Source organism: Myodes glareolus, chromosome 18 (genome assembly GCF_982192425.1).
Source record: "Myodes glareolus chromosome 18, mMyoGla1.1, whole genome shotgun sequence".
In the NCBI taxonomy this organism is placed as follows: Eukaryota; Metazoa; Chordata; class Mammalia; order Rodentia; family Cricetidae; genus Myodes; species Myodes glareolus.
The window spans coordinates 48640854-48711855 of record NC_142043.1 but is presented as its reverse complement, the minus strand read 5'-3'; the positions used below and the strand labels follow the sequence as shown (position 1 = coordinate 48711855).

Genomic DNA, 71002 nt, shown 5'->3' with positions numbered 1-71002 from the left:
CTAGGTGTATTGTTATTTTTAGCAGTCTCACTCCTCAGTTTAAACCAGCTCCTCCCTCAGTCACCTGGGATAATGGTACCTAGATAACGGGTGTGCTCTACACTTGGTAAGGACCACACAGAATACCACCTCTTTCTGGAAAACGTTATTTTAACTAGGCTGTGGAGAAATGGGGTCAGCATCATATTTAGAGTGTGACATAACTGTCCCAAGAGGGTATTTAAAAAACTAATTGTTCACCAGGAGGTGGTGGCTCACGCCTTTAATCCCAGCACTCAGAAGGCAGAAACAGGCAGATCTCTGTGAATTGGAGGCCAGCCTGGTCTACAGAGTAAGTAGGCTCTAAAGCTACAGAGAAACCCTATCTCAAAAAACAAAGCAAAAAACCCCCAACTAACTGTTGAATAAATAATTCTTATATGCACGTTTTGTTCTGTTTTGTTTTGTTTTTTGAGATAGGGTTTCTCTGTAGCTTTGGAGCCTGTTCTGGAACTCACTCTGTAGACCAGACTGGCCTTGAACTCAAAGAGATCCGCCTGCCTCTGCCTCCCAAGTGCTGCAATTAGAGGCATGCGCCACCACTGCCCAGCTTGAATGAATAATTCTTTATCCTCCACAGATACTATCTCCTTCTTTTGACTTCATAAAGTCATTTAAATTCTATTTTAAAGCTGGGAATGGTGGCACATTCCAGCACTCAGGTGGCAGAACCAGGGAAATCTTTGTAAGTTTGAGGTCAGTCTGGTCTACATAGTGAGTTCTAAAGCAACCAGAACTACATAGTGAGACCCTGTCTCAAAAAACCAAATAGGGGGGCACAGGGATTAAAAGCATCGGCTGCTCCTCCGGAGGAACAGGGTTCAATTCCCAGCACCCACATGGCAGCTCCCACCCGTCTACCAGGGATCTGATGATCATTTTCCTACAGATACCAGGCACCAACCTGGTGCACAGACATACATGCAGGCAAAATAAATATGCATATAAGATAAAAATGAAGTTAACTTTAAAAAGAATGGAAGAAAGGGAAGTCCAGATGTGGTATGGTGGCATAGTCATTTAAAATGACCAAAATAAATAAGTGAACCAATACAAATAAATAAGTGAGTAAATCTCATCTTTTATCTCCTTTTGTTTGCGATTTTATGTTTTGATCGTGTTTTGAGACGGGGATCTTACGCTAGTGCCATCTGGTACAGAGCTTACTTAAGTAGTCCTCCTGGCCACAGACTTGTAGCCGTCCTCCGTTCTCAGCCTTCCTAGTACTAGGGTCACAGAATCTACCACCACACATGGCCCATTAATTTAGTTTAGACTGCAAGTCCTTGAAGGCAAGAAGTAACTCTCACTAATTTTTGTGTCTTTGCAGTATTACCTTACAAACTGACAAAACCTTGTAGGTTCAAGACATAGTCAGTCAGTTGTTAAGTGTGGACAGAGTTAATGCAACAGTCAAGTGTAGATAGCCAGAGGCGGATCTCTGTGAGTTTGAAGCCAGGCTGGTTGACAAGAGCTAGTTCCAGGACAGGCTCCAAAGCTACAGAGAAACCCTGTCTTGAAAAACTAAAAAGAAAAAAAAAAAGTGTAGCTAGCCAGTGCAGCGGTTAAGTGTGGACACAGTGGTTAAGTGTGGACACAGCCAGTGCAGCGGTTAAGTGTGGACACAGTGGTTAAGTGTGGACACAGCCAGTGCAGCGGTTAAGTGTGGACACAGTGGTTAAGTGTGGACACAGCCAGTGCAGCGGTTAAGTGTGGACACAGTGGTTAAGTGTGGACACAGCCAGTGCAGCGGTTAAGTGTGGACACAGTGGTTAAGTGTGGACACAGCCAGTGCAGCAGTTAAGTGTGGATGCAGTGGTTAAGTGTGGACACAGTGGTTAAGTGTTGCTATAGAAGCAGCCACAATAAGGAACTTGGCTGCAGAGCTCTGATGGCCCAGCTCTGCCGCTGTGTTTCTGGTAGTTTTCTTTTCTTCCTTCCTTCCCTCCTGCAGAGGCAGGAGAATCTCTGTGAGTTCAAGGCCAGCCTGATCTACAGGGCGAGTTCCAGGACAGGCTCCAAAGCTACACAGAGAAACCCTGTCTCGAAAAACCACAAAAAGAAAGTATCTGAGGGTCTACGGCAGGACTGTCAGCTGACTCAGCAGGTGAAGGTGCCACCAAGTCAGAGTTCGATCCTCAGGACCCACAGTACAATAAAAGCTTCAGCTTTGCTGCACTTTGTTTGTTTAATACAGGTTTTTTTCAGTTAATTAGTGAATTCGTGTGTGTGTGTGTGTGTACATACGTACATGCATAGGTGGGAGGTCAGAGAACAACATAAAAGATGTTGTTCGTTTCTTTCACTGTGAGGGTCCCGGGGATCAATCTCAGGTTGTCAAGGCTGGTGGCAGATAGCACCATAGAGTATATGCTGGCCTGGAATTCACTGTGGAGCCCACCCTGGCCTCAGACTTACGGCCATCTCCCACCTAACAGTGCCGTAGTTACAAATATGAGCCATCCGCCCACTGTCAGATTTTACTTTTAGGTTGACTGTCTGGAGCCTCCTATGTAGACCAGGCTGGCCTTGAACTCATAGCAGTCTGTCTGCTTCTGCCTTCCAAGTAAGGTTTTGTGATTGTTTTAAGATTTATTTATTCTATCTTACATATATGAGTGTTTTTGTATGTCTGTGTACGTGTGTGCTTGGTGCCCATGGAGTTTAAAAGAGGGCATCCGATCTTCTGGAACTGGACTTACAGATGATGGTTGTGAGCCAGCACATGAGTGCTGGGAACTGAACCTAGGGCTTCTGCAAAAAAGCCATTTCTTCAGTCCCAACTCTTTGTTCGTTAAGACTGGGCCTTACTGTGTATCCCCAGCCAGCTTGCAATAATGCCATTTAGCCCAGGCTGGTCTCCATTCTGCGATTCTCCTGCTTCTGTCTCCTGAATTCTGGCATTACAGATGTGTTCCATCACGCAGCTGGCGGAGGTTTACTCTGTAGTTTTATTTGACAGTAAATAAGTATCCTGCTTAACTAGGGTTTCTCCTTTTAGGACAACATTGGAGAACTTGATGTGGACAAGCAGTCGGAACTCAGAGCGTTAAGGAAGAAGGAGCTCGATGAGGAGGAGAGCATCAGGAAAAGGGCTGTGCAGTTTGGAACTGGAGAGCTGTGTGATGCCATCTCGGCAGTGGAGGAGAAAGTGAGATACTTGAGGCCGTTAGATTTTGAAGAAGCCAGGGAACTCTTCCTACTGGGTCAACACTATGTGTTTGAGGCAAAAGAGTTCTTCCAGATTGATGGGTATGTTACTGACCATATTGAAGTTGTCCAAGACCACAGCGCTCTGTTCAAGGTGCTCGCATTCTTTGAGACTGACATGGAGAGGCGATGCAAGATGCATAAACGCAGAATTGCCATGCTAGAGCCCCTGATTGTGGACTTGAATCCCCAGTATTATCTGTTGGTCAACAGGCAGATTCAGTTTGAAATTGCACACACTTACTATGACATGATGGATTTGAAGGTTGCTATTGCTGACAAGCTCAGGGATCCTGACTCACACATTGTGAAAAAGATCAATAGCCTGAATAAGTCTGCACTCAAGTACTACCAGCTCTTCCTAGACTCCCTGAGGGATCCGAATAAAGTCTTTCCCGAGCACATTGGGGAGGACGTTCTCCGTCCTGCCATGTTAGCTAAGTTCCGCGTAGCTCGTCTTTATGGCAGAATCATCACTTCAGACCCCAAGAAAGAGCTAGAAAACTTGGCGACCTCTTTGGAGCATTACAGATTTATTGTTGATTACTGTGACACTCACCCCGAGGCTGCCCAGGAAATAGAAGTTGAGTTGGAGCTTAGTAAAGAGATGGTTAGTCTTCTCCCAACAAAAATGGAGCGATTCAGAGCCAAGATGGCCCTGACTTAAGCCTTGTCAAAGGAAAGGAAACACAACCTGAAGCATTCCCCCTGCACCCCGTAGTGAGCCAGGCCCAGCTCCGTGGTCGCCTTCAGCACCAGAGCTAGAAGAATGCGCTCAGAGCTTCAGATGCTTCAGGAACCTGAGTCTGTGCTAGAACCTTAAGCAGCATAAAATTAATTAATAATTTATACCTAATTATGTAATTGCCTTGCTAAATGACAGGTGTTCTGCATTTTCCATCGCTTGTTTTCCTGTTTAAGTCCAAACGTTTCCTGCCGTGATCTCTGACTGCTAAGTCCTCTGTTGACTGGTACTTGTTGGGTTTAGCACCGGGAGCAACACGAGGCAGTGTACCTGGTAGAAGAGCCTGCTACTGTGACAGATTTGAGAAAGCTACTTCCCATAGTCATTCTCTGTAAAATACTTTCTTAGACTCCTAGATAAATTCTTCCCTTTTGAAAATACTAAAAACTTAAAAATGTTGTAAAATGGCTTATCTTAATTATAAGACAAAAGGCCTTGTACTTAATAAATTTACTTGTTTCAACTAGTAAACACTTCTATTGCCCCTTTTTCTTTTTTTTTTCTTTCTTTTTAAAAAATATTTATTTATTTATATTTTATGTACATTGGTGTTTTGCCATGATTCTCCTGGAACTAGAATTACAGACAGTTGTGAGCTGCCATGTGGTTGCTGGGAATTGAACCCAGGTCCTTTGGAAGAGCAGTCAGTGCTCTTAACCACTGAGCCATCTCCCCAGCCCCACCACCATTTTCTTGTAAGAATGTTCTTTAAAAAAAAAAAAAAAGATTTAAGCTGGGTGGTAGTGATGCACATCTTTAATCCCAGCACTTGGGAGGCAGAGGCAGGTGGATCTCTGAGTTAGAGGCCAGCCGGGTCTACAGAGTGAGTTCCAGGACAGGCTCCAAAGCTGCTGAGAAACCCTGTTGGGGGAAGAAAAAAAAAAAGATTTATTTTTATGTGTGTGTATATGCCAAGTGTGTATCTGTGGAGCATGTGTGTGCAGTATCTGTGGAGGTCAGTGGAGGGCATTCGATTCCCCTGAGACTGGAGTTCCAGGCAGTTGTTACTGTTGTGTGGGTACTTGAAACCAAGGAAGAAGAGCCAGTGCTTAGCCATTGAGCTGTCTTTCCAACCCATTTTCTTATAAAAATTGGTCTTATTTTTGTCACCTTAAAGGTATTAGCTTATTCAGAGCCAAAGAATATTTTAATGGTTTAATTAATATATATATGTAAATTATTCATAATAATAGGTTTCATTTTGACATTTTTCATACACATATATAGTGTATTTCTATCATACACACACCTATTACCTTCTCTTGTCCCCCTCCCATTTTCTCAGTCCCCTTCCTCAGAGAAGAATATTTCTTTAATAACGTTGCACAGCGAGGAAACATTAAGATAGAAAACCTTACTGATTATAGTTTATTATCAAAGAGTCCTGCTGTAATTATAAACCACATCATAATTGTCATGAATATTGACATTGTTCGTATGTGTTGGTCATTTAAAGAAATGAAGAATTCAGGGCTGAGGATGTGGCTTAGTGGTAGGAGTGTTTGCCTCACGTGGCAAGGACCTGGCTTGCACTGTCAGCATCCAGGAGGGTGGGAAAGAGGATGTCGGCTCACAGTCCAGATCCATTGGAAGATTTGCTGTAGAGAATAGCCCTGTGCATGGGTTTGCTTACCTATTAGTTTGTATTCTAAAGCTCCAAAGGTTCCATGATGTTTCTTGTGGGCATGTGTTTACATAACCGTTGTGCTTTTCCTTTGAGACGGGTTTGCTGGGGGAACAAATCTGTGAATAGCAGTCGGTGTGTAGGATTTGGTTAGAATTCACCAGTCTTCACTAAAGTGCACATGGATCAGGGTCTGTCCTCATTTTCTTAGCAGGAGACACAGGGATGAGCAGAGCCCTGTGCTCATAGAGCAGAAGAACAGAAAGCAGGGTACCTGGGGCTGAGTGGGGAGCATCCAGTGCTGATGCCGATGCCGATGCAAGCGCTCGTGAGGAGTGCTGTTTAGCCTGAACTAGGTAGAGACCCAGAGTGCAGAACCGAGCGAAGAAGAGGTCTTTATTAGAGTGTTCCAGGGATGTTAGACTGAACAAGCTCGCAAAGGAACCTGGCATTTTAGAAGATGACAGGAACGGACCTGAACCAGGGGTAGGGTAGGAGGGGCAGACACCAGAAGTCAGGCGGTGGGAGCTTTGTAGGTTGGGGACAATTTGCATTTTATTCTAGGTACAATGGTTCATGGATTTTTAGCAAGAGGACTGGCCAATCTGATTAGAATTTTTAAGAAACCAACTCTTGGGCTGGAGAGATGGCTCAGTGGTTAAGAGCATTGACTGCTCTTCCAGAGGTCCTGAGTTCCCAGCAACCATGTGGTGTCTCACAACCACCTATAATGAGATCTGGTGCCCTCTTCTGGCCTACAGGCAAGATACTGTATAAATAAATAAATAAATCTTAAAAAAAAAGAAAGAAAGAAAGAAAGAAAAGAAAAAACAGCTCTTGCCAGGCAGTAGTGGCGCATGCCTTTAATCCCATTGCTCAGGAGGCAGAGGCAGGCAGATCTCCATGAGTTCAAGGCCAGCCTGGCCTACAAGAGCTAGTTCCAGGTCAGGCTCCAAAGCTACAGAGAAACTCTGTTTCAACAAAACAGAAAAAAAAAAAAGGAGGAAGGATGGGAAGGGAAGGAAACAAAGGGAGGGAGGGGGGAGGGAGGGAGGGAGGGAGGGAGGGAAGGAAGGAAGGAAGGAAGGAAGGAAGGAAGGAAGGAAGGAAGGAAGGAAGGAAGGAAGGAAGGAAGGAAGGAAGGAAACCAGCTCTTCTGATCTGTGAACATGGCCTAGTTGATAAGAGTGCTTGCCCAGAATGTTCAGAGTCCTGAGTTCAATCTCAGCACCACATAAACTAGACATGGTGCTCCACACCTGTGGTCTCGGTACTGAGGGTGGAGGCAAGATGATCATAAGTTTGATCCTTTTTAGCTACCCATTGAGTTTGGGACCAGCCCGGGCTATGAGACCCCATCTGAAAGAGAAAGAGAAGGATCAGGGAAGGAAGGGAGCAAGGAGACCAGCTTCTCAGGGGGATGGGTGGGTACAGTTGATCCAAGTCAGAGACAGGGTGGCTTGAACCAGGGTGAAGGGGCAGAAGCAGAAGCCATGGGCCATGCCAGAAGTTTCTAAGGAAGACGACTCAGGAACCACAATAAGTCAAGGAAGCGCACGGGTGAACCATTTTTACGTGGGGCCTGTGGGGTTGGAAGCAAGAGTTCTGTTTAGGTTGTGTTAAAGATGGTAAGCCTAAAAATGGAGTAACTGCTGCTCTAGCTTTTCGTGAGACTGTCCTTAGAAAGGAGTGGAGGAAGCCTGAAGGAGCCAGAGAGGGCAGGGCAGCTTCAGGAGGACAGAGATGTGACAGGGACCCTCACCTCTCTCTGTCGCAAGCCTTTCTTTCACAGACGGTGACGCCTAAGAGTGAGTTCATGTTTGTCTATGTCCCACTTGTGTATGGTGTCCTCAGAAGTGAAGAGAGGGTGTCAGGCACTCTGGAACTGGACTTACAGATGGTTGTGAGCCACCACGTGGACTCTGGGACCCGCAGGGTTCTCTGCAAGAACAGTAAGTGCTCTTAACTGCCGAGCCATCTCTCCAGTACGCCTACTCCCCCCTCCCCCAGCCTTTCTTGGTCCGGTCTTTGTTCATTTAAAAGGTGCCCACCGAGCTTGGGGTGTCACCCTTGGAGAACATGCCAAAACTCGATGTCTTTCGTCTGTACCTTTCTTCTTCCGGGCAGTGTTAACTCCATCTCAGGGGGTAAGCATGCCAGGTAGGACAGGCAGTGACAGTAAAGCCAGTCGTCATCACCGTAGACGTCAGCCTCCTCTGCTCTTTGTCACTTGCTCTCCGTGGCTTTTCAGGCTTTAAAACTTTGGTTATCAGCAGGAATCAGCGTTGTGCTCACTCACTCCTGGCACACGCCTTCCGAAGGCTCTGGCTGCTTCCCCAGAGAGTGCTGTCTCAGATGTCCTGCTCTCAAAGCCGCTTTGTACTAATGTGACAGAGGACAGGCAGCAGAGACCATGGGGGTGTGTGCTATAAAGCTTTCTGCATGTATTTGCTATGAAATTGGGCAGTCATTGAGTAGCAGGCCTCTTTGAGCCTTGGATCTCTTATAGAACGAAGCTAGTGGGTCAGTCCTATCAATTTAGTGAGAGTGGGCTGTGCTCCTGGAGTAAGCCTGCACAAGCTACCAAGTCAGGTAGAAATGAGGAGGAAAATAGGCCTAAGACCCCGCATTATCCAAACCGTAGTTACAACTATATAAAGAAGGTTTGCAGTTACCAGTTTTGTTTCTCAATAACTGTTCTGGAGTGGGCAGTCTTTCCGTAGCCACTTTGAGAGTGCACCCATTTTTCATTTCTCAGAAACAGTTTTTAATCATGAGCTGTAAGTGTGAACCCTCAATATTTACACAACAGTGATCTTTTTAAATGACCCAGTACATTTAAAAATGGATACATAAAAATAAATATATATAAATATTATATTATATATAATAATATTATATTATTATATATAAATATATATAAAAATAAATAAATATATAAAAATAAATAAATGGATACATTTATTCGTCTTTTTTGGCTTGATTTTAGCCTTTAATGTCTGACTCATCGTTCCAGCCCTGTTGTTTGGTTTCTTCTTGTTGTTATTGTTTGTCTTTGGTTTTTGGTGTTTGAGACAGGGTCTCTCAGCAGTCCTGGCTATCCTGAAACTCACTACATAGACGAGACGGTCCTTGAACTCATAGCCATCCACCTGCCTCCGCCTCCCAGGTATTGGGAATGCAGCTCTCGTTCCTTTGCTGTTGCTCTCAGCAGTTCGTAGTTCCCTTGGCCTCACTGTGGATACTGTGGCTTTGGATGCTTGCCAGTCCTCCTGTCTCATCCTTCCAAGTGCTGAATTACAGCCATGTGCCATGGCACCCTGTAGCGTGTTTGTACTGTAAGCACTGGTACGCAGATGGGCCTTTTGGTCATCCTGCCAGCCAGAGAGAGGTAATCTCTGAACAGAAAAAAGGATCTCCACTATATTCACTTGTCTCGTTTTTTTTTTTTAAATATTTATTTATTTATTTATTATGTATACAATATCCTATCTACGTGCATGCTTGAAGAGGGCACCAGGCCACATTACAGATGGTTGTGAGCCACCATGTGGTTGCTGGGAATTGAACTCAGGACCTTTGGAAGAGCAGGTAATGCTTTTAACCTCTGAGCCATCTCTCCAGCCCCCACTTGTCTCGTTTTTAAAATTACTCTTTTCTTTGTTTTGTTTTCTTGAGACAGGGTCTCACTGCGTAGCCCTGGCTGTCCTGGAACTCACTCTGTAGACCAGGCTGGCCTCACACAGAGATGTACCTGCCTCCTGAGTGCCGGGATTAAAGGCGTGCGCCACCACACCCGGCTGAAGCTATTTCTCATCGTTATTTTGAGGTGCTAGGACCCTCTGTGCATTAAGCACAGTGTCCACCATTGCACTGCACCTCCAGGCCCTTTTAGTAGATTTTGAAAACAGTTTCAAGAAAGTAACGTGAAGCCTACTGTGCACAGGTCCTAGGTTCCCTTCCCAGCACTGCACAGACCCAGGCACACACCTGCATCCCAGCACTGGAGAGAGAAGACAGGAGGAACAGGAGTTGGAGGTTGCCTTTGGCTGTACATTGAGCGTCTCTGTAACTGTAATCCAGCCAGACTCTTCTGGCCCTTCCCTGTCTCAGGAAGGTCGTGACCCAGTACCGCGTCCTTATCTACAGGAAATGGCAAGGTTATATAATGCTCTGTGTAAAAGTGGGGCTGGAAACTAAAATTAAGAAACCTGAGGTGCCTGCTGGGTACAGTGAGCTGCAGAATGAGCTGTGGCCTGCAGCCACCGCCTCTGGCTCCATCAACGCGGAGCTCTGGCGGGCTTCCTTCTGAATGTCTCACTTGGGGTTCTTGCTATCTTTGTCTTTCCTGTTATCAACAGATTTGTCACTATCAGTCATCTCTGCTCTAGTCACCCAGCAGCTGTTCTGCAGAAACACAGAAAATGGCATGCCTCAGGAGGCAGAGTCAGACTGATACCTGTAAGTTCGAGGCCAGCCTGGTCTACAGACCGAGATCCAGGATGGTCAGGGTTACACAGAGAAACCCTGTCTCAATAAAATAAATGTTGATAAATAAAGATTGAGCGACCTGTATCAGAGGATGTGACATGTCCCACAGCAGTTGCTCCATGTCAGCTCAGAGCTCAATCTCTCTCTCTTCTGCACTGTCTCATTTACCTTTTCTCTGTGGCTGTATTAGTCACTTTGTGTTTGTAGCTTTCTTTCCTTGTTCTTTTTGAGACAGGGTCTCACAATATAGCCTATGAGTTTGAGGCTGTCTGTCTTGGTCTGCATAGCAAGTTTCAGGACAGCCCCCTCCCCAAAACAGTTAGTAAAATAATGAAAACATTTCAAGACAAAGTAGAATTTTTGTTTGTTTGTTTTTGTTTTTGCTTTTTTTTTTTTGGAGACAGGGCTTCACTGTTCAACAGCCTTGGAATTAAAGACATGTGCCTGGCAGACACCTGATTGTGGACAAGTCAAAAATACACAGTAGAGAAAAAAAAGGCATCTTCAACAAATGGTTCTGTTAAAACTGGATGGCTGGACGGACAGTGGTGGTACACGTCTTTAATCCCAGCACCCGGGAGGCAGAGGCAGGCAGATCTCTGTGAGTTCGAGACCAGCCTGGTCTACAAGAACTAGTTCCAGGATAGGCCTCAAAGCTACAGAGAAACCCTGTCTCGAAAAACAAAACAACGAAAACAAAAACTAGATGACTGCATATAGAAGAATGCAAATAGGTCCAGGTTTGTTACCTTGGACAAAATTCATCTCCAAATGGATCAAGGAGCTCAACATAAGACCAGACACCCTGAATCTGGTAGAAGAGAAAGTGGGGTTAGTTTTGAACCCATTAACACAGTAGACGACTTTCTGATCAGGGCCCCAACAGCTCAGGCACAAAGAAGAACAATAAATGGGACTTCTTGAGACTGGGAAGCTGTAAGGCAAAGGCCATCAACGATTTTAAGATCTTTATCCATGTGAGAGAGGGTTAGCATCTAAAACACAAAGAACTAAAAAAAATCAAAAATCAAGAAACTAAAATGGGGTCAGAACTAAGGAAAGAATTCTCAAAAGATTAAACACAAATGGTTGAGAAATAATTTCACCATCCTTAACCATCAGAGAAATGCAGATGAAAACTTGAGATTTTTCATCTTACACCAGTCAGAATGGCCAAGATCAATAAAATAAATGACAACTCATGTTGGTGAGGATGTGGAGTAAGAGGAACATTTCACCTATTGCTGGTAGGAGCTCAAACTTGTACAGCCACTGTGGAAAGCAGTGTGACAGGAAGCTAGATAGAAGGGGATAGATTCTCCTCAAGATCCTGCTGTGCCACTCCTGGACACAGACCCGAAGGGCTCTGCACTGTACTATAGAGACACTTACTCATTCTTGTTCATTGCTGCTCTATTCCTAATAGCCCGAGATTGGATACAGCCTAGCTGTCCATCAGCCAATGGATGGATAATGAAAATGGGGTACATTTACACAATGGAGTATCATTCAGTTAAGAACAATGAAATTTGTAGATCAATGGGTAGAGCTAGAAACAGGCATCCCGAGTGAGGTAGCCCAGACCCAGGAGGACAAACATTGCATGTTTTATGTGTGTATGTTAGCTTTTAAGCTTTTGCTATGTGTTCTTCAATCTGAATAACCTCAGAGATTAGGTGTCTGGAAAGGGACCAGGGGGAGGAGGGGACCTTCCAAGGAATGAGAAATAGAATATAGTGTTAGAAAGAGATAAAGGGAAGCTAGAGAGATTAAATGGAGAGGGGGGATGAGGGCAAGGGAAAGGCCTTTTGAAAATCCATATGGAAACCTATTACTATAGAAGCTTCCGAAAATAGATGCATATATGGGAAGAACTGCAATAGAATCACTGCCCCAAGTAGACATCTTATGCCACCAAGTAAAACTTCTAGTGCCAGGAATAGGTTACATCTTACTGAGTCACTGGCTGAAAGGCTCCCATAGATCTCCTTTACACAGGTCACTTAATCACAGGTCACTGCAAAGGCTGTTGGTTGCTCTCCACCACCTTGCAGTGAGGTCCTGTTGGTGAAGACACCACTTACGTCACTGAACATGGAGAAATCAAGCTGGTTCCCAAGTAGAAGCTTCATCGCTACTGCATGGTGCTAGAATGCACTCCACATGCTGCTAGAGGAAGTCCTTGCTAGTACTTCCCAGCCGCAAACCCTGCAACCTGCAACAGTGACCTGCCTACATGGTATACTGCTGCGGAAGTGGAACAAGCGGACTAAAGACCACCTCCTGATCTGAAGGGCCACCCCATCCTGACACAGCTAACCTGACCAAGAACCTGAAACTGGGTAGGCCCAGGGCCTGAGGGAAGACCTGCTATTGTACTGTTACTCTACTACTAATGGAACTGCAACAAAGTGACCCATAATGACACACTCTGTATCCATAGATCACTGCCTCACTCAGCAGACGTTGGAGTAGCTTCTTTTGGCAGGAGCTGGGAACTGACCCACGACAGGACGACAGGACGTTGTGGGAGACTTTTCAGTGCTCAGTCCTGAGTGAGATGAGTTCATCAAACCCCTCTGAGTTATGCAGAAGAGGCAGCGGGAAGATTGTAAGGTGATGGAGGACTCCTAGGAAACAGAGCCTCCCAGACACCGCAGGAGTGATGCACATAGCCACTCTCGAGATGATGACAGCACGCAAGACCTGCACGGGTTCAAGCCAGACAAAACAATAGCACAGAAAAGGGGAAGGGAGCACAAAAGTTCCCCTAGCCAAGGAGCTGTTTGCATTGATTCCTGCTGGGAAAGGAAAACCTGTTTTCTCCAGTCGAGCACCACTGGGTATATCAGCCCCACTCCGGGGCAGGTGCTATGCCCAGGAGTAGTTGGACAACAGGAAAAGAACTCCATAGTTTTCTGTGGACTTTTCCATTTTTGTAAATTTTTTGTCCTATTGGTTTGTTTTTGTTTTTTTTGCTTTGTTTGGTGTGGTTTGATTTTGCCAGACAGGGTTTCTCTGTGTAGCAGCCCTAACTGTCCTGTCCTACAGAACTAGCTCTACAGAACTAACAGAAACCAGGCTGGCCTTGAACTCAGAAATCCCCCTGCCTATGCCTCCAGAATGTTGGTATTAAAGTTGTGCCGCCTGGCAGTTTCTGTTTTTATATTTCGTTTTGGTTTTTGGAGACAGAAAGAGGAAAGAACATGAGGTAGGGAGGATCTGGGGAGATTTGGGGGAGCAGTAAAACATGATCAAAATATATGGAAAATGCATGTGTAAGGATTATTGGCCAGGCATGGTGGTGCACATGTGAAATCCCAACACTTGGGGAACTGAGGCAGGAAGACTTAGTTGACAGCAGCTAGGTACACACACAAATGAACGTTTCCAGGCTCCAACACTGATGGGAAACTTGACCTGGGTCCAGGAGAGGCCTGTTAGTAGATTTCTGTGTGATTCACATGTACCCCATAGTCCAGAGCCCCTGGTGTGGGAGCCGAGAAGGAAGCTGGAGCTTTTGGGGTGTTCGAGACAGGGTTTCTCTGTAGCTTTGGAGCCTGTTCTGGAACTAGCTCTTGTAGACCAGGCTGGCCTCGAACTCACAGAGATCCACCTGCCTCTAAGCTAGAGCTTGTTTGTTTGTTTGTTTGTTTGTTTTTGAGACAGATTTTTTTCTGTGTATCCCTGAGTGTCCCGGAACTCATTCTGTAGCCTCAAACTCACAGAAATCCTCCTGTCTCTGCCTCCCAAGTGTTGGGATTAGCTAGAGCTTTCATAGACAGGGATCTGGAACCAGAAGCACCGTCTGTGCTTTTGATTCCCAAGGGGACCCTAGCCTGGGGACAGAGGGCAGAACAAACATCTTCAGCAGCCTCCAGTAGCCTAGCAGCTGCAGCCGCCCTGAGAGACGGTCCTGATAGGATTCCACTGACTGCGTCACAGTCCTGGGTCTCGGTCCCAAGGGAAGTATTCCCAGGTGACAAGCAGACACTCCCTAAAGACTCCTGGGGAACATTCTAGATTGCCTCAAGGGAAGCAAGGAAAGGGAAAGGGAGTTATTTAGAAACAGCTCTACTGACTTCAGGTAAAGCCAGACTGTCTCTTAGGAAGCTGACATGTTTGAAATGGAGCAGGTACTCTAGGATCGCCCATTTCATACCTAAGAAGGGCTATGTTCTGGTGAGGTCTGACCTGGAGGAACTCTCTATAGAGTAGGATGGAAACAGCTATCCCAGCGCCTTTTAGCTCGAGCAGTACCACCATCGTCCTCAGGGTGGAGCTCGAGTGACCATGTCTTTGAGCAAATGGAGAGCAGCAGTGAACACAAGGAGGATGGCGCTCCAAGCTGCTCTCCAAGAATGGAACCACCAGTGGCTGCCACTGAGACAGTTGTCAGGCTATAGAGAACAGATCAGCGTTGACCCAAGACTGATAAGTCACACACAGGCCAGACTGTGTCAACTACTCCTGGGCACCCCGTACGTGAGCACACGTCTTAATCAAAGCCCAAGCCAAAGCTAGTGGGAGTCTCAGATGGCGAACCTCAGTGTCAGCCTGGTGAGGTTATGGTGCCAACTACTGGGGCAAATACTGTTCTGAGGCTGAGTCTGTAATTTAGTGGTAACTAGACTCTAATGCCCAAGGCCCTGCCTCCTCAAAACAAAACAAAACCCAAGCATTGTACTTGTTTCTGTGAAGCATCTGGGGGAGCAGTGGACTTGGAGTAACACAGATTTTCAAGGTGGGCCTTGGGGTACATGCCCATAATCCCAGCAGAAGTTCAGGATCATCCTTGACTACATTTGACTTTCAAATAAGCAAGAGTAACAAAACAAAAGATCCCCTTGCAAAATGTAGTGGCCCTGGTCCAGTTAAATAGTCTTAAGGCTGCCGTTCCCTGGAGGAGGATTCTGTTCCCAGATTGCCTTGAACCCAAGACTGACATCAGCTTTTCCTAGAATTTCTGTCCTTTCCGAAGTGTTCTGCAGGTTTCAGACTCCTCAAGTCCCACCACAGCAGGGCCCATTTCCCTCAGTTAAGCTGTCTGTCATTAAAGATGCCAACTGTGGCACACACAGGCATGGTGCCATGCATTTGTAATCTCGCCCTTTGGAGGTGTAGGGAGGATCGGAAGTTAAAGAGAGTTCAAAACCAGTATCTCTTGGATTTGAGGGGAAGTGAGTCATGTGGGAGTGGGCTTGTCGCTGTCTTAATTATAATTGAGACATCAAAAACCTGGCAATAGTCTCCATTCATCTTCAATGTTTAAACTGGATGGTGGTGGCGCATGCCTTTAATCCCAGCACTAGGTAGATAAAGGCAGGCAGATCTGTGTGAGTGCAGGGCAGCCTGGTCTACAAGAGCTAGTTCCAGGACTAGCTCTACAGAACTACATAGAGGAAAAAAACAAAAACAAAAAACTACAAAAAAAAAAAAGTTAGTGTAAACCGGAATGTAGTTGCACACACCTATGATCCCAAACCTTGGGAGACTGAGGTAAGAGGATAAGTGAGAGACCAGCCTGGGCCATATCAGGAGCAAACAAACGTCAGTATGATTTTAGAGCAGGCTATAGGAAACACTCTGAACCCTCCGGTCTGGGAATCCATCCACCGATATTCCCCTCTCTGTTCCCATGCAAGGACTTGTGGGTGTGGCACTGGAAGCCCAAGTTTATCGCCAAGACTTGAGCCTGTATCTCAGTCTTTTCTGATCAACAGCTGTGACCTTTTGTTCTCTCAGCCTCGTTTTATGTCAGCTTGACATAAGCTAAAGTCATCTGAGAGGAGGGAAGCTCAATTAAGAAAAAGACTCCATCCTGGCCATGTTGGCACACACCTTTGGTCCCAGCACTCGGGAGGCAGAAGCAGGCAGATCTCTGTTGAGTTCGAGGCCAGCCTGGTCTCCAGAACAATTCCAGTATGGTCAAGGCTACATAGAGGAAACCCTGTCTCAAACCCCCACCCACCCAAAAAAAGGAGGGTACAGAAATGGATGTCCTCAGGTAGCAGGGCTGTCTCAAAGCTTATGGTAATGCTGAGAAAGGGGAAACTGGATGGTTACCCAATTCTGCACCGTTGTCAATGAGGTTAAAGACAGCTAACGGTTGCGGAAGCAACCCAACTGGACAGGCCCTTCTGCCCTCCACGCTCTTCTCACCTTGTGATTCCCACGTTCCCGAAGCCGAGGGAGGGCCAGTCCTCCTTAGAGGGCCCCCTCCCTGTCGGCAACTGAGCAAACAGGGAAGCCTTCTGACCAGAGATCTAATCCCGAAATAAGGCTAAAACTTTTAGTTTCTGAAACTAAAAGTCGTGGGCAGAGAAAAAACAAGACACGGCACACTGCGGTTAGACGCTTGTAGCCACGCTCGTTTCCTCTCGGTCTCAATTTCCTCTCTTGACTGGGGCACAGGCAGCTCCAGCTTCTGTCGGGGCCTCCAGGCGATGTCAGCTCCCACTTGGGCTCCTCCGTGCGGGTGCGGTTTATCCAACCCAGCGCTCAGCACAGTTTTTCTGAGTATTTCTTTCGTGCAAGGCTCCCATACTGAGTCCGTGTCAAGGAGCCCATGCCATCAGCCTCTGGGAATCTTTGGGAAGCTTGCCAACCGTGGGCTGGAGCAGCCTGGAAACTTCAGGGGAGAAGTGGGGCTTTCTGGACACCAAGGGACCGGGAACAGGAGAGGCCGAGTATGTTGAGATTTAGCGGGGGTTCACAGGCCAGGAGGTGCTTGCCCTGCTCGAAGCAGAGGTCCACAGGGAGAACCGGGAGTGGACTCCAGCATCATTTGGGAGGCCCCCACAGCGCTTGGTACAGGGACCTTTAGGATGTCCTTACCCCGGGCATTCAGGGAATCTCTAAGAGTTTCCCATCTGGGACTTTCTGAAGCAGTCTATCACTTGAGAATTTATGTACTTTAAAAAAAAAAAAGCTAACTTTGTAGCTCTGGTTGGCCTAGAACTCACCTTGTATGTAGTTCAGGCTAGCCTCAAACCTCACAGAGATCCAGCTGCCTCTGTCTCCTTGGTGCTAGGATCAAAGGCATGCACCATCCTGTTGTGCTAAATCTACGCACTTAAAAACATTTATTAGTTAGCCTAAACAATGGGTTTTATTACAGCATTTCCATCCATATCTGTCACAGTCCTTAGTAGTTGACACTTGGCCTGGGAATTTATGTCTTTTTTAAAATGTGTCATCAAGCTGGGGATGTAGGTCAGCTGGTGGAGTGCTTGCCTAGCATGCTTGAAGCCCTGGGTCTGAGCACAACATGGCAGAAGACTGGTGGTATATGCCAGTAGTCTCGGCACTCAGGAGGTGGAGGCTGGAAGATGAGGCATTCAGGGCCATCCTAGGTTAGATGGCAAGTTTGAGGTCGCCTAGGGTACATGTCACGGGGTCGGGGAGAAAGGAAAGGAAGGAAAGAAGGGAGAAAAGAAAGAGAGGGAGGAGGAAGGAAGAATGGGAAGGAAAAAAGAAAAGGGGAAGAAAGCCGTAGATCTGGGTTAGGCAGAATATACTCATGAACCCAGCACTCAGAAGGCTGAGACAGGATGCTCACGTGTGTGAGGTTAGCCAGGGCTACTTAGAGAAACTGGATCTCAACAGCAAGAGAAAGGATCGTCTCTTAGAGATGGTGGCAGAGAATCAACATGCCTGTTGCTGGGCAGGGGAAATCACAGAAGCCCAGGTCACTGGCTTTGGAGGGGGCCCAAAGGGCCAGCATCCAGTGCTCTGTGATGTAGGCAGGACTGGATCATGAAACTTGGTTTGGGTTCATTTCTCCAAATTCTAACTGTGGTTCTCTGTACCTTGGAGATACGTGTTATGGTTATGTCAGATGTCCCCCAATGGCTTATGTGTTGAAGGTTTGGAACCCAATATAACAGTGTTTAAAGTGGGCCTATGTGAGTTGTCTGGATCCATATGGTTCCAACTGCATATGTAAAGTCACCCATTTATGGGGTTATAGCTTAACGGACATTAAGGGGCTGTCCCTCCCCTCTGAGCTTCTAGAGCAGCGGTTCTCAACCCTCCCAATACTGCGACCCTGTAATACAGTTCCTCAGTCTGGGGTGACCCCAACCCTACAATTATTTTCATTGCTACTTCCTAACTATAATAGTGCTACTGTTATGAATCATAATATAAGTATCTGTGGTTTACAATGGTCTTTGGAGGTTGAGAACCACAGTTCTAGAAGGTAAGCATTTTCTAGTACCCCCACACTTTCACAGTGATGTGCTATCTCCACACAGCCCCCAAACAAGCAACTTGACCGAGCAACTGTAGTCAGAACCCGAACCTGTCAATCAAAACTCTTTCCATCCTACGTTATTCTTGCTTGTGTGTTTTGTCTCACTGAGAGGTAAGCCCTAGAAGTGCTGGTGTCTGACGCCCATGGTTATCCTTCAGACCACTAGAACACACTGCCCTGTCACATGGGGTGGCCGAGGCAGAGGGAGGAGGTCCTGGTGGATCTCTGAGAACCACACCCAGCTCCTCTTACAACTGTGAGTGATTTTTTGTTTTTGATTTTCGAGACAGGGTTTCTCTGTGTAACAGCTATCCTGGAACTCGCTCTGTAGACCACACTGGCCTCCAACTCACAGAGATCCATCTGCCTCTGCCTCCTGAGTGCTGGGATTAAAGGTGTGCACTACCACCGCCTGGCCAACCGTGACTAATTTAATGCACAGCATCTCCAACAACTGTGGAAGGAAAGAGATTCCAAAGGATAAAGGAAACCCTCCCCCAAGGTCACAGTGCTAGAAAGTGGCCTTTATCTGGCTTCACCATTGAAAGAGTGGCAAAGCCGGCTTTCTTCCGCCAGGGGCGTCTCCCCTAGGAACTTCCAGACCAAAGGCCCTATTGGAATCGATTCTCTGATCAGCCAGGTGTGAGGGGAAAGAACTTTCCTCAGCGGCTTCCTTGGGTGAGGTGGGTGGTTTCTCCTGTGAGCCAGTCTCCCTCAGAGTGCCAGGGACGAGCTCACACCAGTCGATGAAGGCCTTCGAGAGTAAGCATGGATAGGAAAGAGGAAACCGCTGCGTTTCTGTGGAAACTTCTCTGAGAACTGTTGGGCACAGGATGTGTCGGCACAGGAGGCTGTGACAACCGCGTCATGCTGACTTCAATGTCTTCCGGCCTCTCTGGCTGCTGATGTCATGCTGAGAATCTCAGCCTCCATGGTCCTGGGATGGGAGGGACAGGGGCAAGCAGGGAGCAGTGGACCTGAAGCATGAGGTCCAGTGCCATGTCACATGACCAAATCAACTTGGGGAGGGGAGGGTTTATTTATGTGACTTGTGAGTCCGCACTCATAATCCATCATCCAAGGAAGTCAGGGCAGGAACCTGGATGCAGGAACTGATGCAGAGGCTGTGGAGGGTCCTGCTTACTGGCTTGCTCAGCCTCCTTTCCCATGGAAGCCAGGACCACCAGCTTAGGGATGGCACCACCCACCAGAGGCTGGGCTCTTCCCCATCAATCACCAATTAAGAAGATATTCTACAGGTTTGCCTGCCGCCCAGTCTTCTGGAGGCATTTTCTCAGTTGGGGTTTTCTCCTCAGAGGCCACTCTTGTACAAGGAAGAGTCTCTTCAGTCCATCAACCTATAGCCTCGCATGGGTTCTCTGGTCTTTCAGGAGGCCCAGACATCTTGGAGGACTTTATAAAGCTGTCCACTGTTGCCTCAGGAAAAGGCAAATATGCCCTAGTCTTGGTCAACGATTTCAGAGAAATTCGTGGGATTTTCCACAGCTCTGTCAGGAAGCTTTGGAGGCCCTTAGACTTATGGTAACCCCCTTGCTAGTCCTCCTGGAAGCCCCTGTTTCTGAATCACCCAGTGTGGAGCTGTAGCTATGAAAAGCCCTTGAGCTCTTGATGCTATGCACTGAGAGGCGCTGTGGTCACAAAGTGACTTTGAAGGTTTAGGACGAAAGAATGTAGCTGGGGACGCAGCTTGGTGCGCAGCCCTGGGTGTAAGAGAAAAAGGAAAAGTTGAGCTTGAAGTACATCGCTAGCACCCCGACATTGGGAAGCAGAAGCTGGGGGACTGTCACAAGTTGAGGGCCAGCCTGGGCTGCACAGCAAGATTTTATCTCTACCTAAACAAAATGCAGCCATTAAAAAGTTGCTTCTCTGATGGTGTGAACTGCTTGAAGCAAGTTCAAGGCCAGTCTGGGCTACACGAGACTCTGTCCTTAAAAGGGGGAGGGGGGCAATACAATGTTTAATTAATAATGATTTTTATTGATACGTAAAAATAGAAGTTGACTTGCAGTTGAAATGGACTATTGAAATTTTCGGGGCATGATGGCACACACCTTTAATCCCAGCACTCAGGAAGTAGAGGCAGGTGATCTGTGTGAGTTCAAGGCTAGCCTGGTCTACAGAGTGAGTTCCAGGACAAGGTCCTGGGTTCAACACACACACACACACACACACACACACACACACTTGTTTTGTTTTGTGCCAAGTTTGCACATATATGCAGGCAAAATGTTCACCTACATAAAATAACATATGTCTAAAATAAATGTAAAACATCTAAAAAAACGCCATGCACACGGCACGGCAGGCTGTGGCTGTGTGCACTGAGCGGCTGCGCCCCTGTGCTGGCGCTGTGCCAGCAGAGACCTGCAGCCCCTCCCTCTGACCCTCCCTTCGGCCCTGCACTGTCAGCTTTCACTTCCTCTTTCTGGAGTAGGAGGCTGCGGGGCGGGCCGTGTGCACGGAGACTGTCGCAACAACCTACATTGAGTCACGTGTTTGCAGCAGGCAGCAGAGTTCCCCAAGGACAGAATGGCCTAATGTTCTGGACTCCAGGGATGGCATCCAGTGTCCCAGGGCATGCCAGGGCTTTGGTTTCCCAGAGCTGATCCAGCAAGGCTAGAAAGCTCACCACCATAGGAATTTATTCCCTACATATATGGTGATCAGTAGTTCAGAATCAAGGTGATGGTTGACTGTGTGCCTCTGCTCTAGGGGTTTAAGAGATGCTGCCCCTCAGTCTTTTTAACCATAGGCCTCGACAGACATCCTTTGTCCCGCATCTCCTCCCCTTTGTACAAGTTTCCCTCCCCCATCCCCTCTCCTTCCCTCCCCCCCTTCCTTCTCTCCTTCTTTTCTAAGACTGGGTTTCTTTTATAGCCCTGGCTGTTTGGAACTCACTCTGTAGACCAGACTGGCCTCACAGAGATGCACCTGCCTCCTGAGTACCCGGATTAATGGTGTGAGTCATCACCAGCCGGTCAAATTTCCCTTTTCTTGCCAAGACTAGTCAACAAATTAGGGCCATCCTGGTCAAGTATCACTTCAATATCCCTTGACTACATTGTGTAAAATCCAAATAAGGTCACATCTTGGGGTCCCAGTAGGCCATGACTTTGAGAAGTATGCCGCCTCCTTTGGTACAGTTTTAAATATATATATATATATATATATATATATATATATATATATATATATATTGTGAGAAGCAGTCTGGTGTGTGCTTGGGTAATTTCCCAGCAGCTTCTAAGCCAAAGAAAGGGAGTGTGGGGTGCCTAGTGGCTGCCAGGAGCTGCTCTAGATGCTAGGGACATAGTGACATGTCACAATGAAGCATGATACAGTTCCTGCCTTCCTGGAGTCCACATTCTAGTAACAGAGGCAGACCATTAATACATGGATGGACACTGGTACTTGACACGCTAGCCTGTGGGAAGTGACACAGGCCGGTAGACGTGCTGGGCCATTTTGATAGGACAGGAGAGGCTCTTAAAAACAGAACGAAGAAAATGGTGGTGAGTGACAGAAGTATCTGAGGGTGGAAATCCAGGTCAGAGGAACCAGCGAGATGGCGCAATAGATAAAGGCACTTGCTGTCAAGCCTGACAAGTTGGGCTCCACCCCTGGAATCTATATGAAACCTATATAGAAGAGGAGAACCCATTTCTGAATGTTCTCTGACTTCTGCGCGCGCGCACACACACACACATACACACACACACACACACACACGTACACACAATTACACTTTTAAAAGTCCCGGGTAGAAATGAGAGAACATACAATGCCTCCAAGGCAGGGATATCTTTGAAGAGTTCACAAAACACCCAGGAGTGGCCTTTCTACCAAAGGGGCCAAAGCCAAGAGGGAGGAGGGAGAGGCCGGGGCTGGGAGCTGGTCCTCCAGCTGGCTCCATGGTCACTGGGTGGGCCCCCAAGCTTCTGCCAGTGGTGAAGGAATGTCACTTACTTCCTCCACCTCCTTGTCCCCCATTGTGTGGTGGGGTGGCAGCTCCCTTGACCCTTGCTGAGCATTGGAACAGTCACACGTCATTGTCTTCCAGACCAGAGCTGTGCCTGTCTCCTCGGGGCTAGGGGCTGGCTTCAGCTTTCCTCCTGGAAGTGGTCAGCAGTCCCTGGGCTCCTATCCCTGGTGGCAGAAGGACAATTCTTTACGGACACCCTTCCCCGGGCTTCCTTCAAGTACTTCCTACATCACCCTGATCAGCCCCCCCCCAACCCGCCCTCTTTATTAAGAAGCATGCAGTCCATGGCAGAATATCAATACGCCTTGACTTTGTTCACATCCCTGTATATCCTACACGGCTTCTTGTTTCTTGGTTTGTTGAGGCTGGGTCTCTTGTGACTGGCCTTGAACTTGCTACATAGTTGAGGATGACCTTGAACTTCTGATCCTTTTGCCTACCCCTCCCAAGTGCCAGGATTATAGGCAATTAGGCATCCAGGTCATGCCATGCTTGTGTTTAAACCCCAGGTACATGCATGCAGTACCTACTGAGACAAGAAGAGGGCATCAGGCCCTGGAACTGGAGTTACAGATAGTTGGGAGCTGCCATGCTGGTGCTGGAAATGGAACCCGAGTCCTCTGGAAATGCAGCCAATGATCTTAACCACTGTGCAGCCATCTCTCCAGTCTCCCCACAGGGGAATTTCTAAACCACAACAGATTCTGAGCTTGGGATTCCAGTTGCGGAGGGGGGGGGCGGGCAGGAGTCTTCCACTGAGACAAGTTTAAAACCTAGTGCTTGACCCTAACCCTAATTTGCTGCAGTTTCAGAATGTGTGTGTGTGCACGCACATGCACGTGCGTGCATGTGTGTGTGCATGCATGTATGAGCGTGGGTGCTGGGGATTGGACCTGGGGCCTCCAAGCATTCTGCCACAGCTAGAGTGACACACAGAATTCAAAGGAATTCATGAACTGTTGGGAACAAATCGCAGCTTCCCGTCCCCCACCTTCCTCCTGAGATGGAGCCTTTTCTTCTGCTGTGCACACACAGTGTCAGCCAGGCCTGTGACTTTGTCACCCATGGAGATCACAGATAGCACGGGCATTTTGCAACTCATTTAAGTTCATTTGCACTATAAAAATAAGGCAGATAGGTTTGGAGGTATTGAAAGCCTATAATGCTACATGAAAACCGCCAAGAAGAAGAAGATGACGAGAGAGAGACCTAGCTCTAACACACACGAGGCCCTGAGCTCAGTCTTTGATGGTGATGGCTAATTTTCAACTTGTTATATTCTAGAATGCCGGTTCTCAAGGGGTTGAGACTCCTTTGGTAAACCTGTCTTCCAAACATTTACATTACCGTTCACACGAGCAGCGAAATTACAGTTAAGAAGCAGCAATGGGAACGATTTTCTCGTTGGGGGTCAGCACAACATAAGGAACTGAATTGAAGGGGGCAGCAACTTCAAGCTCCTGCCACCTCGCCATCCCTGGCTTCGGAGACTGAACTCAAACGGACCCTTTTCTCCTAATTTCGTCTTATTAGAAGCTCAAGCTCGGCAACAGGAAGGGAAATGAAGACAAATATTTCCATCCCACAGTTTTGTTTTTAATTTAAACCCCAGAACAAAAATTAAGGTAATTTCCAGACTTATCTGCCCTTGGATTGTATGATTTAGTGTGCTAATAAAGGATGCTCATGTACCACTCTGCTACCATCTTTTATATGTATTTTCTGTGTATGAATGTTTGTCTGCACACATGTCTGTGCATCATGTACATGCCTGGTACCTATAGAGGTCAGAAGAAGAGATCAGATGCCCTGGAACTGGCGTTATGGATGATGGTAAGTGACCATGTGGATGCTGAGAATTGCACCTTGGTCCTCTGCAAAAGCAGCAAGTACTCTTAACTACTGAGTTATCTCTCCAGCCCCCTATGCTACTGTTTAAAAAATATTAAGATTAGCCGGGCAATGGCGGTGCATGCCTTTAATCCCAGCACTCAGGAGGCAGAGGCAGGAGGATCTCTGTGAGTTCGAGGCCAGCCTGGTCTACAAGAATTAGTTCCAGAACAGGCTCCAAAGCTACAGAGAAATTCTGTCTTGAAAAACCAAACATATATATATATATATGCATACATATATATATATGTTTATATATATATATATAGAGAGAGAGTGTATATATACATACACTCTCTCTCACACACACACATACTAGTAGTGTTCAATATGATTGTTTCAGTTGTAATGCTATGGGTTTGTTATTTTATTTTGTTTGTTTTTCTGAGGCAGAGGCTCTCGAATTCGTGAAGTAGTTGGAGCTGGAGTACTGGCTAATTTTATGTCAACTTGACCCGCTAGAGTAATCTGGGAGGAGAAAACCCTGATTGAGAAAGTACCTCCGTGAGAGCCAGGCTACGGACAAGCCTGTAGAGCATTTTTTAAATTAGTGATGGGTGGGGGAGGATCCAGCCCATTGTGGGTGGTGCCATCCCTGGGCAGGTGGTCCTGGGTTCTATAAGAAAGCAGGCTGAGCAAGCCATGAGGAGCAAACCAGTCAGCAGCATCCCTCCATGGCCCCTGCATCAGCTCCTGCCACCAGGTTCCTGCCCCGTCTGAGCTCCTGTCTGACATTCCCTCAGTGATGGACTACGATATGCAAGTGTAAGCTGAACAAACCCTTTCCTCCCCAAGTTGCTTTGGTCATGGTGTTTCATCACGGCCATAGTAACCATAGATAGGACAGCTGGCCTTGAACTCTCAATCCTCCTGCCTCCATCTCCCAAGTGCTAAGATTGTAGCTTTGTAATGCTATGCCTGGCTAGTTTTCTTTTTGTAGAGGCAGTGTGGGTTGAAGACGTAACTCAGTGGGTAGAGTGATTGCCTAGCACACACAAAGCGCCAGGTTCCATTCCTTTGCTGCAGGAACCTGTGGTGGCACGTGCCTGTCTGGAGGTAGAGAGGCAGGAAGGTCAGAAATTCAGGGTCATTCTCACACATGCATATCAAACTTGTGGCCTGCCTGAGCTGCTTGAGACCCTGTCTCAAAAACAAGAACAAGCAAAGAGACAGAGTCTGACAATACATCCCAGGCTGGTTCTGAGCCCCTGGTTCAAGCAGTCCCCCTGCCTCAGTGTGCTGGGACCACGGGCACATACTGTACCTGCCTTTGAATCTTATCCGTATTTGAAAACAGCAACCCGGGGTGAAGAATAACTCTGTGATGAGGGATCGAGGCTAATCTCCAGCACCTTTCCCTGAGAAGGATTTGCTGAATAGGGAAATCCACAGGCTTCCTAGGGGCCAAGAAGCTCCTGACCAAAGCCAAGTTCACAGGGAGAAAGGACCCTTTAAGGAGGCTCCTTGCTGTCCCTAAGGTAGGCAAAAAGGCCTATGCTTCTCACAGCAGCTCCTCTGCTGTCCTGTGTGCCCTGCAGGCCAAGCTCCCTTCAGGCACGGTTACGACTCTGTTGTGCCCTTGTGTGGGGGCACTCTTCATTCATTCTTTCTTTACTGGAAGAGGTGCCCCTTTGGCTGGTCTCAGTGATTCTAGGGCAGGCCAGGAGGCCTTTGGATTCTGCCAGGTCAACCCTGAGTAGGAGTCACACAGAGGTAGGCAGTAAGGCCAGGTTTTAATTTTTGTTTGTTTGTTTTTCAAGACAGGGTTTCTCTGTGTAGTTTTGGGACCTGTCCTGGAACTCACTCTGCAGATCAGGCTGGCGTCAAACTCACAGAGATTCACCTGCCTCTGACGCCCAAGTGCCGGGATTAAAGGCATGTACCATCACCACCTGCAGGTTTTAATTTTTTTAAATCTTTTTTTTAAAGATTTTTTTTAAAATTTTATGTGCATTGGTGTTTTGCCAGCATGTATGTCTCTGAAGGTGTCAGATCTCCTAGAATTGGATTGGATTTACAAACAGTTGTGAGCTGCCATGTGGGGGCTGGGTACTGAACCTGGGTCCTCTAGAAAAGCAGTCAGTACCCATTTTTCTTAGGGTTCTTTTTTGTTGGTTGGTTGGTTGGTTGGTTTTTCAAGACAGGGTTTTGCTGTAGCTTTGGAGCCTGTCCTGGAACTAGTTTTTGTAGACCAGGCTGGCCTCGAACTCACAGAGATCCGCCTGCCTCTGCCTCCCGAGTGCTGGGATTAAAGGTGTGCGCCACCACCGCCCAACTCTTTTTCTTAGGTTTTATTTATTTTATTTTATGTATATGAGTGGTTTTGCACTCATGTATGTATAGGGGGTGCCCTGCTTGCCTGGTGTCTGCAGGTATCAAAGAGAACTTTGGATGTCCTGGGACTGGAGTGCAGGGTGAAGGTGAGCTGCCATGTAGGGGCTAGGAACAGAACCAGGGTCCTCTGCAAGACCAAGTGCTCTTAACCACATCCCCCTAGCCTGGTAAGACTCGGTTTTAGACAGGACAGCCATCCCTGAGTCTTGACTGTGCATTGACCGATGGCTGTCTGTTGTCTCTCACCATTGCCCTTCTCTCATCTATAGGACATGGGCTGAGAAAGGAAGTGGATTTCACAGTCACAGTCCCCTCAGGGTGCCTTGCTGGGTCGATGAGGGATGGGTGTTGAGAATGAGAGAAGAGGACACATCACAGCCTTGTAGCTGGGACTGGGGCTGGGACCCGGATGGGGGCGAGTTCTGGGCGGGACTGTGGCAAGGCGCCAAGTCGGAAGCAGATGGGTCGCCTTCTGACAGCCCCTTCCCACTCTTACATCAGACCCGAGAGACCTGGGGTGGGTAGCCTGTCTCAGGCTGCTGGGCTTCTGTTGTGAAGACAGCCCTTCCGGCTAGTCCGCCGCAATGTGTCTGACCCACTCTCCCTCTAGTTTTGGAGACGCTGGACAGATGCACACATCACTGTGGTTTCGCTCTTATTAAAACCAAGACTAGGGCCAGGTTGTGGCTGAGCACCCCTTTAATCCCAGCACTCGGAAGACAGAGGCAGGTGGATCCCTGACTTCAAAATCAGTCTGGTTTACAAAGTGAGCTTCAGGACAGAGTTACACAGAGAAACCCTGCCTCACCCCCTTCTTCCCCCCCCCAAACCCTAACTGACAAATTTCTTGAATAGAAAAGAGTCTGGAGTCTTAGCGCCCAGGCTAACATGAGTCCCTTAGATCCACCTTTCCCAGTCCCTGTCCCCCAAGTCCACACTAGTGATTTGGTGAGAAGCAGTAACGTTACCACAATGTAACATGGCATCTCAGGCCAGAAACTTAGCCAACGCTTTATCTTTCTATTGTTTAAATTTTCTTATTATGTTTTACTTATTTGAATAATAAATGTATTTGAAAACAGTGCCCCAGAGTGGAGAATATCCCCATGTGTGTGCTGTAGAATGTGCATGCCACAGGGTGTGTGTGCCACAGGGTGTGTGTGTGTGCCACAGAATGTGCGTGCCACAGGCTATGTGTGTGTGTCACAGAATGTGCGTGCCGCAGGACATGTGCGTGCCACAGGACGTGTGTGTGCCACAGGACGTGTGCGTGCCACAGGATATGTGTGCGTGCCACAGAACATGTGTGTGCGTGCCACAGGACGTGTGTGTGCGTGCCACAGGACGTGTGTGTGCGTGCCACAGGATGTGCATGCAGATCAGAGGGCAATTCATGTGACTCGATTCTTTCCTTTCACGGTGTGGGTTCTGGGAATTGAACTCAGGTCATCAAACTTAGCAGCAAGCGCCTGTACCTACCTAGCCATCTCACTGACCCAAGTCTTTAAAGAGCAAAATAGATAGTCATGAGTCATAGGAGATGTCTGAGCTTCAAGCCTGAGGTAACAACTTACATAAAACTGTCAAACGTCAGACTCAGAAAGTGACTGCACCAGAGAACAAGCTTTTCTTCTCTTGCCCGGGGAACTCTTCCAGGCCCTGAAGAAAGCTCAGGCACCACGTGAAGGCTGTGCTCTAGTGCAGACCCTGCTTCCCAAAGACTGGAAAACCCTGTGTGTGCAGCAGAACGGCAAGGCTGTGGACGTGGGATGAAGGCCCCGTGATCCGCTGATGGCCGGCTTGTGACACAACCAGGACCCTGGGAACCTGGTGGCTTGTATGCCATCTTTTTTGTTCTTCACTGTCTCCCTCACAGAGGAGGAAGTGGGATGGAGGTGGTGGGAGCCCACACTTCCAGTTCCATCACACACTAGAGAAACTAAATGGTAAGAATAGAACCAGGACGCTGGGGGACAGAAGACCAAAGAGGCCTCCGGATCCTTCCCAGTTCTCACCCTGGGAGTGTAGCCCTGTTGGTAGTGCTTACCCAGCATGCACCAAGCCCTGAGTTCGATCCCAGCACTGCATAAATTGTGTGCGGTCACACTTACCAGTCATCCCGGCACTAAGGAACTTGAGGCCGGAGGTCAAGAGTTCAAGGTCATCCTCTACAACACAAGTGAGTTGGAGGAAAGCCTGGACTACATCAGACCCTGTCTTTACAAAACAACCAACCAAAAAATCCCCAAAGCAAGTGCAGGACCTCATGTATACAAGGCAAATATTCTATCGTTTGACCTACATCCTGAGCCCCCAGACTCAGAGTTTCAGATTTTGTTTTATTTCATTTATGTATTGGTTTTACATGTAGACGTGGGTTTCTGTGGTCGTGCGCATGCGCCGTGACATGCACGTGGGGGCTAGAGGACAATTTGCTGGAGCTGGTTCTTCTCCCTGCTGCATGGCTTCCAGGGATTGAGCTCCGTCACCAGACTTTCCCCACTGTGCCATCTTGGCAACCCAGACTCAGACTTGTAACAAGAACCAAACCACAGTGACCTCAGAATATCCATCTTTGCTGAATCTAAAAGAAAAGTAGGCCAGTAGCTGGCATGTGCCCCAGGAAATGGTGGTCCGTTGATGACCCCTCGGAAGGACAGACACCTCCCAGGGCTTCTCTTGGCCTTTCCTAGAAGGGCTGCTGAGAACAGAAGGAACCTGCTGGAAATAATGGATACTGTTTCAAAAGCTCCCAACTGCTTCTACCTACAAATACCTGGGGGAATCAGGGACTGGTCCTCCCCAGAGCTGGGCTAACCCACATCCCCAAAGGATTCTGGAGTGATCAGGGATGCCAATTTCTGGAAGGACGTCTAGGGATCTGTGCCTAGAGATCCAGGGTGTTCTCTGTATCCATTTCATCTAAGCGTCTAAGCTGTTGCCCTTCAAGTGCAGAGGCAGAACTTCATTGCTAAGGTCTGGGGCCAGGTCCTAGGGTACCTGTATGGGCAGGACTTGGGGGAGCCCTTGCGAGTATGGCCTGGAGAGTTCTGCCCTTTCTGGGGCCTCACTGTCTTCTGGGTGGTTTTTGTTTTTGTTTTCTTTCTTTCTTTCTTTCTTTCTTTCTTTCTTTCTTTCTTTCTTTCTTTCTTTCTTTCTTTTTGTATTGCTTCTTTGCCTTTTCTTTTTATTACTCAGTTTGATTTGTTTCTCACCATCAAAGGAAGCCAGTCCTTTCTTCCTGCCTACAAGGCGCCCTTTTGTTTTTGTTTTGTTTTTTTTTATTGTTGTTGTTTGCAGTGCTGGGGTAGAAGCCAGGATGTTTTGCTCGGCAGCCACTGACCTACACACCCAGGCTTTATCTGGGTTTTAATTCGATAATTTACCAGTTTAGGGCAACAGACTGGTTGCTGGAGAGCGTGTTTCCTTCAGAGTCCTTACATTCTTAGGGAAACTCCCTGGATCGCTGTATAATTCATACCCCTGTCTCAGACAAACAAAAGTCTGTTCCTGCCCCACCCTTGTCAGCATTAATGAGCTGGGGAGTATAGTCTTGTATTCTGGTGTTCTTTGTCCATAAAGCTCTCCTGGCTGATAATGCCTTCAAAACATAAGCCAGAGATGAACTTTTCAAGTCATACCCCCATCCCACGGAAGCTTAGTATCCCCCTACCTTCTTTGTTTGTTTGTTTGTTTGTTTGTTTTTAGAGACAGGGTTTCTCTGTGGAACTACAATAACTGTCTTGAAACTCACTTTGTAGACCAGGCTGCCCTTGAACTCACAGAGGTTTGCCTACCTCTGCCTCCGAGGGCTGGGATTAAAGGAGTATGCCACCACCGCCCAGTCGCCCCCTCCCCCGCCCCCCATCCCAGCCCAACTTCTTGAAGCTGTCGTAGAAACTGGAGTCGGTAGCTCACAATGGTAATCCAAACCCTCCAGAGGCTGAGGCAGGAGGATTACCACTGGTTTGAGGCTAGCCTAGAGTTCCAGATCAGCCTAAGCTATAAGGGAGACCCCATACCAAAAATTTTAAGTAAGAAAAGGAAGGAAGAAAAAAAAGAAAAGGACGGAAGAAAAGAAAGAGAATCGCAACTTACCCCTGGAAAAAAATGGAAAGCTGTAAAATATTAATGTGTGGTGCTTTTTTATTTTGTTTTGAGAAACTCACCATGTAGCTGAGGCTAGCTTTTTTGAAGTCCTAACTTTCTTAATTTTTTTTAGAGTTGATTATTTTATATGTATAAATGTTCTGCCTGAATGTATGTATGTATACCATCATGTGTGTATCCTGGGAGGCCAGAAGAGGGTGTCTGGTGCCCATAGGACCAGAGTTACAAGTGGCCGTGAGCTATGATATGGCTGCTTTGAAATGAACCCAGGTCCTCTGCAAGAGTGGACTATAGATGGCTGGGCCATCTCTCCAGCCCCGATTTTTAATTCTTTTCAGATTCTTATTTATTTCAGGAGAAACATTCTGTGATCTCCGTGTACACAGATAGCAAGTCATCCTTAGTGAAGTTCATGTGAAGAGACCCTTCCAAAGACACAGGTGTCTGTCCTCACACATTGACGACAGGAAAGCACGCGGCGTTCACTTCAGATGTGGCCTTGGCTTCTCAAGGAAAAGATGACTCTTCGTCATAACTCACCAATAAGGCCTTAGAGTCAACTCTCGAGATTCTTAGGAACAGGGAACAGCTGAGGATGCTGACCCTTTCCTGGACTCGTGGGCCGATGACGAAGCGCAGCAGCCGGGGCGTTGGTTTCAGCTCCTCCCTCCGCCTTTTGGGTTCATCTTCACAAAGTTCAGTAAAAACTTTCTGTTCCTGTTCCTACTTAATAAAAATAGCAGGAGCTCCGAGCAGCGACTTCCACTTCACCACAGCCCCACGATAACCATCAGAGGACAACTCCCAAGGACCGCTTCCCTTTGGCCTTGTGTCCTTCCTGCACTCCGCTGGCCCTGCTGGGTGTGTGGTCTCGGCAGGACTCTGGCTCCCGGCAGCACTGTGCACCAAGTGCCACCACCTCGTACAGGTCACTGCTGACTTGACTGAAGGGGGCTTGGACAGTCTTGAGAGCACTGAAGTCTGACAGCTACTGAAAGCAGAGTGGGAATTTGTCTTCTCAAGTCAGTCCGTTTCCAGGCCCTAAGCACCTCCAGCCTCCCACCTTGCTCTCTGCCTCCGATTCTAGGAGAAAAAAGACTCAGCTTCAAAGGCCTCGCAGTCAAAGGATGAATCACATAGAGCCACTTCCTTCTCTGTGCGTTGGGGATTCTGATCTGAGCATCCCACCAGATGCCCTGAACTGCAGAGATTTTGAAACCAGAGTGTCCTGGTTAGTGTCAGAGCCATCTGTGTGCAGGGCAGCGTGCCGGTGAGGAGCTGGATGGACCAGCACTCATACCCCAATGGCAATATGACAATCGGCTTTAGCTGCTACTATCCAACCATTGTTTATTGGTGCCTGGGTTTAAGTGTTTTCTAGGATTTGATACCTTCAATTCACTCTGTTACACTCAGTAGCTTGTTCATTGAGACAGGGTCTCACTGTGCATCTCCAGCTGCCCTGGAACTCACTCTGTAGACCAGGCTGGCCTCCAACTCACAGAGATCCATCTTCCTCTGCCTCTGGAGTGCTGGGATTAAAGGCACGTGACACTGCACCCAGCCCATTTGTTTATTTAAAAAATATTTTCACCAGCTCGAGCAGTGGCTCAGAGTGGTAGGAGCGCCTAACGCTGTGTGCCGGTGGCAAGGGTCGCGGGTTAGAATCCCGCCTGCGACTGACATGTCATCGATAGTCATGATGAATCATATGATCAATACGATGAATCGATGGTGAAATCCGCTATCGATTAATCGGAAAAAAAAATATTTTCATGTATGCCAGGCAGTGGTAGCGCATGCCTTTAATCCCAACACTTGAGAGGCAGAAACAGGTGGATCTCTGTGAGTTCAGGGTCAGCCTGGTCTTCAAGTTCCAGGACAGACAGGCTTCAAAGCTGCAGAGAAACCATGTCTTGAAAAACAAAGAAAGAAAAAATGAAGAAGAAGAAAAGGAAGGAAAGTGCTCCAGGCAGTGGTGACCCACTCCTCTAATCCCAGCACTTGGGAGGCAGAGGCAGAAGGATCTCTGTGAGTTAAAGCCCACCTGGTCTACAGAGCGAATTCTCACATAGTTAATGCTACACAGAGAAACCCTGTCCTGAAAAGTCTGAAAAGGGAAGAAAGAAAAAGAAACACAGAGTTCTTCAATGGCCCAGGAGTTCCAGTCTTGGGTATATGCATGAGAAAGAGATAAAAGTAGTGTATGTCCAAATAAAACCACACATGACAAAGTTCATAGCAGTACTACCTGTAGGTAACGTCCACCCCAGGTGAGTGGAGGAAATCTGGTGGTACAGATATATGGAGCGCTATTTGCCCTTAGAAAAAAAAAAAGGAATAGGGCTGACATAAGCTACACACCTCAAAATTAGTGCTCCAGGGCCAGCGAGCTGTCTCGGTGCTGGGAAATGCTCTTCCTGGGCAAACATGCCATTGGTCCCTGGGACCCACATAATGGCAGAAGAGAGAGCCAGCCCCACACAGCTGTCAGCTGGGATCCCAGTGTTTGCGATCCCACAGGTTAAAGGGGAAATTAAGAGGAAACTTGCTCAGCCCAACACCTCAGGGTTCGGTGACTGGCTTCCCTCTGCCACTGTTAGTCCTCCCCTCTCCCCCCACCCCCCGCCCATCTTCCTGACCTGGAACTTGCTATGTAGACCAGGGAGACCTCAAACTCACAGAAATCCCCCTGCCTCTGTTTTCTGAGTGAGTGTTGGGATTAAGGGTGAACCCACGTTTCTTTTAACTTTTTGAGCTAAGATCTCATGTAGCCCAGGATGATCTCAAATTCACTATACATCAGGGTGGCCTTTAACTTCTGAGCCTCTTGTTGCCTTGGAGACGTTAGAATTTAAGGCCTGTATCCAATGCCTGGCCCCCCTCCCCCACCTTCTACACACCGCTATCACCTTATGTCCAAAGCTACTCCACCAGGCGTCATTCGTTCCAGAAGTATTTGCTGGACACCCACAAACACCGGGTCACTGTTCCGGGCACTGGGGCTCAGCAGTGAGCAACCATCACTGAATCTGTCCCCTTCATTTGTGACTGCCTCACCTGGGAGTGGCCCGTCTGCGCCTCCATGACGTCAGGCACCTCCACACTCTTGTTCACACCCCCAGAGTTTACTGCAATCGCTGTTTACTGGTTGAATTTTTTTCCCTTGGCCATTGTCTGATGGAAAGGTGTGGCCTGACCATGGGGCTTGTTCCTTCATCATCAGGGCAAACTCTGATCTAGGGAACGCTGACGGTATCTTGTGCTGGGACAAGCATTCTTTCCTCTATCTCCTCCCAGGGCCTTGCCTTGTGCCTTTTACGTGTTCACCCACCAGGACTTCTAAGGTCTCTTGAGTGCCTCTTCCGTACGTGACTTCTAAGAACGGGGACATGTAGGAGAACTGTGGAATCGCCATCTTTGAGGTGGCCAGTCAAATAAATCTAGACACTTCTTCTTACAATTGGGAAAGCTAAGGCCTAGACTGGAATAAGGATACATCCATGAGAATGGGCAGATTCCAGGTGAGTTCCTCAACCAGGGGAGCAAACTGCAAGTTCAATTGTGCTTCTGCATTGTAAATGCCTTGGGTATTCCCAGCACCCTCATGGCAGCTCATGACTATCTGTACCTCCAGCTCCAGGGTACCTGACACCCCCATACAGACATGCAGGCAGGCAAAATGCCAGCACACATAAAATAAAACAGAACAAGACAAAAAAAAAAAAAACCCGATGCTGTGGATGATTTTATGGTTTGGTCAGTGTTCAGAGTGTGTTTTCTTTTGCTGGTGCTGGGGATCTAACTGCCCTGGTGTTCGGCACCGTAACGCTGAGCTCCTGCACACTAATGTCTTATGGGGGCTTCTCTGAGGGTTAGGGGCTTAATCTCAAACTCAGCAGACAGGGACTCTTGCGATAAGGTCACGACTGAACTCCTTGTGGTATCAGGTTTGCGAAAGATGCTTAAACCCCATTCATTGGTTGTGACTTGGACCACAGAATGAAGGAAAGAGAAAATGAAGTAGATGAAGGGATTAGGAATTAAATTACAGGGCTGGGTGGTGGTGACGCAAGCCTTAAATCCCAGTACGTCGGAGGCAGAGGCAGGGGGCTCTCTGTAAGTTTGAGGCCAACCCGGTCTACAAGAGCTAGTTCCAGGACAGTTAGGACTATTTCACAGAGAAATCCTGTCTCAAAGAAACAAAAAACAAAAAGAATTAAATTACAACCTGTGGTGGTGACATGCACCCTTCATCCTAGCACTCAGATCTCTGTGAGCCCGAGGCCAGCCAGGGCTACACAGAGAAGCCCTGTCTTGAAAAACAAAAACAAGCAAAAAAAAAAAAAACCCAAAACAAAATAAAAGAAAACAAAATAGCAACAACAACAAAAAAGAATTAAATTACACCCTACTTACATTTGGTACCACTGCTTTTGTGTTTTTATTTATTTCTAGTGCCAGGATTGAACCCGATTCCTCTCTTATGCAGGCAAATGCACCAAGCTCCACCCTGAAGCTACCAGGACTCACTTTAAAACACTAAGTCCAAAACACAAGAAACAAATCCCAGTCCACAAAACAGTGGGACCTTGAGTCTGTTGCCTGACTTTTTCCCCACTGCTACTGCCCCTCCTCGTTAGGTAGGCCTTGAGACATAGTCTCTGAGCCCCTCTGTTGGATCAGAGGGTCAGCTGACCGGAAGCCAGTCCTATTGTATGTAAAAGACTCTTAACTAAACTTTCTCTATTCCAACTGTGCCAAGTGGCCAGCAATTTAAGATCTCCCTGCAAAGAGACTCTCAACAGATCCCAGTCCTGCCAGAGCAGCCCAGGAAGGCCAGGCACAAGGCTCGAGACAGGTGAGTAGAAGTGTTCTGTCTTTTTGGGAAGTAACCTGGTGATTCTCCCGGGAGGTGGCTTGGCTTGGGGTAAAATTAGGCCCATTTTTCCTTATAAAGAAGACATTACCAGATACTAGGCCTTTGTGCGTCTGATCTCAGTCAGTCTGCCTTGGATGCAATCGGGGGAAACGGGGAAGAAATGCAGATTGGAAGAGTTGTATTCAAGGTCATCCAGGCTGAGGGCTGAGGTTGGGGATGTGGAGGGACTAGAGGCTACCTGGGGGCTTCACTCCAGGCATTGTTAGTCTGTTTTCCAGGCTGTTCTCCCCCCACCTCCATTGCCCCACTTCTCTCTCTTTCTGTTTTTATGAGACAGGGCTTCTCTGTGTATGCCTGACTGTCCTAGAACTTGCTCTGTAGACCAGACTGATCTTGAACCCAGAGAGGCTTCTGCCTCTGCCTTCTGAGTACTGGAAGTAAAAGTGTGTACCACCACTGCCTGGCCCAGGCTGTCCTCTTTGACTGCTACTTCTGTCTTCTGAGGAGACCTTGGTTGTGACTTTCACAGTGCCCCGAGAACATCTCTCTTTACTGATGGTAGAAAGAGTCCCTGACTTGGAGTTTGGGGGCCTGGATCAGAATCTTGGGTTGACTGCTGTCAAAATAAAGAGCCCTGTCTTTGTAGACAGCTAGGCTTGGATCCTGGCTTTCCCCTGCTGGTCACATGGTCTGGGGAAAGATGTTCTCCTTGCAGAGGCTCAGCATTCTGACCTCTAGAGAAAGCGGGTTCATTTGAGACCCACCAGTCAATTCACATTCCTTCCCCTAGATACTTTGTGGCAAACCTGGGATTGGATCTCCCTTGATCCATTGAATGTCTAAGACGCAGCGTTAGATTAGGCAGGTGGACCACTTCCATTTCTAGGTCACTCTGGGTTACAGAGTAAGTTCCAGGCCAGCCTGGGTTATAGACTGAGACCCTGAGTCAAACAAAACAAAACAGAAAGCAAAATGTGGTTGTAGGCTTGGAATCCCAGCACTTGGGAGGCAGAAGCAAGCAGATCAGGAGTTCAAGACCATCCTCAGCCTACATATTGAATTTGAGACCAGCCTTGGTTACATGAGATCCCCATCTCTAAAAACAAAAAGTGTAGCTTGTTTTGGATTGAGACAAACATTGATTGCCTTGCAGTCATAGAATTCAGTCATCATTAAGGGATATGTAAAGGTACTCACTGAAGATGAGAGAGAGAGAAAGAGAAAGAGAGAGAGAGAGAGAGAGAGAGAGATTTGAGGTAGAATTGGAATGAAACCATATAAGAAACACATTTCTTATAGCTAACTTCATAAAAGAAATACCTGCATCCTTTATGGTGTGTGTACATGTGTATATGTGTGTGTGCATGTGCACACACACACACATATGTGTAATCCAGAAGTCAACCAGAGCACCTACATTGGCTTTTAGTTTAGTTTTATTTATTTGGTTGATTGGTTAGTGTTTGTTTTTGAGCCAGAGTCTTCTCATTTAGCTCCAGCTGGCCTGAAACTCACTAATAGACCAAGCGGGCCTTGAATTTATAGAGATTTACCTGCCTCTGTGACCCGAGTACTGGATTAAAGGCATGTGTTATCACACTGGCTTATAAACTTTTTCTGACTTGGTTTTAGAGGCATTCTGTCAGTGAACCCGGAGCTTGCAGATTTGACTAGGCTGGCTGGCTAGGGAGCCACCTCCCTAGCATGGGGCTTGCAAGCACATGCCACCGTGCCCAGCTTTCTGTTTGGTTGTTTGGTAGATTGGTTGGTTGGTTGGTTTTTCCAAGGGCTCTACGGATGAAACTTAAGACTTTTTACTTTTATCACAAATATATTGACTGAGCTAGTTCCCTGGCCCATCTTTTGTTTCTTTCAATCCCAATGTACACTAAGTGTGAGAAGCAGCCATGGAGAATACATGCCTGTGTGGCACCATAGCCACATACACTTGAGATGCTCTGTGCAAGCTGGCAAGGGGACAGCTGTGGAGTAAGGAGCCAAGCGACACTGTGCGTCCTTGTTTGAGGTATAACATTTAGAGGGGAGGAGGCTAGGTCCTGACTGGTCCAAGGAGGAGCTTTGGCCCAAAATCTTAACTGATATCAGAACCATTAGGGGAAGCCACATACGTCCTTGTCCTGAATCCCAGTCACTCAGAGGCACACAGTTCTGTCTTGTTTTTTAAGAAACGGGCTGAGGGGATAGAACTCAGTGGTACATTCCTTCCCTAAGTGCTTAAGGCTCTATATTCAGTCTCTAGCACCTAAATAAGTAAATAATCCAACCAGCCACCGGGAAGTCTACAAGAAAGAATGCAGGAAGAAGGGCAAATTAAAGAGGTGTGACTTTATCCTGGAATCTTGTCTGTTCTGTCCCCAGAGTCCCTCAGGTGGTTCTCATGTGCACCCAGATTTGGGGTGACTAACCGCAGGTAGTGGGCCCCAGAGGCCCTAGGACATCCTTGTCTATAAAACACCAATTCTAAACTAGGCTCAAACCTGTACTCTCGTTACTTGAGAAACTGAGGCAGGAGGATAGTCACCAGTTTGAGACCAGCTTGGGTTATATAGTGAGCTCGGGTAGTCTGGGCTAGAGTGAGACCCTGTCTCAAACAACAACAAAATTCCACAAAACAAAACTAATGAAACAAATGTATTTTGGACTCACCGTGGTTTCTGATGTCCATGGGTCTGGAGTGGTTTCTCCTTCATTCCTTATCTGATAAAAATGAGGCGGGATGAAGCTTCAGAGAGAGCTCCTTATTTACAGATTCCAGGGTTCAGTGTTCTTCCCTCAGAATACCCTAAGGCTCAGTATACTTCACAGTGTGACCCTATGTGAGAAATGCTTTGACAAGTCCCCAAAGTTTGAAGGACACCAAAGCCAGCCTTGGAGACAAGTTTGATGTGTGGAAACCTCCAGGTCAAATCTGAGCACTAAACATCTCCCACTGTTATGTTCACAGATAGTCCTGGGCCTTAACACAGAGAAAAGGAACACACACACACACACACACACACACACACACACACACACACGGTTGTTTGAGTTTCTGGCCAGTAACCTTTTGTAACTTTTTTTTAGTTTTGGAGCCTGTCCTGGAACTCACTCTGTAGACCAGGCTGGCCTCAACTCACAGAGATCCACTACCTCTGCTTCCTGAGTGCAGGGACTAAAGGCGTGCACCACCACCTCCTGGCAGCCTTTTAAAAATTCTATAACAGGCTTTTGTTTTGTTTTATTTTGTTTGAGACAGGGTCTTTCTATGTAGCCCTAGCTGTCCTGTAACTTACTGTATAGACCATGCTAGCCTCGAACTCACAGAGATCCACCAGCCTCCCGAATGCAGGGATTACAGACTTACAAAGGCAGTCTTTAGTCTTTAGTAGAGTAAGCGAATGTGTATTTTTTTTATTTTTGTTCTTTCCTCCACCCACCTTTGATACTTGCCCCTCTTTAGAGACAGGGTCTCACTGAGTAGCCTAGGCTGGCCTCAAACTCCCAGAGATCCACCTGTCTCTGCCTTTAAGTGCTGGAATCAAAGGCGTGTACCACTATGTCTGGCCCCCCACTTCCTTTTAAAGATGGGACTCACTACATTGCCCAGGCTAGTTTCAAACTTGTGATCCTCCTGCCTCAGCCTCCAGGATGCTGGGATTACAGGTAGCCCCTGCTACACACACATATCCCGAGCTCTTATTTCTATTTTCTGAGGAGACTGGAAGCATTGTTCGACATGGAAATAAGAACAATGGGTCTCCTTTCAGAAGTGCCTTCCTTCTCTGTGCTAGGCATAGCCCTGGTGGGGCGTCGGGAGGCCTGGATCTCCTGACTGGCCAGTAGGGTTAGAGCATTCACTCTGAAATAGAGGGTACTGGTTCCCTTAGTCACTCAAAGTATCAGAGGCTGCCCTTTAGAAACACCTCTTTAGGAGAGGTCGTTTCAGTTCTGCTGGTGGTTGGGACTTCCTTAAACACTTCTGTCATCTTGAAAATGTAAAAGTTCACCCGGCCTGCTGGCACACACCTTTAATCCCAGAATTCAAGAGGCAGAGGTAGGCAGATCCTCTGTGAGTTTGAGGACAGCCAGTACTGTGCAGAGAGACCCTGTTTCAAATAACCTAAATAAAGGAATAAAATGGAATTTCTTTGGTTCCCACAGCAGGGCTTGTCCGCCAGGCCTTCAAGGTGCCCTCACATTTAACAGAGATGGCCTGCTGGCATTTCTAGTTTGAAGGTTCACTGGGCTGGTGATTTCTTAAAACGACTGTGGTTGGCTGACAGATCTGGATAGAGCAAGTGGGCATCTCTGAGATATATATATATATATATATATATATATATATATATATATATATATAGAGAGAGAGAGAGAGAGAGAGAGAGAGAGATTCTCTAGGGGTAAGATTGCTTATCTAGTATGTTCATCCTCAATACTGCAAAAACAAAATAATCTCAGAGAAGCCCACCTGTGGAGAATAGTCTGTAATTTCCAGTGTATGAACCAGAATTACAGGAGCCAAGAATCCTTCATTTTGCCTTCGTGTAAGTCAATTCTTTTCAATTAAATGGATTCTGTAAAGTGGTTTTGTTTTGAACCTCTACCCCACCCCCCACTGAGATTTTCTGTGTAACAGCTCTGGTTGTTCTGGCACTTGCTTGTTAGACCAGGCTGGTCTTGAACTCACAGAGACCCACCTGTCTCTGCTTGTGGAATGCTGGGATTAAAGGCAAGAGCCACCACTGCCCAGCTTGTTTTGGTTTTTAAGACAAACTCTCAAGAAGGCTAGAGTGTTGTGGAAGGCCGCTTGTTCGTTCCTGGCGGCCCAGACTTGAAATAAGCACACAGAAACTGTATTAATAAAATCATTGCTTGGTCTATTAGCTCTAACTTCTTATTGGTTAGCTCCTACATCTTAATTTAACCCATTTCAATTAATCTGTGTATCACCACATGGCTTACTGGCAAGGTTCTGGCTCGTCTGTCACAGGCAGCGGCTCCATGACGTCTCTCTCACCCCGCCTTCTTTCTCCCAGCATTCACTTTAGTTTTCCCTGCCTATCTCTATTCTTCCATGCACAGGCCCAAGGCAGCTTCTTTATTAACCAATAAAAGCAACACATATACAGAAAGACTTTCCACATCACTTCCCCTTTTCTGTCTAAACAAAAAGGAAGGTTTTAACTTTAGCATAGTAAAATTACATATAACAAAACAGGCATCAAGTAAGAATTACAGTTACAATATTTATATCTACTTTATCTTTTATCATAGCTAAGAAAAACTATAACTATTCTTCAATTACATCAAAGACTCCAGAAGGATATAATAGTGCCTAAGTAAACAGAAAGTGCATTATTAGCAACTTCCAAAACTCTAGAATTGACAGAGACATCTCACTGCCTGGACAGTCACCCAAAGTTCTTCTGTAACATTGGGGCACCCATCTTCAGCCTACAGGCTCGTAGTATCCAGCAGACTTTTCCATGAATTAGGAAATTTGAAGATCTGTTCTGCCTTGTAATGACAGTCTATCAGTTGCTTTCTTCTGTGTCCTGCAGAATGTCTAGCAGATTCTTTCATGAAGCAGGCACCCTAAAGAACTGTCTCACCTTTTTAAGGCAACTTTAGCAGTCATTTCTCTGTGGGTGTTATATGTACAGTTCATACAGCATAACATCAAGCAGTCCAGGCAAGAGTAGCTTCTTGCCCAAATGGCTAACCAACTCCATAAGGAACCTTTTCAATGCCCATCATCCTTTTGAAGTAACTGGTGCTGCCAGGAGCAGATGTGTTTCATTGTCATGAAAAGTTCTAAGTTATTAAAACATTCTAACTGGGCGGTGGTGGTGCATGTCTTTAATCCCAGCACTCGGGAGGCAGAGGCAGGTGGATCTCTGTGAGTTGGAGGCCAGCCTGGTCTACAAGAGCTAGTTCCAGGACAGGCTCCAAAGTTACAGAGAAACCATGTCTCAAAAAAAAAAATACAAAAACAAAATAACAAAAAACAAACAAGCAAAAAAGAAGACAAGAAGATCCTTTTATGGCCAGCTCCCTGGAAATCAATGGCCAGCCAGCCTAGCCTAGTGAGTGAACTCAAACCATTCAATAACTCTACCTTGATGCTGGAGAGCTGGCTCAGTGGTTGAGAGCACCGGTTGTTCTGCCAGAGGACCCGAGTCTCAGTGTGGACTACAGAGCTTCATTAATCCATGTGCGCAACTGGATGACCACTCAACTTCCAAGATTCCCCAGAGGATGGTATATAGCACAGGTTGCTGGTTTCCTATACTGTTTTATAAGCAGTGCACTAAGGCCTGTACATGCAGTACCCCCACAGCCTCGTGAGGCAGGTGACAGGACAGAAGCGAGGTGTCAGAAAAAGAGGCACAGACAATCTAGCAACTAGCAGGTGTGCTAATAGGGAGAGAGCTGCCACCGCTCGGTACAAACGGGCCAGGGCGCTACAACTCAGCTCTCCTAGGGGCTGGGAGGCAGCACACCTGGTGTTTTACTGGCATGTCCCAGGCCCTGGGTTTGATGGCCGCTGCCACACAAACCGGTAGTCGGGGAACGTAGCTGCAATCCCAGCGCCTCGGAGGTGGAGGCTGGAGCTTTCGGGAGTGCGTGGTAGTTAGTCTCAGCGGCATAGCAACTGAGCTGGAGGCCAGCCTGGACTACGTAAGATCTTCTCTCAAAATAACAGAACAGTCAACTCAACCCTCCTAACGGCTGTGAGGAGGAGGGGGGTAATTGCCCTGCTTTAACAGGTGTGGACACTGAGTTCAGGTAAGTTCATTAGATTCCTCGGGGCATTCATGTGACAGATGGGGACAGTTCACTCCGTCAAGCTTTGTTCTCATACTGTCTGTAGTCTTGGATTCGGCCATGTCTGAGCTCAGCCACATGCCGAGAGCCTGCTATATGCCAGGCACATACAGTTGCCCTGGGTTCAGACAGTCCTTGTTCTGATACAGTGGTTCTCAACCTCCCTAACGCTATGACCCATTAGTACAGTTCCTCGTTTTGTGGCGACCCCCCAACCATAAAATTATTTTCATTGCTACTTCATAACTGTAATTTTGCTACTGTTATGAACTGTAATGCAAAGAGCCAATATGCAGGAGATCTGATGTGTGACCTCAGGGAAAGGATTGTTCGACCCTCAAAGGGGCTGTGAATTGCTTCTCTGGTGAGTCTCCTGTGTTGACATCAAGTGGTAGAGGGGCATGGACATCTGTGAGATACTGGGCCAACACACGAAACCAGCCCAGCTTCAGTCTCCCCTGCACGGGGAGGGCAAGCAGGATGACCCTAGCTCCATCTAGCCGGGCTGCCCTGAGGTAATGATCACCTTGTGTGGGGAACTGAGGAGCAGTCAGGTGTCTCAAGCCCTTCTTATCTCTGGACTTGGACCTCTTCAGGGCTTCTGTCACACGCCCTCTGGAGTCTCTCCTTATCTCTGTTTCACATAAACAGGCTCTGGATAGGAGAGGCCATCCCAGGTTGCTAACAGAATAGCCTATCCTCCTCAGCATTGTCAGGGCAGGATTAAGGGACCTACCTGGAGATTTCTACACAAGTATTTAGGTTTGACTAGGTGACTCTGGTTGTGAAGGGTTTGGAGGCGGCAGATAAGCTATCCACCCCCTCAATACGTGTGTGTGTAGCGGTCAGAGGGCAACACCGGGTATAGTTCCTCAGGCGCTCTACCTGGTTTTTGGAGACAGCAGGGTCGGTCAGCCAGTGAGCCCTAGGGATCTATCTGCCTGTCTCTGCTTTTCCAGTGCTGGGGTCACAAGTATGGGTGGCCAAGCCCAGGTTTTTGTTTTGTTTTGTTTTGTTTTGTTAGTTTTTGAGACAGGGTTTTTCTGTGTAGCCTTGGCTGTCCTGGAACTCGTTTTGTAGACCAGGCTGCCTCTGCCCCCCAAGGGCTGGGATTTAAGGCATGTGCCACCACCACCGGCATAGGTTTTTGTTCTTAATGTGGGTTTTGGGGATCAAACTCATGTCTTCATACTTACAAGCAGAGTTATCACTCCAGCTTTCTAATTAGGCTTTAGCAAGCCAGCTCTGGCTGCTGGGTGATTGACAGGTCTAGACTCTCCTTCATTCACTGAGGCCCTGAATTAGAGGGGTTCCTCTGGGCTTTATCACCATAAAGATTAAATTATACCCTCATCTTCTTTATCTGTCCCAGAGGACAGAGAGAGAGAGAGAGAGAGAGAGAGAGAGAGAGTTAAATGCATTCATCTGTGAAAAGTGCTGAGATAAGAGTCTGCCCTTGTTTTATGTGGGTAATTTTAATTGCACCCAATCTTCAAAACAGAGCTGGGCACACCCCAACTTCCCTCCTGCCCCTGTCAGCTAGCCTCAGCCCCGCCCCCTTCAAAAGTACGTGGAGATGTGTGGTCAACCTGGCGGATATGGCTTACTTTCCTAAAAAAAGATAGACAGAAAAGCCAAAACCAATAAAGGGGGGGGCAGGTGGTGCTAGCGCACACCTTTAATTCCAGCATTTGGGAGACAGAGGCAGGTCTCCCTTGAGATCCTTGAGATCCAAGTCAGATCTCCTTGAGTTTGAGGTCAGCCTGGTCTACAGAGTGAGTTCCAGGACAGCCAGAGCTACACAGAGAAACTCTGTTTCCAAAAACCAAAACCAACCAAACAAAAAAGACAGAGAAGCCAAGACAAAAGTGCCTGAGATCACAGGGAATCCATGAGGTCTCCCCAGAAGCACCAGGTCCCACGCGCGTCGTTTGGCTCTAACGTTATAATTCACAACTTAGCAAAGGATTGAAGTCTTGGTTCTATAATTGGCAACGCTTTTCTCCGTATCTTTTCTACTCCACTTCCATCTATGTCCTCCATTCCTCTCTCTTCTATTTTATTTTATTTTTTAAAGATTTATTTGTTTATTATGTATACAACATTCTGCCTCCATGTATGCCTGCATGCCAGAGGAGGGCGCCAAATCTCATTACAGATGATTGTGAGCCACCATGTGGTTGCTGGGAATTGAACTCAGGACCTCTAGAAGAGCAGTCAGTGCTCTTAACCTCTGAGCCATCTCTTCAGCCCTCTCTTCTATTTTAAAAACAGGGTTCATTTGGCCCTGACTACCCTCGAATTCATTATGTAGCCAAGCAGGTCCCGCCTTCATCTCCCCAGCGCTGGGATTTCAGTGGGGGAGGGGGGGTCACCATGCTTGGCCTCTAGTCTCTTATTGGAAGATCTGGAGATAGAAATTACACACACACACACACACACACACACACACACACACACACACACACCGTTACATCTACTGCTGGTTGATCTTCTAAATAAGGCATTGTTTTAAAACCTGATTGAATTCTGCTGTGCTCAAAAACGGCGTATTTTTCTCTTGTTCCGTCACCTGTGGAGAGGGAACACTGCTGACTGGCTGTTCCTTTCAAGGCTTGAAAACAATCCTGGTGACTGAAGTCTGAACTATTCTTCTCTGAGGCTGGGGGGCCTGGCTCCTTCCCCGGAGCTGGTTTCCTGTCTCCGGCCCAACGAGAGCATTGGAGTTTGCCTAGTTATTGTCTCTTCCTGCTTATGTCCTGGGCAGTGAGGTTGTGCCCAGGGATATCCAGGTTTGAAGAAAACCACACGGGTCTTCTATCCCTACTTGAAATTTTATTTGAGTTTGCTCTTTTGTTGTTGATTTGCTTTGCCTTGCCTTGTCTTGTCTTGCCTTCTTTTTCTTTCTCTTTCTTTTCTTTCTTTCCTTTCTTTCTTTTCTTTACTTCTTTTGCTTCCTTCCTTCCTTCCTTCCTTCCTTCATTCCTTCATTCCTTCATTCCTTTCTTTTCTTGATTTTTGTGAGACAGGGATTGCCATGGTCTGACCTGGAACTTGAAGTGATCCTCTGAGACTGAGATTATGGGTGAATATTACCATGCCACACACGTTTTTTTGTTGTTGTTTTTATATTCCAATTTTTGGAGTTAAACAAAAGGATAAAGGATTGGGGGAGGGGCTAGGGACAGAGGGCTTGCCTAGCTGCTTATGCCCTGAGACTGATATCCAGCACTACAAATAAAAAAATGTAAAGATGTTTGGGGGAGGGTGGTGTTAGCCAGAAGACTCAGGGAGCAAATGTTCCCGCAGCCAAGCCTAACAACTGAGTTTGAGATCGGGGGCCCCATGTGGCAGAAGAAAACCAACTCCTACAAGTTGTCTTCTGACCTCCACATGCATGCCGTGATAAGTAAATAAATATAATAAACAAATAACTAAAGATACACGGGAGTGTTGGAGAGATGGCTCGGCAGGTAAGAGCACGCGCTGCTCTTCCAGAGGACCCCAGTTCAGTTCCCAGCATCCATGTCAAGTGACCCACAACTGCCTCTCCTTCTAGCTCCAGGGGGTTAGATGCATGCCTCTAGCTGCTGGGTTCCTGCACACACAAGCACATACCCGCACACAAACACACACATATAAACATTACTAAAATTAAAATAAGGTGTTTGGACTCAGGGTATAACTTAGCTGGCGCAGAGCTTGCATATATTTGTCATAGGAAAGGTGGTCTCTAATCCACACTACATGGGTGCTAGACTCAAACCCCGAGCCTCAGGCATGCCAGGCTCGATTGCTCACGGTCCTCCCAACATTTTATACAGACTAGAGTTCATTGTGAAACCAAGGTACTTTGGGGTGAGGTCCCTAACCATATGAATGTCTGGACTTTAAGCACAGGCTAGACCATTTCCATTTCAGCGCTTGTGAGCTGCAGACAAAGGCTCTTCTAGGCTTTTGGAAACCCATCAGTTAGCAATAGATCCCTTCTTCTGTGGTAGACATCCAACGGGTGTGGCAGGTGATGGGTTAATACTATAGGGAAGACTGAGGAGGAAAGCTAGAATGTGTGTGTAGGGAGGTGTTGAAAGTATTAGTGAGGTCTTTGGGCCTGCATCCTTCAGAAGGTGCAATTTCCACCAAGGTTTGAAGATGGTGAGGGACTGAACCTCAACCTGTCAGGATGATACAGATAAAGTTTTGCAAGTCTGGGGAGCAGCCAGAGTCTGCAAGAAATAAAATCCAACACAAACAACAGGAAGGTGGCCACCCAAAAGATAAGGTTTTTGAGAAAGGGCCAAAAGAACCGAGGAAGATGCTAATTGTGTTGTGGCTGCCCTGTGGGTGGGGTGATTTACCCCATCCTGGACTAACTCTGTGCAAAACCCTGGGCTAACGGAAAGCAGACCAATGTGGCTTGTGGAAATGACTCCTATCCCATCTCTTTCACAAGCACACATGACCTTGAGTAAGCGGCTTGTCTCCTGGGCCTCAGTGGTCTCAGTGTAAAAGGAGATGTCCAGAGCCTATAACCCCAGCATTTGGGAAGCTGGAGCGGGAAGATCTAGGCTAGCCTGGGCTATACGATAGCCACACAGGCCCCATCTCTGATCTCAGGAGGCCTCTCACTGACCTCATGCTTGCTGACCTCAGGTGTCCTTAATGATGACAATAGTACCTTTTTTCTTTTCTTTGGTTTGGTTTTTCGAGACAGGGTTTCTCTGTAGCCTTGGAGCCTGTCCTAGAACTTGCTTTGTAGGCCAGGCTAGTCTTGAATTTACAGAGATCCACCTGCCTCTGCCTCCAGAGTCGAGATCCACCTGCCTCTGCCTCCAGAGTCATGGGATTAAAGGCATGTGCCACCACCACCTCTTAGCAACAGTGCTCTTAACTATTAATAAGGCAATATGTGTGGCATCTTTTTAGAGTAATGGCTTTTAATAATGAGATGTGTGTGTATGCGTGTATGTGCATGTGTGTGTCTGTATGTGTATATGTGCATGTGTGCGCACACATGTGCTCATCTGTATGTGTGCATTTGTACATGCTTGTGTATACATGTATGTATGTAGTACTGTGTGTGTATGTGTGTATGTACATGCATGTGTGTTCAGGTGTATGTGTACTTGTGTGTGCATGCATGTGCATGTGTATGCATGTATATGTGTCTGTATGTGCATGCATGCACGTGTGTGTGTGTGTTTGTGTGTGTGTGTGTGTGTATGTGTGTACTGGAAATTAAGCAAAAGACCTGGCACTTATTAGGCATGCACCCTACCACAGGATATTCCTAACCTTTTATTTCTTTGAGACACCAGGTCTGCCCAAGCTGTCCAACCTAACTTTGAGTTCACTCTTGTAGCCCAGGTGTGCCTTAAACTTTCAATTCTTCTACCTCAGCCTCCTGAGTAATTGGGATTACAGGACTAATGATACCACACTTGGTATTGAAACTTTATTTTTTTGTTTTCTTGAGATAGGGTTTCTCTATACAGCCCAGGCTAACCTCAAACTCACTATGTAGCTGAGGATGACCTGGAACTACTGATTCTACTCGTACCTCCCAAATGCTGGTGTTATAAGTGTGTGATACCCTGTTCAGCCTGCTAATAATGAGACTTTGTGTGTGTGTGTGTGTGTGTGTGTTTTCAGAGCACAACTTGTGGGAGCTGGTTCCCTCCTTCCACCAACTGGTTCCAGGGACGAGCTCAGGTCATTGAACTTGGAGGCAGGGTACCTACTGAGCCATCTCCCTGGCCTGTTTAACACTGAAAGCAAAGCCTCTCTGACTTGGTCTGAGGAGAAGACAGGCAAGACATACTCTTTCTTTGGTCAGGAAAACAACCTGTGAGAGCCAGGTCTGGAGCTCCCTGGAGAGGGCTTCCATGGCATGTACAAGGCTCTTGGTTGATCCTAGAGTGGGAACTTTATATATAAAAGGCATGAAAGTTCCCTTTCCAGCACACAGTCTGCATTGTGCGAAGGTTCCTCCGCAAGCAGCTAACTGTCTGTCTGTCCGTTGGGAAGGTTTAGAAAGTATTGTGCAAATGGGGGTGGGGGTGGGGTGATAGAGAAAAAAAAAACCTAACAAATGTCTTAACCTTTAGACACTAGGGGAACTGGTGTGTTCTGAGCCCACCCAGCAGCCACTGGGGACACTGTCATGGCACAAGCTTTGGTCAGCTCCACTCCAAATTTCCTTCCTCCTGACAGACAGGGCGTTTGGTTTTGTTCTAAGACAGGGGTCTCACTTTGTATTCCTGGCTGGCCTCGAACTCAGAGATCTGCCTGCCTCTGCCTCCCAGATGCTGGCATTAAAGGTGTGCGCCACTATGCCAGGGAGAGGTTTGGTTTTCCACTACCAGGACGGAGGTGAGATGGACTTACTGGGAAAACAGGACCAATGAAGGAAATCCCTTCTTCCACAAGGCAAGGGCCCTGTGGGGTCTGGGGCCAGACAGCCAGACATCAAATCCTAGTAGCATTTGAACATCTTTGCTGCTCAGTTTCCTCATCTGCACCATAGGTATGGAAACGATGCCGAAGGGTTGGGGATGCAGTTCAGTTGGGAGAGCATACAGGAAGCCCTGGATTCCATTCAGGTCTGCAGAGACTTTGTGGAGGCATGCAGGCCTGTAATCCCAACCCTTGAGAGGTGGAGGCAGGAGGATCAGGGCTTCAAGGCTGTCTTTGGCCACACAGTGAGTTGGAGGTCAGCCTGGGCCTGTCTAAAAAAAAAAAAAAATGTATGCAAGTCTGTGATTTAATACACCTGGGACACATGGTGGAAGGAGAGAAGTGACTCCTGAAATTTGTCCTCTGACCTCCACAAGTGTGCTTGTGGCATCCAAATTTGCATATGCACGTGCCTGCACTCATGTGCGTGCATACATGAGCACGTGCACGCACGCACACACACACACACACACACACACACACACACACACACACTGCAAATTCTGGGTCTGTCTTTTCATTGACTGTCAGCAGAGACTAAGGGAGTAGAGTGAGGCGGGGATTATAATGGATGGAAAAGATCTTTGGGGTTTGGTGTGGAAGCTGAGAAATAGCCTTGCTTAAAAGCTAGCCTTGACAGGAAAACGACCAGAGGAGGTTCCTCAAGGCCTGAACCTTCAGGGAGCCCTGTGAACTCAAGATTCTTAACTAATAGTGAGCTCATTAGCCCAAAGGTAGTAACTGTGAAGGGGAAGAGCATGGGCCAGCATTCTGGATACACTCAGAACACATTATTCTGGGTGAGTGGCTTTATATCCCAAAACTAAAATACATGGGCACACTTAGAAACGCCACAGCCCTGTTCTGCCTGCCCATCCCCACCGCTCCAAAAGGAAAGTGTGCTCAGCCTCTCTCTTTAGATAACTGCCCTTTGAGCGCTGCAGACACATCCGTCCTTGGCCTTCTCTGAGGTAGGATGTGCCTTGGGGAAGCCTGGCTTGATTGAGGACGGGTCCTCCCCCGTTCCTCCGTCTCTCCATCTGTCGTTTTAAGATGTAGTCACACATCTTTCTTGCAATCTCTTGCGAGTTTGTTGAAGTAGGTCTCCTTTTACTAGTCCCAAGTTCTTGGGAAAACTCAAAGTGGAAAGGACCTACCTCCCTTTCACCCCGTGAGCTACCGCAAGTGCTTCAGTGGATGCTCCAAAATCGAAGGACACGTCATTTGTGACCCAGCGGGACTGTTTCACCCCCAAATATATTTTCTCTTCAGCCTCCCTGGCACCGTGATTCCCACCTACACTGCCTTGAGGTAAATAATAGTAATAGTAGCTATTATTATTACTATGCTGAGGGTCGATCCCAGGGTCTCAGGTGGATATGTTCTGCCACTGAGCTGTGTTTGTGGTCTTAACCACAATTCTTTTTTAGATTGTTTTTGAGAGCTGACCTCTGACCTAACTTCCTTATTCTTGTTGGACCCTAAGGGGTTATTCAAGGCTTGCTCTCTATTAAAATATCTTAATTAATTAATTTATTTTTATGTGTATGAGTATTTGCCCCACATGCATGTATGTGCTGCACATGTGTCTCTGGTGCCTGCGGAAGCCAGAGGTGGCTGTAAGATTTCCTGGAACTGGAATTACAGACAGTTGTATAGCCTCTATGTGGGTCCTGGGACTCAAACCCAATCCCTGTGGAAGAGTAGCCAGTGCTTTAAACTGCTGAGCCATCTTTCTAGCCCCTAAAAGAACTTTTTATTTTATCTTTTGGTTTTTTGAGACAAGGTTTCTCTGTGTAGTCCTGGCTATCTTGGAACTCACTCCGTAGACCAGGCTGGCCTTGAACTCAGAGATCTGCAAGTCTCTGCCTCCTGAGTGCTGGGGTTAAAGGTGTGCACCACCATGCCTGGCAAGTTAACTTTTTGTACTTTATCAAAATGATTTCGGGGGAGGGTGAGGCTGGGATATTCTGTACATGTCAACTCAAACTCTGTAACTGTAGTTCCAAGGGATTTGATGATGCCTTCTTTTGGTCTCATTGAGTACCAGGCACACAGGGTGCACATACATACATACATACATACATACATACATGCATTCATCCATGTAGGTACTCATTCATATACATAAAAATAAAAATAAATAATCTTTTTTAAAAAAAAGCAACTTTCTGGGGTCTAAGGAGATGGTTCAGTGATTAAAGTCCTTGCTCTGGACTTCAGAATTCAGGAGACAGAGGCAGGTGAATCTCTGTGAGTCTGAGGCCAGCCTGGCCCACAGAGTGAGTTCCAGGACAGCCAGGGCCACACAGAGAGAAACTCTGCGAGATGGTTTCACTGTAGTTTTAGAGCCTGTCCTGGAACTAGTTCTTGTAGACCAGGCTGTTCTCCAACTCACAGAGATCCGCCTGCCTCCCAAGTGCTGGGATTAAAGGTGTGCGCCACCACCGCCCGGCTAGGAAGACTCTTGTTGTCAGTGTTGAGCCTCCTCACCCTGGCGCACACATACCCACACATGTTCATATGAGAGAAAGAAGGAAGAATTTTCTGGAGTGTTTTGTCAGACGACAGCAGGGCTGGGAGTAGGTTGAGTAGAACGGAGCCTGCCTAGAGCGTGTGAGACCCTAGGGTCATCCCTAGCTCTGGGGTGGGGCTGCAAACCAGGTCTTCTCAAAGTAATTGTGATAGTGCGCCTGAGAAACCTTGCCTGGAAAACTGTTAACCTTTTTAGAGCCATAGCTAAAGGAGCCTGAATTATGTTAACAGTCAAAACCACACCACTGAAATAAAACTGGCATGAAGCTGGGTACAGCTGATACTTCCAGTACTCAGGAAGATTAGGGGTTCAAGGCCAGCCTTGGCCACATAGCTAGTGCAAGGTTAGTATTAGCTGCCTGGAACCCTGTCTCACAGCAACAGCAGCTGCTCTGAAGCCGAGACTAGAACACGTGAGACCCAAAATTACTCAGGCAGAGTTTGTCTGGGGGTGGAGGTGGAGGCAGAGGTATGCTAAGGCCATCTGCAAACTTAAGTGTTTGGGAGGGGCAGTAAAAAAATCAAAGAAGGGTCAACAAAACATACATCATTTCATTACTAATCAGAAGCAGCTAGATTTTATATTCCTTTATCGTTTAATGGGCCTTAAGTTTTAATTTACCATGAGCCAAGAATGGTGACGCACACCTTGTATCCTAGCACTCAGGAGGCTGAAGCTGGAACAGAGAGGCCAACAAGTTCAGATCTACCGTGGCTTCCATCAGAGAGAGAGAGAGAGATAGACTTCCTATCTATCTGAATTGCTGAGGGTTGAACCGAGGACTCCTTGCATGCTAGGCAGACACTCTATCATTATCAGGGCTACATCTCTAGCCCCGAAAACCTTTACATTTCCAAGGAGCATTTCATTGAGTCTGTTTGCTCCTTTTTAATGTTTGCAATGAAGACGGGGCGGGGGAGGGGGACTAGAGTCTAGCATGAAATAAGAACCAACCGAAGTGTAGTAATTTCATTGGTCAATGTGGTCAGTCCCTGGAGATGGAAATGAAAAGGCCGTTGAAGAGCTGCTTAATGTTCTGTGGTCACACATTAAGGAGCGAGTACTTCCTTCTTCCTCCATGACTGGCAACTTTACTATAATGCCAGGTACTGTAAGCTTCATTTGGGGTTCTTCTGGGCAGAAAAAGGAAGCAAGAGTGAGGCTGGATTGTGAAGTCTAGCCAGTGTTGTGTTACGGATAAAGCAGGGTATGGTTGGCACGTACTAAGCCAAGACAGGAGAACCAGGAATTCAGGGTCATTCTCAGATACCTAGTGAGTTCAAGTCCAGCCTGAGCTACCAGAGACCCTGCCTCAAAGACAGGATGTGATGGTGCGTGCCATTAGTCACAGCACTCACGGAGCAGAGGCAGGTGGATCTCCCTGAGCTCAGCCCGCTATGCAATGAGTTCCTGGCCAGTCACTGAGTTGAGGACTTGAACTTTGGTGGATTGCTTATCCCAGAGAAAGCTTAGAATCTGCAGGTAGTGCATCTGAATGAGCAGCAGGACTGGCTGGCATCTACAGTCTATCAATGGGCCTCATAATGCCACAGAGTTTCAAGAAAGGCAATAAAAAGTGATGAAAATGGACCCAGCATGCTGAGCGCTATGGGCAGTTTTGGGTCGCCAGGGGCAGGGTAGGACTTTTGTAATCTCTGGGGTAGGGGGCGACAAGGGATTTATCTTTCAAGTTCTTCCTTGAAAATCTCCAACTACTGACCTTTTCCTAGTAATCATTAACAGATTTTCAATTAGAAAAGGTAATTAATGACACACAAAAGCAATGTCAGACTAGGTTGATAGTGTGTGTAGGAAAAAGATTAGGAGCTTTAAAGTCAAATAAAGACTCTTTTGAATCAGGATCTCAGGTAATTCAGGATGACCCCAAATTCTTTTTTTTTTTTTTTTGAAACAGCATCTCTCTACATAGTCCTGGCTGTCCTTTAGCTTGCTGTGTAGACCAGGCTGGCCTTGAACTCACAGAGGTCCTCCTGTTACTGCCTCCCAAGTGCAGGGATCAAAGGTGTGCACCGCCACACTTGGCTGGCTCTAAACTCTTGGTTCCCCTGCCTTTCTTTCCAAATGCTGGGGTTATAGTCATTGGCTACCATGCTAGATCAACGTTTCAAAGGATCTACTTCTGCTCCCTTCTGCCTGAATGTCTCTCTGAGATATTTACTTTCTATATTATATTATATTATATATAAGTGAAAGGACTCCTAAGAGATCACCACATCCCCTTTTCCCTGGCACTCACGTCAGTGATACTCAGCGCCTGGCTCGAACCTAGCACTGTTTAGACTTTCAAAGCTCAATAACTTGAGACTCGGCATGGACTTTTATTTGCTTCTTTGTCCTTTCTGCTTTTGAGACCAGGATCTCAGGCAGCCCATGCCGGCCTCGAGTTGACTGAAATCCTGATCTTCCTGCCTCTGCCTCTTAGATGCTGCGAAACCAATATTTCAAATTCTATTAGATTCAAGGAAACAGTCATTTAAATTTTTCCACGAGTTTTTTTTTTTTCGAAAGAAGCAATTAATGGATTTAAGAGTTGGGCATGGGATGCACACCTGTCATCCCATCGTTCGGGAGCGGGAGGCAGCGGGATTGTGGAGAGTTTGAGGTCAGCCTTGGCTACGTCGTGAATCCAGTGGGTTCCAGCTTGGGATGTGTATGGAGACCTCGTCTCAAAAACAAAAACATACAGCTAAAATCAGAAAGTCAGGAGGGACTTTCCCACTAAGGCGGACTCAAGGGAAAAGATCTTTAACAAACGCCTTTCGGAAATTCTCAGCACACGCTGTCAGGGAGAACAGTGCAGTCCGCTTCGGCAATGATCAAGCCAGTGCCGTGCCCAGCACTAAATAACCAGCCTCAGGTTACTGAGCAAATTTGTCTTTGATCGTCCTGAATGGAAATGTTTAACAGATACCCCCCAGCCATAAGGACTAGCAGGAAGACTTCCCTTTTGCACATGCACACCAGTCTTATTTCTTCTTTGCTCATCTGTCTCTGGAGTATGGTTTCAGGTGCTTATGTTCTAGAATGAATCTGGCCACTGACACCAGCAGTGTGAATAGAGGGGATTAGAGACTTGGGAGTCTTCCAGATTTGGGAGGTAGTGGCAGGAGGCTTGGGAGCTCAAAGAATTCCTTGGCTACATGACAAGTTCAAGGCCAGCTGGGGATACACGAGACCTTGTCTCAATAAATATATAAGTAAGGAAGGAATAATATTCTCATAACCCAGAGACTGGGGGCAGGGCAGTTTCCAAGTGAGAACATGCCCCAATTATTATTTTCAGGTACAATTTTTCTTTCTTCAGGTCCTATTTCTGATGCTGGGATAAAATACCCTGATTAAAAAGTCATTTAGGCTGGGCGGTGGGGGCTTATGCCTTTAATCCCAGCACTCAAGAGGCAGAGGCAAGAATCTCTGTGAGTTCAAGGCCAGCCTGGTCTCCAGTGTGAGTTCCAGGACAGCTTCCAAAGCTACAGAGAAACCCTGTCTCAGAAAAACAAAAGCAACAGCAACAACAAAAGCCACTGAGGGAAGAAAAGGTCATTTCAGCTCACACTTCAGTCCATCCCTGTGAGGGGGTCAAGGCAGCGTGGAGCTGAAGCAGCTAGTCACACCACATGGGCAATCCAGAACACAAGGAACAAATGCACACTAGCTTTCTCTCCTCTTACTTGACTTTCCTGGTCCCTAAGCCAGGGCATCGTGCTGCCTGCCATGGGCTGGGTCTTCCCACATTAAATAAGATCAAAATCAAGACAATCCCCCATAGCCCCCCACCCCCTTGGCCAGCCTCCCACCATGGCCAGCCTGACCTGGCAATCTCTCACTGAGACCCTCTTCCCACGTGATCGTAGGTGATATGAAATTGACTATACTAACCATCACTGCTTCTAAAGTCTCTGAGGTGCTGTGGAAAGCTTACTGAAGCTATTAACAGGGTCTTTTGTTTTGTTATCAGAGAGTTAATTGAAGGTTAGGATGTAAAGGAACCAAAGATAGAGGGCTGAAGTTCCACCAGATACTAATACTCCACACGGGTCGTGTGCTGGGTCTGTGTGCGAGCTGGTTCCTATGGTTGAGGATTCCCTGACTCTGAGAGGCTCCGGAGGAGAGTCAGTTATATACTATTATCTCTACCGGGGCTCCTGAGCTCTTGCGCTCTGAGGCCTGTCCTTAGCAGGAAATGGTAAGGAATCGGCAGGAAACCCCGAACAAGGGAAGGGAAACTCCTCCCTCCCGTCAAGGCAAGACCAAGCGGTGGGGGCATGAACTGGAAAAGCAGGCAAGAATCTGAGCAGCCTAGGAAAAGCACCCCTGAAATGGAGAGTGGTGGACCCTTCAGAGCCAAGAGGGGAAAAGCTGCCTCGATAACAGTACAGCATAAACCACCCTCAGAGCCGCAGCGCCCCCCATCCCCCCCCCAGACGCGCGCTCTCCTCTCTCTGATGCTCTCTCTCTCTGATGCTCTCTCTCTCTCTGATGCTCTCTCTCTCTGATGCGCTCTCTCTCTCTCTCTCTCTCTCTCTCTCTCTCTCTCTCTCTCTCTCTCTCTTTCTCTCTCTCTCTCTCTCTCCAGGGAAAGGCTAGTACAGGAGTATGTGTGGCTTGTGTTTTTACATCCCATAACACTCTGAAAGGGGAACCTGCCCTTGTTCCTCACTTTTGACCTGGAAGATATAAAAAATAATTTCAACATAAATAGAAAACAAAACATCCATAAAACAGGAGAAAAGATGAAAACATGAATGGTATAGACCCTGGGGAAGCAGGTGAGGTAAAGGGACAGAGGAGTGCTAAGGTTTTGATTTGTTTGTTTGTTTGTTTGTTTTATCTTGATTGATTTTTTTGTTTTGTTTTGGAGACAGGGTTTCTCTGTGTAACAGCCCTGGCCATCCTGAACTCTGTAGACCAGGCTGGCCTCGAACTCACAGAGATCCACTTACTTGCCTCTGCCTCCCAAGTGCTGGAATCAAAGGCTTGTGCCACCACCGCCCGGCTACCTTTAATTTTTAAACCCAAAGTCCTCACCTATTTGTGATTGTGAGTTAGAGAGAAAGCCAAAGATCCAGTGTAAATACTGATTCCAAGAAGAAAGTGTGGCGAGACCCCAGCATGGAAAGTTGCGTGCTGGAGCCGGCTCCTTGAGCTAGCTTCTGCTTCTCCTTGATGTGCAATGTGGGATGAGCTGGTCCCACCCAAGCTCCCTTACCGTGCCAGCCTCAGTCCTCAGCTGTTTAGACCCTTACCTGAAGAAAGGAGGGGGGAAAAGGTGTTCTGAATTATGATTCGGCTTTTTTGATGGGAAAAACTTTTTGTTAAAAAAAAAAGAAAAGAATTAGCATACAAATGACAGACAGCAAAACTCTTTGGAAAAAAAAAACAAAAACAGAAGTTTGGGGAGAGTCTGGTGTTTCATCATGGGAATGAGTAGTTGTTTTTTTTTTTTTTTTCTACAGTTTTCTTCTTTCTGGGTGTTGATGTGGATCTCTTTCTATTTGTTCAGGAAACTGTGACGTGTGTTCTTGGGCAGGGTCTGAGGTTTTGGAACCTTTTTCTAAAAGGGCCAGAGAGAGCACCCTGCAGCATTTGGTGATCGAGAGGCTGGCGTGTGGGGCTGAGCTGGTCAGGATGCGGCAGGTTCCCATGGGCAGCAGGCTTCTCCTGGTTCTCTCCTTCATCCTGGTTTGGGGATCTGCGGTTCAAGGTAAGACCCTTCCTCCCCCGTCCTCTGCTGTGAAAACTTCAGCATCTGCATGAGGGGTTGTCTCCATCTGCAGGTACAGATTTGAGAAAGCTGAACTCCCTAGTGTGAGTTCACTTGAGTTTGCTCTAAAAAAATAAATACATACATAAAAAATAAATTAAACTCTAAGGCAAGTGGTGACCTTAAAACCTAGCACAGTGGCTGAAAAGTGCTCTTATTTTTGGGTGAAGATGGTGGTTTATTCGTTTAAAGAACTCAAGAAAATTACCCAAATGACCGATCTGTTGTAATCTTGGAATGTTTTAGAGTATCGCCCATCCCTGAGTTGTCTGCATGAATTCCAACTTTGCTTCATGTTACGGTAGGATCTCATGTAATGTAAGATGGCCTTCAGCTTGCTATACAACTGAAGATGACCCCAAATTCCTGATACTTTTGCCTCCAACTCCCAAGTGCTCAAATAACAGGTGTGTGTGGCCATGCTGGGCTCCGAGTTAGAAAGCATCCTGACGGCTCTGTTATTTTTAACAGTGGGCAAGGTTTGTTTCTTTGCTTCTTTAAATTGAGATAAATTTAGCTATTCTCTTTTCTTCTTTAGTTCCATTCATATTGAACATTCAGTTTTGGCTAGGCATTGCTAATACTCACCTGAAGATATATTTTAAGGGCAGCCCAAAGAATGTTAGCGTTGGCACTCTTGTTTAGAAAATAGTCTCTTTGGTCACCCCTCCTTCAGTTTGGTTATCATGGAGGGTTGTTTAGTTCCACTGAGTCACCCTAAAACTTCTCTTGACTAAGAAGATGCAATGAAAAGTTTATAAGGGAAAAAAATCTACAAATTCTTCTCTGTTGATAAATACGGAAACTTTCTAAATGAGGGGGAGCTCATAGCCTGGTAAACAGGCAGCAGCGTTTATGACTGAAAACCAGAAAGTTCCCTCACTTGGTAAAGGAAATGTTGAGTCACAGTGGTGTACACGGCCTGGGGTTGTTTCTTCGAAGTGACTCCTAGCTATCCTGTTCTTACTGCCGGCTAAAATGAAGTCTCACAGGTAACTTCGGGAATCCCTCATATAGTGGAAGTTTATAAGCTCATTTTTATCTGGGCTGTGGTAACGTTGGAAGGGACCTTGCTGAAGCTTGTTTCTATTTATGCAGCATGGTGGTACTGGGTCTTGAACCCAGGGCCTCATGCACGGTAACTCCTCCACCACTGAGCTAGTCCTGGGTCTCTGTTTGACACAGAGAACAAGTTTACTCAGATCTTTTAGGGGAAAACCTTTGGCTTGATGCGATGAGTTCCCAGTAACCTCGCGCTCTGGCAAGACAGACTTTGTGACACACGGGAGGCCAGTTGGTGATGGGTGGCTCTCTTACCAGAGACGTGGATGTAAGCCTTTCGGTTGCAGAAGTTCCCAGAAATGTCACATTCCACGCTGACGTTGATGGTAAAGCTAAACGGAACACAAAACCTTGCATATTTCATCATTAGCAAGAAATGAAGAAGGAACCGGGTAGGTGGCTTACGCAGCACTCCAGAGGCCGAGGCCAGCCTGGTCTACCTAGTTCCGGAGGAGACAAAGCTTCACAGTGAGACCCTACCTCAAAAATAAAAAACCTGGGGAAGGTGTAGGTGTGGGCAGAGCTGTCACGTATGTTTCCAGCTTGTTGAGTTAGCTCTCAGCTGGAAAGGGAAGCAAGTAAAGGAGAAAACGAATGAGCCAAAAACCTAGGGTGTTTCCAGGGTGCTCTTGGCTCAGCGCCTTGCGCTCATATCGGAACAGGAACGGAAATGGGTGCTTGGCCATGAGCTAGTGACACACAGGGCTGCAGAACAGAGGTGACATCACTTTCATACCTCTCTGCGGTGCCAGGTATGATTCAACAGCACTCACCCCCTCTCCGCCTTCCTTTCTTTCTTTCTTTCTTTCTTTCTTTCTTTCTTTCTTTCTTTCTTTCTTTTTTAATGATACAGGGCCTGCAATCACTTAGCCCAGGCTGGCCTTGAACTCATTAGTAGCTGAGGATGGTCTTCAACTTCTGATTCTCCTTCCCAAGTGCTGAAATTACGTCAGTGAGCTACCATGGACAGTTTGTGGAGTGCTGGGAACCAAACCCAGGCCCCTGTGGATGCTACACCAACGCTCTACCTGCGCAAAGGCAGCCCAGCCTTCTCCTTATCTCTAAAAAAAATATTTGAGGACCAGCGTGTCTGTAGCTTTCTGGTTTGAACGGCCAAACGCGCCAGGCTTTTTAACTTCTTGATCTTAGGTTTTTGTCTCGTACTGGTTTTCTTAGATTGCCGTAACAAAACACCATATGCTGGCTAGCTTAAACAACCGGAATTTATTTTCCTCATGGTACCAGAGTCTTAAATCAAGATCCCAGTGTTGGTAGTGTTGGCTTCATTCCGACACCTTTCTCTTTAACTCATTTGTGGGTGCCCATGTCTTCACATAGGCCCGCCTCCACGCACTCCATTATCCTCTTCCTTGAAGGATACCAGTCATATTGGACGAGGGCCAACCTAATGATCTCATTTTAACTTCATCTGCAGTGGCCATGTTTCCAAATATTGTCAGCATTGGAGGCACTTACTTGTAGGTTAGGACTTCACATGAAACAAATCCTACATAAATAAATAAGTCCTGTAACATTACTTATTTCTCCAAATTCAGTGAAAACCTTGGTGTAAAATACTGTGCCAAGTACATGGGAACTTGGTGATGGGTGTGGATGATTAGAACAGATGGTTGCTGGGCTAGAGACGTGGCTCAGTGGTTAAGAGTGGCTGCTCTTCCGAAGGTCCTGAGTTCAATTCCCAGCAACCACAGGGTGGCTTGCAACCATCTGTAATGAGATCCAGTGCCCTCTTCTGGCCTGCAGGTGTATATGCAGACAGAACACTATGCACAATAAATAAAAAAAAAGAAAGAAAAGATGGTTGTGGGGCAGTGGTGGCACAAGCCTTTAATCTCAGCACTCAGGAGGCAGAGGCAGGCATATCCCTGTGAGACTGAGGTCAGCCGGTCTAGCCTGGATCATATCTAGCTGGTCTGCTGGTCTATAGATCAAGTTCCAGGACAGCTAATGCTACACAGAGAAGCTCTGTCTTGAAAAACAAATACACAAAACAAAAAAACCAGAACAACAACAACAACAACAAAAAAACCCAGATGGCTAGTCTATTTAATGTCATTTCCAGGGCTTCATTAATGAAGCTGGTGACTCCTACCTTTGTTTTGTTTTGTTTTTAATGCCCATAAACACTCAGGAGATGGAGGCAAGAGGATCAGGAGTTGAAAGGTCATCCTCAGCTATGTACCGAGCCCTGGGTTACACGAGACCCTGTCTTAAAACAGAATGCTCACAGAGAGACAAAATGAAACCTGAGCAGGCGTGGCCAGGGGCTCGGGCTAGATCTTGGACACTCACAGTAACAATTCTCGTGTCCACTTGTGGGCACAGCTGCTGGGAAAGTGATTTCACAATCACTGCCCAATAACGATCGTCACATTCACGTGAGAGCAGAAGAACGGAGTGGACCTGACAGCGGCTGCCTCCCATGCTCCTTACGTCAGCCCCTTGACAAATATGTGTGAGTTTTCCCAAGGTCTGTTACAGTGAGCTCAGATATCAGTTTCAAGGTTAGAATTAAGCTTCTAGACAACTCGAGGATCAGACATATTCTTTAAATTTTTTTTAGTATTTTATATATGCGTAAGGGGGATTTTCCTGTATATATGTCTGTGCACCAGGTGCGTGCCTGGTGCCCAGGAAGGCCAGAAGAGGGTGTCAGGACCCCCCGAGAAATGGGCAGTTATGAACCACTGTGTAGGTGCTGGGAATTGAACCCAGGTCCTCTGCAAGATCAGCCAGTACTCCAAGATCAGACTATGAAGTCTCTCCCTCCCATTCTTTATTTAAAACAAAACCTTTCCTTTCACTAAAGCCTCTGCTGTTTCCTGCAGAGGGGAGGGTGAACTGAAAGTAAGCTTGGCGCTTTTTATAGCCTGTCAAATAGTGCCGGAGAGGGGGAAGCTTGCTCTTCTTGAGTAGTTGATAGGACGACAGGAAGTAGCTCCAGTGTAGATAGTAGCAGTTGCCTAAATGCTACCGTTTTGTTTTGTTTGTTTTGTTTTGTTGAGACAGGGTTTCTCTACGTAACATCCTCGCTGTCCTGGAACTAGCTCTTATAGACCAGGCTGGCCTTGAACTCACAGGGATTTGCCTGCCTCTGCCTCCTGAGTGCTGGGATTAAAGGTGTGCACCACTGCCTGACTACTATTATTTATTTATTTATTTAATGAACCAGAATAGTGACTTTTTTAGACAGTTTTTGACCTCCCCTTTGGACAGTTTCTGCTTAAGTTCTTCTCTTGCATCCATAGCAAGTTTTCATTGAGAATAAGAAATTGCAGCCTGGCGGTGGTGGTGCGCACCTTTAATCCCAGCACTTGGGAGCGAGAGGCAGGCGGATCTCTGTGAGTACGAGGCCAGGCTGGTCTACAGAGCAAGTTCCAGGACAGTTAGGTCTACAGAGAGAACCCTGCCTCAAAAAACAAGACAGACAGACAGACAGAAAGAAAGAAGGAAAGGAAGGAAGGAAGGAAGGAAAGGAAGGAAGGAAGGAAGGAAGGAAGGAAGAAAGAAAGAAAGAAAGAAAGAAAGAAAGAAAGAAAGAAAGAAAGAAAGAAAGGAAAATAGTAAATTGTCGTCTGGTGGGAGGTGTGGTAGGCAGGTCATGAAGAAATAGGAGGCCTGTTTGAGAGAGCTGTTGCCCTGCTTGTCTCCTCACAAGAACTATCTTGTGAGAACTATTAGCAGAGCTAGTGAGAGTGAGTGCAGAGGGTGTGAAGGCAGGCAGGAAAGAGTGTCTCCCTTAGACTGTACTGTGTGTCAAGCAGCAGGTCCACTGTGAGTGGGGCCTTTGAGGGAGAAATGAAAGGCCTCCCTTTCATCTGGAAAGCTACGGTTATCACATACAGTAGAACATCCTTATAATCCCAGAACTCTGGAAGCTGAGCCAGGATTGCAAGGCCTTGTCTATCCTGGGCTATAAAGGGAGATTCTGTCTCAAAAGCTAAAGTGACCAGGCATGGTGACCCACACCATTGTTCTGAGAATTTTGGGGGAACAGAAGCAAGTAGATATTTATAATTTTGAGGTCATCCTGAACTACGTAGTGAGTTCCAGGCCAGCCAAGGCTAGATAGAAAGACCATGTCAAGAGAGAGAGAGAGCGCACATGAAGTTGGGTGGGGAAGGAGGTGGGGAGGAGAAAAGAATATGATCAAAATAAGTTGTAAGAAAGAAAAATTTTAGTAAAAAAGTTTTTAAAATGGCTGTCAAGGTGGCCCAACGAGTAAAGACCATGGTCACCAAACCTGAGGAGCTGATTTTGCTCCCTGGGATGGGGAAGCAAACATTCTGTATAATAAAACAAAACCAAACCAATAGTGATAATCATTAGAGATTTGCAGTCTCTCCAGCAAGATAAAGTCCAGATACTCTTGGAACTTCGGGAGCCAGATCCTTGTGTCTTCACAGCCTCCCACACCCTGAACAGCTCCGTCAGGAATTCCTTATCTGTGACTGTTCTTTATTTTAATGGACCTTTAATTTCATTAGAGTAAAAACTGGGTGGATTTCAGAATGGGACGATTTCTACTTTTGATTTCCTTATTTGTTTACTTATGAGTGTGTGTGTGTGTGTGTGTGTGTGTGCATACTTGTGTGAGCATGCACATCTACATGGAGGCCGTGTGACAACTTCAATGTCATCCTCAGGAACACTGTCTATTTCCTTTGAGGCGGGGTCTTTCATTGGCCTGGAGCTCACTGATCAGGTTAGACTGGCTGGCCAGTGAGCCCAGGGATTTCCCTTTTTCTGCCTCCTCATTGCTGGGATTAAAAGTGTGTGTACAGCCAGGCGTCACGTGTAGGTTCTTAGGATAAAACTCGGGCGCCCTTTTGTAGCTGAGCCTCCACCCTGTCCTTTATTTGTTGTTTGTTTTCTTCAGACAGAACCACATCACATATCCCTGGCTAACTTTGAACCTGGTTTGTAGACCAGACTGGCCTTGAACGTGTGGCCATCTTTCCACTCTTCCTGAGTGCTAGGATTCCAGATCTACACCACCATATCTGTTCTGTGCAGGACTGGGGGAGCTACCCAGGGCTTAGTGCATATCAGGCAAGAATTCTACCAGCTGAGCTACCTTCATTACCTTTCATTAATCCTGAAGCAATTCTAGTAAGATGCCCTTTCTACACTATATAGCCCGTTCCCCAACATACACTATGTGTTTTTTTTAGTGTGGCTACAGATTGTGTAACTATTAGCGTCAGCTTTTAGAAAGCCTTCCTGATTCCTAAGTATTCTGAACTCTGGGAGGGATCTTTCCAGTTCAGAGACTTGTTTTGCTCTTCTGCCAAAGTTATAGTTTTTGTTTTGTTTCCGATAACGGAAAGATGTTGCTGACTGGGGTGCCGCTCAGTGGTAGGGCACTTGCAGAGGATGCCAGAGGCCCTGGGTTTGATCTCAGCCCTGAAAGGGAAGTAAAAACCTTCAGTTAGCTTTGCAGTAGAACTTCCTCAAGCTCACATTTTCTCCACTTGATAGGGCATCAGCCACTGGCAGAGGGGACTGCCTTTCCCATCCAGTAGCCAGCAGCTCCCTGTCACTTCAGAAGACTTGAACTATGCAGAGTCTACATTAATATGTGACCTCAAAATACGCACAACATAGAAGAGTTGGTTTAAAACAGAATAAATTATCCTACTTCTATCCTTTATGTTGATTCTGTTAAATGATAATATTTTAATATGTTCAACCAACATGTACTTGGTTTTTACGGTTTTTTTTAACTCAAAAATTATGGCTGCTATAGAAGAAAAGAAACCAAAAAGAGAAACGATATTTCTGAAACATTCACCCTCAGAAGGAGCTGATGCTATGTTTTTATTGGAGAGGCTAGCCTAAGGCAGCTGAGGCGGGAAGACATTGCCCTCTGCTGGACAACAGGCTGCATTTTTCCCTCTGCAGACACAAGACACTGCTAGCTCAGAGAAAAATCAAGAGGTTCAGGAGAAAAAAGGATTAAAATGCATTGAACATGGGTCGTATGCCAAAGCTTGTGTTAGTTGGCTTTACAGACTTTCTTCTCGTTTGAATTAGGAGCTCATTACTGTATCACATTTGAAGTACGGTAAACTGAGACTGGGAGCGGTTCTAAGTGGAGACAGGGTCTCCCTCCAAGCTGTCTACTCTCAGAAAGGGACTGAGGCTGTGCCCTCATCCAGGTGTCCAACATTTGGAGAGCTGTGACCACAGTGCTGGTAACATCCCAGGAACCTATCTTTTCTTTTTTTTTAAAACATGATTTCATGGTGTTTTGTTTTATTTATTTATTTATTTATGAGGTTTTAGCCTAAGTTTGCACAATGTGCATGCCCGATGCCTGCGAGGCCACAAGAGGGCATCAGATCCCCTTCAACGGTAGTTAGTAGAGGTTGGGCGCAACCTATGGGTTTTGGGAACTGAACCTAGGATCCTCTGCAATAGCCGTAAGGACTTAGCCCCTGAGCCACCTCTCCATCTCTATGTTAGAATCTTTTAAATGTTTTTTATGTCACAGAGGATTGTTGTTTATTACAGCAGTTTAGAAAATGCAGTTTGAAATTTGCCAGATTCTACTAACATAATCCTTTGTATGTATTTTCTCCCACTCTCCCGATATTTAGTTGTTGGTGTTGAATCGATGTGTGGGCAAAGGCGTGCTGCACTTTCTCGTTTCTCCTTCGCTCTTTCGTTTATTTATTTTGTTTTGTTTTTCGAGACAGGGTTTCTCTGTAGCTTTGGAGCCTGTCCTAGAACTAGCTCTTGTAGACCAGGCTGGCCTCGAACTCACAGAGATCCTCCTGCCTCTGCCTCCTGAGTACTGAAATTAAAGGTGTGTGCCACCACCGCCCAGCCCTTCATTTTTATAGTTTCAAGGGACTACTTAAAGTTTTAAGGGACTGGAGAGATGGCTCAGAGCTTTAGAGCACTGGCTACTCTTTCAGAGGTCCTGAGTTCAATATCCAGCTCCCACATTGTGGCTCACAGCCATCTGTAGTGAGATCCTGTGCCCTCTTCTGGCATGCAGGCAGGACTCTCTGTGTGTGTGTGTGTGTGTGTGTGTGTGTGTTATATTAAAACAAGTCCCTTTTTTTTGAAATAAGCAGATCTTTAAAAAAAATTTTTTGAGACCTGAGCTGGAGAGATGGCTCATCAGTTAAAAGTACCTGTTGCTCTTATAGAGGGCACACACTCATACAATTAAAAGAAATTAATTGGAGATACTGTGGGGGGCTGGAGAGAACCCAGAGTTTGGCGTTCACTAAGCACATGTTCTGAGCTATACTCCCAGCAAACTCATTCATAATTATGGGTTTCCTGTGCTGTCAGTTCTTTCTTCCAGAACGTTCATTACCCTTTGATCCATATCCTGTGACAAGTGGCCACCTTGCCATTTCTCTGAAATGTTTCCTCCTCTTCCATCCTGAGTTGTCAAACTACTTCCCCTCCTTGGCGAGAGAGTTCTAGGCATGCTCCTCTTTGCCAGGTGACTATGAGCTGCACTGGTGTGCATAAAGCCTGACCGTGGGTGGGGAGACGATGGGCCACTCCAGCCTCATTAACGCACATCACAAAGCGTGTATCTCATGGCTTTCAAAGGTGGTGTACACCTACAGTCCAAACATTTGAGGCTAGTTGGGACGCAGAGGCAGGCGGATCTCTGTGAGTTCAAGGCCAGCCTGGTCTACAAGAGCTAGTTTCAGGACAGCTAGAGCTGTTACACAGAGAAACCTGTCTCAAAAAACCAAAATAAATAAATAAATAAAAATAAAAATAATTTAAATTAGTCAGGCGGTGGTGGTGCACGTGTACTTGGGAGGCAGAGGCAGGAGGATCTCTGAGTTTGAGGCCAGCCTGATTTACAGAGTGATTTCCAGGACAGTCGGGGATATAGAGAGACACACTGTTTTGAAGGGGAAAAAGAGGGAAAGAATCCATTTAACTTGTTAGAGACAGAGTGTGATCATTCTAATATGAGAGGTACTTACCACCTTGTAATTTCCTTGTTCGGACAGGTTATCCTGCTCGGAGGGCCAGGTACCAGTGGGTACGCTGCAATCCCGACAGCATCTCTGCAAACTGCGTGGAGGAGAAGGGACCCCTGTTTGACCTAGTCGCAGATGGATCCGACGACGTTGGCCCTCCAATGAGCAATCCTATTCTGTAAGTGGACTTGAGTCTGATCTCACAGAAGTGGTGGAGTGTTTGTCTTCAGGGTCCGGCCGTGGTGGCGCTGTCATCTTCTACGGTTGAGGAGCCGCTTACTTTTGTATTTCATTTGTGTGCGCGTGTGCTTGCCTGCATGAACCTGCTTTGCGGAATGTGTGGTAGTTGGAGGACGTTTTACAGGAGTGAGTTGTTGTCTAGGGGATTGAAGTTACGTCATCAGGCTTGATGGCAGGCACCTTTAGGTGATGAGCCATCTCGCTGGCTAGTGTGGGAAGATGCCAGTTGGTCATCTCTGGTTCCTTTGCTGTCTCTTGTTGGTTCCACTTCCCTACTACTCCATGTTCAAGCAGCTCCCCTTGGGTTAAATATTCAGTTTCCCTGTACCCTATACCCACCACCTTGTCTCAGACTTCTATTCTGCGGTTGCCTCTCTGGATCCAGCATCTTCTCCCATCAGTACGCAGACATAGTCTAGAGCTTCCTGACATCGGATGGACCACCCCCAGCTCTGCACCTTTACAGCTGTTTCCCCACTCCGCTCTTTATTATCTCAAAATTGCTTTCTGAGACTGGGTCTCATATCGCTATATGGGAATGTCTGACCGGAAACTCGCTCTGTAGACGAGGCTGGCCTTGAAATCAGAGATCTACCTGCCTCTGCCTCTCAGATGCTGGGATTAAAGGTGTGCGCCACCATACTTGGCACATCAGCCCTTCCTAGAATGGGCGCCTATGCTTGCTTGTCCCTTCTCCTGACACATACAGTTGGACTCCTGCTTCTTGATACATCAATCCAGAGTATTTGGTGATTGAGACACATCTACTGATTGTGTCTCTGTGTTTAGGTTACTTGACCACTTCACTGCCTTTTAAAATGATTGACTCACCACTTCCATGGAAAGCCCCTTTTTGTGGGCTTCTACCATCCACCTTCTCCCGGCTGTTGGGTTTCTGTAGCTGTGTTCTCTTTGGCTTATTTTAAACATGGTCTGTCCTGGCTCTGTCACAGGCCTTAGTGTTTCCTCAAGGTGACCTCTGCCTGTTCCACAGCTTTCTATCCCATCTGTATGTCAGTAACTGCGATGTCTGCATCCAGCTTTCTGTGATCTGACGGGCTGAATCAGCGTCCTGGGCACCTTAGATGACATTTGCTTCCCGCTTCTGCCTTCCCTGCCATCTTCCTGACTGACGTATTCGCTAGAGTGTTAACTTCTAGAGCAGAGACCTCCCCTTTCTTTCCCTGTTGTATCTCAAGCAGTGAGGACAGGTCAACAAATAATTTTTTTTAGCATGCGTGACTGCTATAAATCAATCTCACTTGTGATTTTTCTGGAGAAAATGACCCTCGGGCTATAACATTCAAACACACCCCCCTCCACCCTTGAGACAGGGTCTTGGTATGTAGACCAGGTTAGCCACAAATTTGTGGTCACCCCCTTGTCTCTTTCTCCTACTAGTTTGTGCCACCATTCTGGGCTTGAACTCAACTTTTGCCAAAGATGCTTTGTTACTGCTTTTCCAAGGACGGGTGGCACCGTTTCTCTGCTCTGGCTTTTAGGTGCTCTTTAGACTGTGTCAAACCAACCCACTTAACTCAGCCTTGGTGGCTTCCTGCTTTAGCTCAAGAGTATATATTCAAGTCTTATATGAGTAGAGAAAAATCTAACGCTTATATTCTGGTAAGGTTAATACCCTCTTCCAGATGTGGTGGCTCCCACCTTTAATCCCAGCACTCAGGAGGCAGAGGCAGGTGAATCTCTATGAGTTTTAGGCCAGTCTGATCTGCATAGTGAGTTCGAGGCCAGTCTGGGATATAGAAATGAGACTCTGTCTCAAAAGAAAAAAAAAAACTTTTACAAAGAACGTCTCGAGCTAATTACATAGGTACACACATGTAAACCTAGAACCTAGGAGGTGGAGGCAAGGGAGTCAAGAGCCTGGAACCAACTTGGTCTTCATAATGACAGTCTACACATCTCAAGAGAACAAAGGAAGAGTGCTCTTTGTTTTAGCAGGTTGTGAGTTTAGAAGTAATAGAAGTTTTGTCAAATGCTTAAGTTAGGAAACAGTGTCATCTGTCTAGAATGATTTAGTGGTGTGCCCTTTCTTTAAGAATAAATAATCAAGAGTTTTTATTGTTTTTAAAAAGTAAATGATGTAGCTGGGCAGTGGTGGCACACACCTTTAATCCCAGCACTCAAGAGGCAGAGGCAGGTGGATCTCTGTGAGTTCGAGGCCAGCCTGATTTACAAGAGCTAATTCCAGGACAGGTTCCAAAGCTAGAGAGAAACCCTGTCTTGGAAAACAAAAGTAAATAGTGCTTAAGAAAATAAAACACACAGGATTTCTGTAGTTAGTGATATGAACACTGTTTACCTGAGTCTGCCTTGGGTACATATGATATGGAGGCAAGGGCTGCAATGAGTTAATATATATATATATATATACATATATATATATATACATATATATATGTAAGCAAACATGGAGATGGAGGGCTTAGTTTATTGTTTTTCTAGTAAAAATTTATCTATTTTTAAAAGATTTACTTATTGATTATGCATACAGTGTTCTGCTTGCATGTATGCCTGCAGGCCAGAAGAGGGCACCAGACCTCATTACAGGTGGTTGTGAGCCACCATGTGGTTTCTGGGAATTGAACTCAGGACCTCTGGAAGAGCAGCCAGCGCTCTTAACTGCTGAGCCATCTCTCTGACCCAAAATTTATCTATTTTCATTTAATGTTTGTGAGTGTTAGTCTGCATATATGTGTTATGTGTATGAGTGTTTGCACGTATGTGCAGGAACCACACGCCCGCCTGGTGCTGGAGAAGGCTGGATGAAGGTGTCAGATTCTCTGAAACTGGAGTTATAGGTGGTTGTGAGCCTCAATGTGGATGCTGGGAACTGAACCCAGATCCCCGGCAAGAGCAGCCATTGCTCTTAACCTCAGAGTTGTCTCTTCAGCCCTGGCCTTTTGTTTTGAAGCACTGAAGACAGTTTTAACTCCTTGAATTTGAACAACTGAGTGCCTAAATTGATTTCCATGTTCTGCCTCCACTCCCCGCTATGCTCCTTACCCAGACCCCATTTTTGTTTTTGGAAGAAGGGGTCAGGTAGCCCATGCTGGCTGCAGTTCACCAGGGATCCAAGGATGACTTTAAACTTCGGATCCTGCAGCCTCCACTGCCCAAAAAGCTGCAGCCATCTGTGTTGCTCCGTGCCCAGTTTATTTCTTTATGTTAAAATATTAAAATTACATTATTTATAAGTATAATTTTATATTTTTTCTTTGTATTTCAGGACGAGAGGATTTCCGGATAATTTCTTCCCTATTTCTGAAGACGTTTCTGGGTCGGGCTCTGGCTCCGGATCGGGCTCTGGCTCCGGTTCTGGCTCCGGCGCTGGTTCAGGTTCTGGCTCAGGAAGTGGCTTCCTAGGCGACATGGAGTGGGAATACCAGCCCGCAGATGAAAGCGACGCTTTCTATTACAACTATAGGCCTTTAGACAGGATGCTCCACGAGCAAAACCAAGAGCAACCAGAAGATTTTATTATATGAAAGTGTTCATTTCTGCTTCCCCACCTCCGCACAGAACAAGGTCTCTGTACTTGGTGTTCCACGTTTCAATGATCAGTCTTGGGATAAAGAGCTTCACAGAAAATTTAAAATACCTGGAAAAGAGTCTTTCCTCCTGAGTTCTTAAGGAGTTAGACTTTAATGCTGTTATTGCTCTAGAAAAGATCTGCGCTTATATGTGTATTGGATCAACATTATGAAATTAGCTCACACCCCCATTATTATGCGACAACTTTTACAAGCCATGCTGTTTTTGAAAAATTCAATTTGAATAGCAAATTGATGAACAATAATATTTCATACCTAAAGTGTTAGGAATGCGACTCACATTGTGAGTTACAGAAATACTCCTTTTTATGATTTAAAATAAAATAAAAACGAAAGAGTGACCTCCTACAGTGGCTATGTGACCTGGTTTCTGTTGTGCTGTGGATGTGATGGAGAAGCAGTGAATGTTGTTTATCTAAAATTGCTGTGGGTTGTGCAGTTAGAAACTTAACGCCTCCAGTACCACAGTGTGTGCTCTCTGTGCTTGGCCTTTGCCATAGATGCCTGTTTAATTTCAAATGTCACTCCACTAAAGCAAAGATATAACCTAAGGGGCTAAGGGGGGAAGCTGTCCGGGGGTTTCTTTTTCTCCTCCAGGAAATAAGTACTTTTAAAATGATTTTTTTTAAAAAAATGTTTCTCTCTCTCTCTCTCTCTCTCTCTCTCTCTGTGTGTGTGTGTGTGTGTAGAAAGAGAGAGAAAGAGAGAGAGAGAGAGAGAGAGAGAGAGAGTGAGAAAATATCATTGGGCAGGAGAGATGGCTTGGTGGTTAAGAGCACTTTGTGCTCTTGCAATGAACCCAGGTTTAGTTCCCATAACTCGGAGGGCAGCTCACACAAGAGAGCTGATGTCACTTTCTGGTTTTCATGGACACCAGGAATGCACATTAAAAAAACAAAAAAACAAAAAACATACCCCCAAAATAAATTTAATATCTCTGTGTGATTCCTTGT

General features: G+C 46.6%; 2 protein-coding genes across 2 annotated transcripts in view; both read left to right on the top strand.

Moving 5' to 3' along the window:
- The window catches only part of Kifbp (kinesin family binding protein), a 17623-nt gene extending 13158 nt beyond the window's left edge, over window positions 1-4465 (top strand). Inside the window, exon 7 of the mRNA XM_087898175.1 lies at window positions 3041-4465. Within this exon, the coding sequence (XP_087754301.1) occupies window positions 3041-3916 (876 nt within the window). The 3' untranslated portion in view covers window positions 3917-4465. The remainder of the gene's footprint in view (window positions 1-3040) is intronic.
- A 30955-nt stretch (window positions 4466-35420) lies between these two features.
- On the top strand, window positions 35421-70397 carry Srgn (serglycin). Its single transcript, XM_048451635.3, has 4 exons — window positions 35421-35564; window positions 56930-57130; window positions 66268-66415; window positions 69725-70397. Exons 2-4 carry the CDS (start codon window positions 57055-57057, stop codon window positions 69981-69983), a joined length of 483 nt encoding a protein of 160 aa, XP_048307592.1. The 5' UTR covers window positions 35421-35564; window positions 56930-57054; the 3' UTR covers window positions 69984-70397.
- The last annotated feature ends 605 nt before the right edge of the window (window positions 70398-71002 follow it).

What these genes read in the sequence shown, in the direction of transcription:
- Srgn (XM_048451635.3), top strand. Translation starts at nt 57,055, where the DNA reads ATGCGGCAGGTTCCCATGGGCAGCAGGCTTCTCCTGGTTCTCTCCTTC. An exon ending in TTGGGGATCTGCGGTTCAAG is followed by an intron (nt 57,131 to 66,267) that starts GTAAGACCCTTC and finishes TTGTTCGGACAG; the next exon opens with GTTATCCTGCTCGGAGGGCC. An exon ending in CCAATGAGCAATCCTATTCT is followed by an intron (nt 66,416 to 69,724) that starts GTAAGTGGACTT and finishes TTTGTATTTCAG; the next exon opens with GACGAGAGGATTTCCGGATA.